A 69,765-nucleotide genomic window follows, 5' to 3' on the forward strand; every position below is an offset into this window, starting at 1 on the left:
CCGCCCTCTTCAGAATGTGGGGAGCTCAACCCCTGACTTGGGGTCCCGGGACATTCAGTTTTGTATGTGATCAGGGAGGCAGCGCCTGACCTACAGAAAGCACCTGCTGCTGGTGGGGTCTCAGATCTGTGCACACCTGTGTCCCGGGCTCCTCACTGTCCGGGTGGTCGCACTGTCCCTGCGCTGCTGGACTTGGGGGCTTGGGTGCAGCCAGCCTTGTGCTCATCAGCCTCCCTGGTACAGGAGGACTGTCCATCTGCATGGCAGGGGCAAGGCCGTCTTCAGCGGAGAGACCTGGAGGCCACGCAGTCTGCTCAGAAGTACCTGCATGCAGTTTGATGCCCTGCTGCAGCAATCTTGAAATTCTTAGTAATTTTATCTTTGAATGCTCGCTTTGTAAGTGCAATCTAAGGATGGCGGCGTGAGCATGATTGAAGGAAGCTGGAGATGGTCAGGGTGCGAGTCCACTGCGGAGCCGTGGGTGCCAGTGGTTCGAGAGGCCACGCTTTCCCTTGACTCAGAGCTGGCCCCAAGTGCAGAAAGGAGGTGGCGTTGCTCTCAGATGCCCACACAACCAAGGACACATCCCCCCGTCTCCCTGGGACTCCCATGTGAGCTGGCCACCTGCACTGCAGATGAGGATGTGGAAGGAGAGAGAAAGACAGGAGACCGCGGCTTTTCCTTTCAGTCCTTCATACCCAACAGCAACCGAGAGGGCGTCCCGGCAGGGTATGAACGGCCAGCAGGACGCTGAGGCTGCGCGGCGTTTCCACCGTGCTGCAGGAACAAGATGCACATCGTGCAGGAGCCGCAGAGCACGCGTGCGGAGGTTTCGGTGGCTCTGCCCCGAAGTTAACGTGTGCGTGTGTGCCTTGACTTATATTTGCATTACTTAGAGTGACATTCAATAGCAAATGAAAGACAGCCGGCAAGTCAATAGAGAGAATGCGGAAGGAAGGAGAAGGCTTTGTTTGTGCCTCTGAGGGCACTTGTCCTCCTGCATTTGCATCTTGCACTGTGCAGATTTGCACCGTGCAGCCACCCGGGCCTCCTCGGGTCTGGGGCTCCATTTCCAGCACCCCCACCCAGCACTGTGGGCCCCTCCCCCACGCGCCTCCCCCACTTTGGTGGTGACAGTTGGGTGTGGAGGAACAATCGTCAGTGATGGGTGAACTAGCTGTGTTTCACGTGGCCTCCTCATCACTCTGCCAAGCCCCTGGGGCAGGCACGTTTCGGCTGCCATCGACTCTAGAATGTTCTCTGGTGTCTCCAGGGGGTGTGCAGAGCTGGTCCCTCCCAGCAAGGAGCTCTGCTCACAGGTTCACACCCCCTGCCCTGTTCTCCAAGATGGGAATGTCAGATGAGAGCCCCAGAGAAGAATCAGCCGCTGGGGGTCGGGGAGGTGTTGGACTCTCTTGAAACAAAGGAGGCCCGAGCCTGGGGTCACAGGGCTGGGGGTGGGGTGGGAGGGGGTGGGCAGTGACCTGAGAACGGGAAGGGAGGTGGAGGTCTCGGGTCACGGGTGATGGATGATGGAGGAACAGGCCCAGGAGGCCCTGCTTGCTGGAGGCTTCTTTCCTCTTGCGTGGTCACCCTGTGGGGCCTCTCAAACTCACAGGGTTTGGCCGTAGGGAAGTGCAGGGGTGGCCTGGGAGGCTACAGGCTCTGGGACAGCCTGGCTCACACAGGAGATGGGATGGCGCTGAGAGGAGACCCCGGGGCGCCCAGCGTCTCAGGCTATAAGGAGCAGCCACTCATTCAGACACCCGATGGGGAAATGCTGCATTCTTATTTATGGTGTTTAATAATCACAGCACAATCATTGCGGGCCACAGGGCAGAAAGTGCTAATGTAGTTTAAAAACAGTACATTTGAATCTGGACACTGGCAAGAAAATAGGCAAAATAAATACTTTTGTCCATCCCTCCCTACCCTCTTTTGGTGACTTGGGGTGGCCTGGGTCGGTGCTCAGCCCAGGGTCCCACGGCCAGAGCCAACCACGGCGCGCCTGGTCTCCTCCAGATAAACGCGCGCCCACGTCTCTGCTGGGCTTTGGAATTAGCTCAATACTCGTTCAGACGCAGAGTGCGTGTGCCCTGCCAGGACAGACGTCATTGCTGTGCGGTGCTTGAGTGCCATCAATAAGCCACAGAAGAGAAATCCGGAAACAAGGGACGCGTGGCGTGATTCCGTGCCACGGCGTCAGGAGCGGCATGTAGCATCTTTTGGTTTGAGAGTAAAATTCCACAATCAGAAATGAAATCCGAGCAAAGAAGCAAAGCGCACAGAGGCTGGAGACGCTAAAGCATCCAGGCAGGACCCCGCCAGGTGGGCAGGCAGAGGCCTGTGCACAGGCAGACAGTGTGCCCGTGAGCAGGACGCGCATGCAGGGTCACGGGTCAGCCACCCGCAGGACACGCATGCAAGGTCACGGGTCAGCCACCAGCAGGACACGCGTGCAGGGTCACGGGTCAGCCACCAGCAGGACACGCATGCAGGGTCACGGGTCACCCACCCGCAGGACACGCATGCAGGGTCACGGGTCAGCCACCCGCAGGACACGCATGCAGGGTCACGGGTCAGCCACCCGCAGGACACGCATGCAGGATCACGGGTCACCCACCCGCAGGACACGCATGCAGGGTCACGGGTCAGCCACCCGCAGGACATGCATGCAGGGTCACGGGTCACCCACGCGCAGGACACGCATGCAGGGTCACGGGTCAGCCACCCGCAGGACACGCATGCAGGGTCACGGGTCACCCACCCACAGGACACGCATGCAGGGTCACGGGTCAGCCACCAGCAGGACATGCACACCCATGTGTGCACATGGGTAGGTGTGCTGGACCCACACATGTTGTGCCATCAGCCCATCCTTGTCCCTGGAGAAAGGGCTATTGGCCGTCGTGACGGGGAGCCTCTCAGCTGCGACCGGGCCCTGGGAGCCATGGAGTCTTCTGGCCGCCTCTCCTGGCCACCAACCAGGAACCCCAGGCCGCAGGCCCACGGTTGCATCTGCTGTGCCATCCTGTGGACAAATGGACGATCCAATCCAGACGGCTTTCTCAGAGGCATCTCAGCACATGGGCCCAGCCAGAACCTCGAGGGCTTCTGTCCCTGGAGGGCAGGGCAGAGCGGGAGGACACAGGGACACAGAGAAGGTGTCAGCTGGCTGAGGGCAGGGCAGAGCAGGAGGACACGGGGACACAGAGAAGATGGCAGCTGGCTGAGGGCAGGGCAGAGCAGGAGGACACGGGGACACAGAGAAGGTGGCAGCTGGCTGAGGGCAGGGCAGAGCGGGAGGACACGGGGACACAGAGAAGGTGGCAGCTGACTCGGCGGGAGCGGAAGGTGCTGCTTTCTTCGAGGTCCCCCTCTTTGCGGCTCACCCTTCTCCCTCTATGGCCCCCTTAACCCCAACCCCCCTCGGCCGCCTCTCTGAGTAAAGGACAGGCCAGCGCCGAGCAGGTATGTGCCCTGCCAGGGTCCCCCGCACACCTGGATCTTCTAGGCTGGGGAGTAGTGGAAGGATCTGCGGGGCTCTCGAAGCCATCTGGGAGGAGCGTCAATGACCAGAGGAAGGAACAAGGGTGTCGGGTGGGATTGGGCAATTCCCTGGGTCATCTCAGAACCACGAGCTTGTCTTCCTGGGTTACGGGGTCCTGAGCTTGGCCGAAAAGGGACAAACGAAGGGCCGGGTGTGATGACCCTGCATAGGTTTGACAGCCCTGTGTCCTTCCAAATCAAGTGAGTGGGTCTGGGTCCCCGGCCCCCTCCAGCCTGGGGTCCAAGCCTCCCTGGTCTCCTCGGGCAGAGTCAGCCTCTCTGCTCCAGTGCCGTCAGTTGTCACCTACGCGGGTAAAACGCCAGGAGAGGCTGGACCCCCAGCTCACCGGCCTGTGGCCCGGGCATCCTGGGCTTGCAGAGGGAGGGCCGAGGGTGGTAACTAGGAGGAGTGGCTCTGAGCCGGGGAGGGAACACGGCCAGAGGGGGACGAAGGCCACGGAGCACCGCGGGAGCCCCGCCGTCTGCGCAGGGTTCAGCCTTCCAGCCTCGACGTGGGAAGTCTCTCCATCTGTTCAGGTTTTCTTTGGGTCTTTTTTCCAGCCATGTTTTGCAGTTTGCAGCATACAAGTCTCACACTTCCCTTGCGAAATTATTCCTAAGTAGCTTATTCTTTCTGATGCTATTTGACCAGGACGCTTTCTGCATTTCATCTTGGGGTGTTCACTGTCCGTGCAGAAATACCCTACGCCCCGTGATCTTGTTAAACTCCTTCGATCATCTTATCAGGTTTTACTTCATTTTATTTTATCTTTGTAGATTCCTTAGGCCATTCCACCTACGGCGTGAGGCGTAGTTCTACGTCTTTTTTGCTAATCCCGGTGATTTGAGTTCCATGTTCTTGCCTCACTGCCCTGGCTGGAACCCGCTGTGCAGTGTGGGAGGAGCAGGAGGGGAGGGTCCCCTTGACTTACTCCCTGCCGTGGGGAGACGGTCAGGCTTTCCCCAGGAAGCGTGCTGTAGGTTTCCATAGATTCCATTACTAGGTTGAGGAGGTTCACTCTCATTTCTGGTTTGTTGAAAGTTTTTTTTTAATTATAAATGGGTGTTAGATTTTGTCAAATGGATTTTCTGTATCAATTGGGATGATCATGTGGCTTTTGTCCTTTATTTTATTAATATGATTTATTACATTAATTGAGTTCTGGCTGTTAAACCAATCTTTCAGTCCTGGGAAATATCCCACTTGATCATGGTGTACAGTATTATCTTTTTAAAATAAATTGTTGGATTTGGCCAGGCACGGTGGCTCATGCCTGTAATCCCAGCCCTTTGGGAGGCCAAGGTGGGAGGATGGCTTGAGCCCGGGAGGTCGAGGCTGCAGTGAGCCGAGATCGTGCCATTGCCTGGGTGACAGAGTGAGACCCTGTTTCGAAATAAATAAATAAATAGTCGAATTCGGTTTGCTAAGTTAAAAAAATTAAGTAAGTGTCCAGCTCAGCAGCATTAATTACATTCACGATGTTGTGTCACCATCACCACTAGCTACATCCCCAACTCATCAAACAGAAACCCTGTCTCCATGAATAACAACTACCCATTCCTCTCCACCCCCAGCCTCTCTTAACCTCGAATCTACTTTCTGTCTGTGAATTAGGCTCTTCTAGATATCTGATGCAAGTAGAATCATACAACATTTGTCCTTTTGTTTCTGGCTTATGTCACTCAGCACAGTGCTTCCGAGGTCGCTCAGCACGGGGCTTCCGAGGTCGCTCAGCACGGGGCTTCCGGGGTCGCTCAGCGCGGGGCTTCCGGGGTCGCTCAGCACGGGGCTTCCGGGGTCGCTCAGCACGGGGCTTCCGGGGTCGCTCAGCACGGGGCTTCCGAGGTCGCTCAGCACGGTGCTTCCGAGGTCGCTCAGCACGGGGCTTCCGAGGTCACTCAGCACGGGGCTTCCGAGGTCACGCAGCACAGCGCTTCCAAAGTTATTTACCCGGTAGCGAGTGTCAGACTTGCTTCATTTTTCTGGCTGAATCATATTCCCATGGGTGGATGGACCACATTTTGTCCTCCATTCATCTGCTGGGGGCAACTGTGCTGTTTCCACCTTTCAGCCATTGTGAATAACGCTGGTATGGGAGCCTAAGTGTCTGTTTGGGTGCTTGTATGGGAGCCTAAGTGTCTGTTTGGGTGCTTGTCTTCATTCTTCCGGACATACCCTTGGGAGTGGAATTGCTGGATCGTAAGGTAGTTCGGTGTTCCACTATTTGAGGAGCTGCCAAATTGTCTCCCACGGTGGCTGCTCCATTTTACATTCTCACCATCAATTCCAACTTCTCCACATCCTCTCCAAGGCTTGTTATTTTATTTTTATTTATTTATTTATTTGAGACAGGGTCTCACTCTGTTGCCCAGGCTGGAGTGCAGTGGTCCAATCTCAGCTCACTGCAACCTCCACCTCCCGGGTTCAAGCGATTCTTCTGCCTTAGCCTCTCGAGTAGCTGGGATTACAAGTGCATGCCACCACACCCAACTAATTTTTTGTTTTTTGGAGAGCAGCCGTCCTATCGCATGTGAGGTGGTGTCTCTGTGGTTTTGATTCACATTTCCCTAGTGACCAGTGAGTGCTGTTGAGCATCTTTTCATGTGCTTATTGGCCATTTTATATCTTATTTGGAGAAACATCTATTCGAGTCCTTTGCCTATTTTTAAATGGAATTTTTTTTGTTGTTGAATTGTAGCAGTTCTTTATAAATCCTGGGTATTAAAACCCTTATCAGATATATGATTTGCAAATATTTTCTCCCACTCTGTGGTTGACGTTTCACTTTCTTTCTTTCTTTTTTTTTTTTCTTTTTTGGGAAGGAGTCTCGCTCTGTCACCCAGGCTGGAGTGCAGTGGCGGGATCTCGGCTCACCGCAAGCTCCGCCTCCCGGGTTCGCGCCATTCTTCTGTCTCAGCCTCCCGAGTAGCTGGGACCACAGGCGCCCGCCACCGCGCCCGGCTAATTTTTTGTATTTTTAGTAGAGACGGGGTTCCACTGTGTTAGCCAGGATGGTCTCGATCTCCTGACCTCGTGATCCGCCCGCCTCGGCCTCCCAAAGTGCTGGGATGACAGGCGTGAGCCACTACGCCCGGCTGACGTTTCACTTTCTTGATAGTGTCTTTTAATGCATAACAACTTTAATTTTGATGAATCCAATTTATCTGTTTTCTGTTAAAACATTTTTTTTTTTTTTGAGACAGAGTCTCAATCTGTCCCCCAGGCTGGAGTGCAGTGGTGCGATCCTGGCTCACTACAACCTTCGCCTCCTAGGTTCAAGCGATTCTCCTGCCTCAGCCTCTAGAGTAGCTGGGATTACAGGTACCCACTATCATGCCTGGCTAATTTTTTTATTTTTAGTGGAGACAGGGTTTTGCCATGTTGGCCAGGCTGGTCTTGAACTCGTGACCTCAGGTGATCCTCCTGCCTCAGCCTCCCAAAGTGCTGGGATTACAGGCGTGAGCCACCACGCCTGGCCCTGTCTTTTTTCTTTTGTTGCCTATGCTTTCTGTGCCATTTACCATTGCCATGTCGAAGGTCGTGATAATTTGCCCCTATGTTTTCTTCTAAGCGTTTTATAGTTTTAGCTCTTACATTTAGGTCTTTCATCCATTTCATGTTAATTTTTGTATATGTTGTAAGATAAATGTCCAACTTCATTGTTTTGCATGTGTAAATACCTTTTTCCCAGCATCGTTTGTTGAGGAGGCTGCCCTTTCCTCACTGGTGTTGGTCCCTTATTGAAAGTCAATGGACCATGTATATGGGGGTTCATATGGGGGTTCTCAGTTCTACTCCACTGGCCTCTACGTCCATCCTTTTGCCAGCAGCACATTATCTTGATGACTGTAGCTTTATGAGTAAGTTTTGAAATCAGAAAATGTGAGTTCTCCAAGTTTGTTCTTCGTTTTCAAGATCCTTTGGGCTATTTAGGGTTCCGGAAGTTCTATATGAATTTTAGGATAAAGGTTTTCAATTTTTGCAAAAATTGCTGTTGGGATTTTGATAAGGATGACGTTGAATCTGTGGATTGTTTTGAGTAGTACTCTCATCTTAACAACAGTAAGTCCTCCGGTCTGTGAACATGGGTGACTTTCCGTCTATTTGTGTCTTCTTAATTTCTTTCATCAACGTCTTGTAGTTTTCAGCATACAAGTCTTTTTCCTCCTGGGTTGAATTTATTCCTAAGCATCTGATTCGTTTCGATGCTATCGTAAGTGGGGTTCTTTTCTTTTCGGATTGCTCATTGCTAGTGTCCAGCTGATTTCTAAGTAATGATTTTGTACCCTGAATCTTTGCTGAGTTCATTTATTAGGTTTAACAGGTTTTTTTTTTAATGGTTCTCTGGGCTTTTCTACATGGTGCATATCATCTGCAAATATGTGCCATTTTAGTTCTTCCTTTCAAACTTGGATACCTTTTGTTCCTTTTTCTTGCCTAATTGCTCTGGTTAAAACTCCCAGTATTGTGTTGAATAGAAGTGGCAAAAGCAGGCCTCCTTGTCTTTTTCCTGATCTTGGCGAGAAGCTTTCAGTCTCGTACCATTGACTGTAATGTCAGTTGTGGGTTTTTCATAGATGACTTGATTTACTAAATTTTACTAAGGATATTTTGGTTTACGTTCATGAGGGATAATATCTTATAGTCTGTTCGTGTCTTTGCCTGGCTTTGATACCAGAGTAATTCTGGTTTCATAGAATGAATTAGAAAGTGTTTCCTCATCCTCTATCTTCTGAGGATTTTGTGTGAGATTGCTGTTATTTCTTCTGTAAATATGTGATGGAGTTTACTAGTGAAGCCAGTGCTACTTGGGCATTAATTTCTTTACTTGTTGTGGATGTCTTCAGGTTTTCTCTTTCTTCCTGAACTCATTTTGGTAATTTGTGTCTTTCTAGGAATTTGTCCATTTCATCTAAGTTGTCAAATGGTTGGCATAAAAAGGTTCATAATGCTCCTTTATAATCCTTTTAATTTCAATAGGATCAGTAGCAGTGTTCTCTCTTTTATTCCTGATTTTAGTAATTTGTGTCTTCTCTCTTTTTTTCATGGGCATTCTTGCTAAACATTTATCCATTTTGTTGATTTTTTTCAAAAAATCAAGTTTGGTGCCGCTGTTTTTCTGTATCGGCTTTCTGTTTTCTGCTGCACTGCTGTTCATTCTGGTCTTTCATATTCTCTTCCTTCTGCTTGGTTGGGGTTGGATTTGTTCTTCTTTTTCTAGTTTCTTTTGGTGGAAGATTATATTATTGATTATATTATTGATATAATATGATTATATTATTGACCTTTTTGCCTTTGAAATACGGGTGTTTGAAGTTATGAATTTCCTGCTTTAGCTAGATCTCGTGCGTTTTGGTATGTTGTGGTTTTGTTTTTGTAAGTTCAAATTATTTTCTAATTTTCTTTTTTGTGATTTCTTTTTTGACTCATGGGTTATTTAGAAATGTGTTGTTTAGCTCTCAAATATCAACTTGTTTCTCCAGTTTATTTTTATTTTTATTTTTATTTTTTGAAATGGAGCCTGGCTCTGTTGCCCAGGCTGAATGAAATGCAGTGGTGTGATCTCAGCTCACTGTAACCTCTGCCTCTCAGGTTCAAGTGATTCTCCTGCCTTAGCCTCCCGTGCAGCTGGGATTACAGGCACATGCCATGATGCGCAGCTAATTTTTGTATTTTTAGTAGAGATGGGGTTTCACCATGTTGGCCAGGCCAGTCTCGAACTCCTGACCTCAGGTGATCCACCCACCTTGGCCTCCCAAAGCACTAGGATTACAGGCACGAGCCACCGTGCCTGGCTATTTCTGTTCTTGATTTCTAATTTAATTCCATTGTGTTAGAGAACATACCTTGTATGATTTAAATACTTTTAAATGCGTGAGACTTGCTCTGGGTCTAGCCTACGGGCTCTCCTGAAAAGTGTGGCGCTGCTGCTGAGTGCTGTCATCATGGGGAGCGATCTATAAATAAGAGTTTGGGTAAGTTGGTTGACAGTGCTGTTAAAGTCTTCTGTGTCCTTACTGGTACTCTGTGTAGATGCTTTATTCGTTATGGAGAATGGGTATTGCAATCTCTCATGATAATTATGGAATAATATATTTCTCTTTTCGGTTCTGTCCCATTTTACTTCATATATTTTGGAGTTCTCTTGTTAGGCATGTATATACATTTATGTCTTTCTGTCAATATTGACCCTTTTATCCTTATAAAATGTCCTCTGTCTCTAGTATTTTTTTCCTTAAAGTCTATTTTGTCAGATGGAATATCTGTGTTCCTCCTCTGTTGCAATTGTTATTCGCATCATGTGTATTTTTCTGTCCTTTTGCTTTCAGTGTATTTGCATCTTGAAATTTAAAGCATGTCTCTTATAGATGGCATGCAGTTGGGCCTGGAGTAGTTTATCCAGTCCAATAATTTCTGCCACCTGACAGTGTCGTCGTAGGTTTAGTGGCATTTTTGTCTCTGACGTTTTGTTCCTTGCTTTCTACATGTCTCGTGTCTTTTTTGTTTCTGTTCCTCCTTTACTGCCTTCTTTTGTGTTAAGCAAATATATCTCAGTTACCCTGTTAGCTAATTCCACTGCCGATTGTGTTCATTGTTAACCACATTTTGAGTTATGTTCTTAGTGATTCTCCAGGAAACCAGTATATATCTTAATGTATTACAATCTACATCAGGTGAGTACTGACTTAATTCCAGTAAAATGTCACCTCTGATCCAGGACAGAGCCGTTCCCGCCTGAATTGTGACTGCACACCCAGTTTGTCCCTGTGTCCCTCTAGCCTGAGGGTGGCGTTGGCTTCCTGTAGTTGAGACTATCCGAGTTGCTCCTCATCCCCGTGGGGACCTTCTCACACCTCTTCAACCGGCATCCCATATCGAACCCCTGGGTATGGGCTGTTTTCTCCCACGGACTCCAATGGGTGCAGGCATCTCCACCTGCTGTGGCCCTGACCCTCCCCTTCCTCTCGATGTTCATGGGGCATTTAGGGGCTTCGTCTGGGGATGGATTAAAGGGCCTGGGCTCCTGGGGAGGAGCTCCCCTGTTCTCCCGGTCTTTCCTCGGTCTCCCCCTCCCCTCACCCTTTGTGGATTTTCCTGGAGGATTTTACTTTATTAAATGTTCATGAGCAGATATTCTGCTGCCAGGAAAGAAAAGCAATGACCAGAGATTTGGCTGTGAAAAAAAGAAAATGGAGGGGTTGGGACACCATATCATTCATAGGACCCCTTCATTCCAAAGCTCAGCGTTGGGCTGAGGCCTGGGCGGAGGGCAATGGAGAGGTGCAGCGTGGGGGCTGAGTGCGGCTTGGCTGGGTCCCCACCGGTGGCCACGGCACCTGCAAGGCCACAGGGACCCCATGTGGGGAATCCATGGGCCTCTGTCGTGAACTGCAGTCAGGGACCCTGAAGGGCTTGGGCAGCTGGGGTGCTCTCTGCTTCTGCTGCACGCCTGGCTGGTGCCTGAGCAGCTCTGCGATGCGCATCATGGTCGGGGCTGTTTTGGGGGCCGTTGCCAACACCAGCAGCGTCGTGGCTCCACAGCAGCAAGGCTTCCTGAAGGAAGAAGCGGGCTTCGCAGTATAGTTCGAGTCGGGCTCTGTTTCTTTCCATCCCAAACACATAGAGACGACCAAGGCCCTGATCCCAAAAGAAGAACTCAGGCTGCCGGCGATCCTGGGGACAACGATGTGAACTCAGGGACAGGCGCAGTCTCTGGACCAGGCCGGGTCGTGGTGCACACACTCGATCTCTGCAGCGTTTTCCACGTGGGCACTGCGGACCGGGAATGCCAGGGGAACGCGGGCACTGCGGACCGGGAATGTCAGGGGAACGCGGGCACTGCCGACCGGGAATGCCAGGGGAACGCGGGCACTGTGGACCGGGAATGTCAGGGGAACGCGGGCACGGCTGACCGGGAATGTCGGGATCGTGGGCACGGCCGACCGGGAATGTCAGGGGATCGTGGGCACGGCCAACTGGGAATGTCAGGGCAAGAGGGAAGTTGTTTGCTAGCTTGTCATATGTTTAGCTAATTATTTAATTTCCCTAATTTAAAGTTTCACCGGATTAACATCAAAACAACAATCTTGTGATTGCAGCATCATAAAGCAATAATGTAATTAACCTGTTTAGGGTAACTTACTAACTTGGCTGATTGCAAGGCATGGGGTCTGGGGGCACCACACTTGAGGTGGTGGGGGCGCTTGTCAGGCCCAGGCTCCTGGCCTCAGCAGCGGCGCCCAGCTCCCGGTGCACAGGGCTCCCAGGCCCCGGTGAGGATCAGGCCACTGTGCCACCTCAGGGAGTGGGTGCCGGCCTCACCCCCAGGGCTGGGGCTCTCACTCAGGCTGCGGGCAGGCATCTCCTTGGCCCAGAAGCTCTGACCTTGGCCACAGTTGGGTTTTGAGCACGCAGCCCAGCAGAAATGCCGTTCCGAAGCCGTGCAGGCTGTGCAGGCCGGGACACCCTGCTAACCAGGAGTGGAATTGAGAACAGGATTTCTCTACACCACGAGTTCCTCCCAGAACTCTGGAACAGATTCCAATGTTGTTTGAAAAGTTACCAAACCCTGTTTGATCAGCATCCGTTGCTGAGAGAGCAGCTTTCTCTCTTCCCCTTTTCCTCCTCCCCTCTCCCACCTCAGCTTCCACAGAGGTGGCGTGCATGGCAGGAACCCTCTGTCCTATCGGAGCCTGGAGACCCTGGGTCCTTCCCTTCAGAAATCCCTGCCATCTGGTTTTGAGACTGGCTTTGGGGGACAGTGGCCCTGGTGGGGATTCGGGCATGAAAGGCCCCCTGTTGAGGTCGAGCCTGGCAGCATGGGGGGACTCGCTCGTCTTCGTGGTGGGCCTCACAGACACAGCCATCTGGGCACACAAGAGCATTCTGGTCGTGCATGTGTGCAAATGAGAACCGTGTGCTTCAGAAACAGACTGGAGCGTGTGGGGACGGACGGGAACTCACACACACGTGAGCTGCCCCAGGCCCAGCAGACACTGAACGTGAGGTGGCTTGCTACAGCCAGTGGGCAGAAGGGGCAGGTTTTGGTGTTGGGAACCCAGTCCCCGAGCCCGAGAAACTGCCCACAAACCTCCTGCTGTTCTTTGAAGTGAGGGGTTCATTTTGCGTGGAGCCCGGAGCACAAAGCAGGCCCCATACCACCAGGCAAAGCCCACCTGGCTCACCTGCTCCCTAGCCCCGAGATGGTTTCAGGATGAGCCAGTGTGGTCAATTTGGAGAAAAATCATAAAACCAATTCAAGCCTGGCTGCCCAGGTTTTGGGATCCACCAACTGGGCCGCTTTTTCTCAATTTTAGCCACATTACCCTCGTTCGAGGAAGTACTTCCCATGAGCTTGTGCTATGGTGTGAATGTTTGTGTCCCTCCAAAATTCACATTGAAACATCATCCCCAGTGCCATAGTATGGAGCCTTCGGGAGGTCAGTAGGCCGGGAAGGCTCTGCCCTCACCAATAGATTAGTGCCAGTAGATACAAGGGCGGGAGGGATGAGTCCGTTTCTTCTCTCCCTTCTGCCATGTGAGGACACAGCGCCGCTCCCCTCCAGAGGACACGGCAGCAAGGCACCGTCGCAGAAGCCAGGAGCCGCCATCCCCAGACTCGAGGCTGCAGTGCCTTGGTCTTGCACTTCCTGGCTTCCAGAACTGCGTGAAATACATTTCAATGCTTTATAAATGACCCAATCACAGGTGTTCTGTTACAGCAGCACAAACACACTAAGACAGCTTGGTAGAATTTTCTAGAAGCTATCTGCTGATTAAACAATGGGGAAAAGGTGGAGTCTGAGAGGGAGTAGTGTGTGAAGAGGCCCTGCTGGGAGAGGTTTTGGGAATCTGTGGGCGGCTTTATAGTTCTAGGCACTTTCATTTTCCTCTTGGGGGTCGGTTTGGTCTGGGTTCCCCCAAGGCCAACTCTGACCTAATGGGGGTTGGGTTTATCTGAGAGGTGATTGCAGGAGGAGAGGGATGGAGGAAAACAGTGCCCAGGCTGGGACAAAGGGGGCTCGGCTCTACCGGCATTTATCCACCATCCCATCTCCCGGTGCGTTGATGCCCTGGGGAGCTCACCCCCAGGCAGAAGAGTGCAGGTGCCTGGTGTGTTCGTGAAGCATCCTCAGAACCTGGGGGGGTGTCTAGGGTCCTCAGGACCTGGCATGGAGGGGGGTGTCTAGGGTGAGCTGAAGGGCATGTACAGCATCTCCCTTTAGGAGGAGGAAGCACCTGCCATCCAGCAACCCGCCGTGAGCGCCGTACTGCACAGTCCTCCCTCACCTCTCCGAGGACAGACTCTCCTGCAACTGAGGAGCTGGATGTCTGCCTTTTCTTACATTCTACATCTACCCTCCCTTTCTGAGTGGTGTCAGATCCTCGGCTTGGGAAGAAAATGCAGGCTGTGGTCTCTCAGACAGCTCTTCATGGTGACACATTTGCTCGGCACCTGCTGTGTCCCCAGATCTATGCCAGTTGCCTGGGGTCAGAGGGCAGGTGCACGATTTGGGTCCAATTTTTCCCAGCGGGTCATATGTGGATCTGGGGCAAGAACCACCACCCAAGAGGACGCTACTGGCATGCAGCCCTGAGCATTTTTCTGTTTTTCTTTCTCAGCTTTACATGTTCAGGGTGTAGTCAGATTGCTGTGTGCAACTGCAGTTCACTTTCAAAGCTGTGTATCTGTTTTGCGAATGTGCCGCCGTTTCTTTACCTGCTCATTGGCTGGTTTTGTGGATGTGCTACCATCTCATTGGTCAGTTTTGTGAATGTGCCACCATCTATTTACCTGCTCATTGGTCGGTTTTGTGGATGTGCCACCGTCTCATTGGTTGGTGGCATTTGCGTGGTCCTCAGCTTTGGGTTGTTTTAGACTCAGCTTCCTGAACACTCTTGTCCGGGTCTCTCATCTTCTGAACACTCTTGTCCAGGTCTCACATCTTTCACTTCGGCTGTTCTATGGGTGTGTCATGCGTCTCATTGTTTGATGACTGAATCGCCATTATAATAGCATGAAGGTGCAGCTCACAAGCGTCCACACAGGCGAATTCACGCGGTGGCTCCAGCGGAATGTTGGCCTTGCAGAGTCTTGGCATCTCCGTGGCTTCCCATGAGCCTGTGAGAATGCTGGGCCTGTGATGGTGACAGCGAGTCTTCCCTGTCCTCAGGGGTGCGGCCTTCACCTTGGAAACATCATTTGTCCCCCTCTGTTTGGGTTCAAGTCAGGTTCAGTGACTCACTAGAAAGACAGACCTCAGAAACGCAGTTCCAGTCCCGATTATGGTTTATTAAAACAAAAAGACACGTTAAACTCAGTGAAGAGGAGACACTTGTGGAGCAGTCATGAGCGGCAGGCGTGAGCTGCTGGGACTGCTCTCCCGTGGAGCTGTATACACAGTGCTGTTTCTCCCAGCAGCCAGCCCGGGAGGCTCGCCTGAGCTTTGGTGGCCATGGTTTTTACTGGGGCTCAGTCATGTAGACTTGGAGTCCCTGTGTGGCTGACCCTAGTTACTCAGTCTCAAGCTGACCCTGTGTGGCCCCAACCTGAAATCCCATCATTTCCTTAGACTACCCAACGTGGCCCAAAGCCCCCAAAATACAATGTTCTAATGGCTCAGAATGGCTTCCCAGGTGCTCGTTAATTGCTGGACTTTTATTTGGAATGTGTGGGGTGTGGGCAGCCCAGGCCTGCTGAGCTCACCGTCACTGCACGCCCTCTGATGTGGCCTGGCTCCAGGCTGTTGGCAATCTGACCCTCACTCCTGGGGTTTCCACAACTGTGAGTTCCCTGGCGGGCCCCTGAGGGAAGTTCTGGAGAAGAAAGAGGAACACAGGATCAGCCTCAGGCTCTGGGATGAGAACTGGACCCCATTGTTTGGGCTTGGACAGCTGTCCAATTGCTCAGGACCTGGGTGCTGGGTGGGGGCCTCGTCAGCAAGTGTCCTGACTCCACGGGTGGAGGGATCTCACACTGCCCACCACAGTGGCAGCCTCAGAGTAAGCACGAGCCTCTTGCCCTCCATGCGTGTATAAACGACATGGCTGGTGGGTGCCTAGGCCCCCAGGGAGGCCCCTGGTATGAGGCCAGCAGAGGAGGCGGGTAGGGAGGAGCCCTCTCTCTTGCACTTAGGTCTCTGGAGTGACAGGGATGGCCCTGCCCCACTGACCCAGGCGTTCACCCCAGAGAAGCGTGCAGGCAGGTGAGAAGCTTGTTTGGACCTGAAGACCAGTCTGAGCGAGGAGAGTCTTGTGCAGACGGTTTATCCAGGAGGAGCCCGGGGAGAGGGGGGTGGGAAAAGCCACAGTTTTGGAGGTCAGCAAGGTCATGTGGGGGCAGACTCCTCCTCCTCCTCCTCTTCCTCCTCCTCCTCTTCCTCCTCCTCCTCTTCCTCCTCCTCCTCTTCCTCCTCCTCCTCTTCCTCCTCCTCCTCTTCCTCCTCCTCCTCTTCCTCCTCCTCCTCCTCCTCTTCCTCCTCCTCCTCTTCCTCCTCCTCCTCTTCCTCCTCTTCCTCTTCCTCCTCTTCCTCCTCCTCCTCCTCTTCATCCTTCTCCTCTTCCTCCTCCTCCTCTTCCTCCTCCTCCTCCTCTTCCTCCTCCTGCTCCTCTTCCTCCTCTTCCTCCTCCTCCTTCTCCTCCTCCTCTTCCTCCTCCTTCTCCTCCCCCTCTTCCTCCTCTTCCTCTTCCTCCTCCTCTTCCTCCTCTTCCTCTTCCTCCTCCTCTTCCTCCTCCTCTTCCTCCTCCTCCTCCTCCTTCTCCTCCTCCTCCTCCTTCTCCTCCTCCTCCTCCTCCTCTTCCTCCTCCTCCTCCTTCTCCTCTTCCTCCTCCTCTTCCTCCTCCTCCTTCTCCTCCTCTTCCTCCTCCTCCTCCTTCTCCTCTTCCTCCTCCTCTTCCTCCTCCTCCTTCTCCTCCTCTTCCTCCTCCTCTTCCTCCTCCTCCTCCTTCTCCTCCTCCTCCTCCTCTTCCTCTTCCTCCTCCTCTTCCTCCTCCTCCTCTTCCTCCTCCTCCTCTTCCTCCTCCTCCTCCTCCTCGTCTTCCTCCTCCTCATCATCTTCCTCCTTCTCCTCCTCTTCCTCTTCCTCCTCCTCCTCTTCCTCCTCCTCCTCCTCTTCCTCCTTCTCCTCTTCCTCCTCCTCCTCCTCTTCCTCCTCCTCCTCTTCCTCCTCCTCTTCCTCTTCCTCCTTGTCCTCTTCCTCCTTCTGCCAGGACCCTTCTTCCAGGACCCCTGAGAAGCGCATAGAATAGCGTCCAGGACTGTCTGCCCCAGGCACACTGACCACTGGCTCCACTCCCCTGGGCAAGGGTCGCCCCTGGGCTGCTGCCTCCCAGCAACACAGGCAGGACCCAGAAGCCTGGTAGAAAGTGACCATGTGTGGCAGGTACAAGAGGCAGAGTGCGGTCAACTTGAAGGGACAGGAAGCCTGCAGGCAGCGACCACTCTCTAGGCTGTGCTCAGAGGAGAGGCCAAGGGGACACAGGCACCAGGGCCGTGGGACACACCTGGGCTACCCCAGCTCCTATCAGGCAAGCACCTGGACCCTCACTGTGGAGGGGAGACTGTGGCCGCCGGGGCGGGGGTGACACAGGGACACCTGCTGGAGAGGGGAACCCAGGGCTGGCTCATCCACCGCAGCCATAAAACTTCAGCTTTTCCTGGATGGTCACTGTGCTTGGCCAGAGGTCACTGGTGGGACCAGACTCTGGCCAGGCTTTGAGACATACGTGCCTTTCCGTGTGGTAAGCCTGACCTTGGAAGGGGAGGCCAAGACCTCCACCCCCTCCCCTCCGCCCTGGCCTGCGCTGCTGGGAAGTGGATTTGGAGGCTCTGTTGCTCTCTGCACAGCCCCTCCTGGCCTGGCGGCCCTTACGGAGCCTGGGAGCAGAGGTGAGGCTGGCATGGGCACGAAATGTGGAAATGCTCCACGTCCCCAAGGCTTGCAGGGGAAGCGACCGATGTAGGTGTGTGGCCCTCAGGGACACCCCCGGGAAGGGAAGTGGCCGATGTAGGTGTGTGGCCCTCAGGGACACTCCCAGGAAGGGACTGGGCTGCAGAGGACCCGCTCAGGGAAGCCCGGCCCAGGGTAGGGCAGGTGCTGACCCTCTGCACCTCTGCCCATGGTGTTTCCCCCACCTGGAGTGCCCTGGCCAGTGGCTCAAATCCTCCATGGCCTCGAGCCTCCCCTTTAGGCTCCAATGCCGTGCTCCACACAGGGTGCTGTGTCCAGTGTCACTGAGTGAATGGGAGAGTACCTGAGGGATACCATCGAGGGGAGTCTCTGCTGGGCCCCACCTGCTCCCTCACCACACACTCCCCCAGACATTCCTCTATCGAGGGCAGTCTCCCCCAGGCCCTACACGCCCCCGCAGCCATTCCTCTATCGAGGGCAGTCTCCCCCGGGCCCCACACGCCCCCGCAGCCATTCCTCTATCGAGGGCAGTCTCCCCCGGGCCCCACACGCTCCCCTAGACATTCTTCTGGGCCCCGGGGCATCTGTGTGGCTGCTGGGACCCCCACAGGGGTGGCGGGTGTGGCTGCCCCTGAGAATCATGCTCTGTAGTGTCCCGCCCCTGGTGCAGAGAATCATGCTCTGTAGTGTCCTCCCCCCGGTGCAGAGAATCATGCTCTGTAGTGTCCCTCCCCAAGTGCAGAGGATCATGCTCTGTAGTGTCCTGCCCCCAGTGCAGAGAATCATGCTCTGTAGTGTCCTCCCCGGTGCAGAGAATCATGCTCTGTAGTGTCCCTCCCCCGGTGCAGAGAATCATGCTCTGTAGTGTCCTCCCCGGTGCAGAGAATCATGCTCTGTAGTGTCCTCCCCCCGGTGCAGAGAATCATGCTCTGTAGTGTCCTCCCCGGTGCAGAGAATCATGCTCTGTAGTGTCCTCCCCCTGGCGCAGAGAAACATGCTCTGTAGTGTCCCTCCCCCGGTGCAGAGAATCATGCTCTGTAGTGTCCTCCCTGGTGCAGAGAATCATGCTCTGTAGTGTCCTCCCCCCGGTGCAGAGAAACATGCTCTGTAGTGTCCCTCCCCCGGTGCAGAGAATCATGCTCTGTAGTGTCCTCCCTGGTGCAGAGAATCATGCTCTGTAGTGTCCTCCCCCCGGTGCAGGATCCGGAGGGGCTGCCAGGCCAGGCTCTCAGGGTAGGTCTGCGGATGCCCAGGTGCCTGCACACCTCTGAGGGCCCGTGGCAAGTGTAGAAAGCAAGCTCTGGGCAGGGCTGGCTGCTGCCAGCCTCCCACCTCCTTGGTTCCTCCCTTGTCCTGCAGGCTTGTCTCTTCCAGTCTTAACAATGCTGCTCTCAAAAGTCTGAAGCCATAGAATCCCTTCAAACAGCTGATTCCTCTGGAGAATCCAAAAACATAACTCAATTCCCGAAATTTAACTTTTTATACAACTTGCAGGACTTGATGTGGCATATGGAGCACTGACCGTCCGTGTGGCAGGACTCAGAGGACGCGGGCGACACAGTGCCCAGGACAGAGAGGCCACAGAGGAGCAAACGGGCAGGCTGAGGACAGTCAAAACCAAGGGGTGCCAGGCAGGGTGTGGGCTTCTCGGGCCCACAATGACGGGCCCTCCATCGGGATCCTGTGGGGCAGGCCAGGGGCAGGGGCAGGTGGCCTCATAAGCCCTTGAGGAAGGTGCAGGGGGAGTTGCTCCCACTCCATGGCTGGGGGACAAGGGGAATTGCATTTCCAAGGGGGCTGAGCCAAGCATCCTCAAAGGCGGCAGTTTTGGAGCGAGTTGGCACCATAAGCACAGAAGACAGCAAACGTTAGACCCTCTCCCAGCTGTGGCGGCCTGGAGGGAGCTCATGCCACCTCTTCTCGAAGGGAGCGCCCTATGACCTCCTCAAGTGAAAAGACAGAGGGCAGTGCTGGCAAGGGCACCCCAGACCGCCCCCACCACAGGCCGGGGAGATGCTGCAGGTGCCTACAGGACACTCAGCTTGGAGTCATGGGAGGTCACCGCCACCCGCCTGCGGGGCCTCCTGAGAACTGAGGCCAACAGAGCGCCCTGCATGCCCAGAAATGCAACATGCTCTCCCTTCCTTCCCCTGCAGGACCCCTCTTCAGTCACTCACTCCCTTCCTTCCCCTGCAGGACCCCTCTTCAGTCACTCATTTTGGGGCAATTGAAGCCTTTATTTGGAAAAGACATACCAAATTTCCTCAGCTGAGCAGATTTTTAAGTAGCAAATTATTATCAACCCGAGCTGGGAGGCCACGTCGTCTGTAGACCCTGTGAGGAGCTGGGAGGTCACTTCCCTTTCCTCTGGGTGGAAGGGGATGCCTGAGAGCCAGGGGCAGAGGAAGAGGCAGAAAGGAGGGAGGGGACAGGGAGAGAAACTGCAGGTGGACAGACAGGCAGGGCCTGGAGTCCTGGAGCTCAGAGGGGACAGGAGCCCACCCACAGGGACAGACCAACTCTGTCTTGTCTTTTTGCAAAATGCTCAAGCTCAAAGCCCGGCTGAGGCTGCTTTAAATTAGATGCTGCCTCAGCGGGTCCCTCTGGAGTTGATGGAAATCTAATTAGCCAGGCAGCCTGGCACAAATGTCCTAATTTCCTGACGCTGGGGGACGCGAGTGTCTCTTTGCTGCTGGGGTTCCCGGCCTCAGCCTGGCCTTTGCACTCTGCTTGTTTTCCAGGATGATGCCTATCAGAAACCCTAATTGTTTTTTCAGAAACAGCTAATTAATTAGGCTCAGCCTCTTGAAAGGCACTTAAAATACTAACGACTTGCTAAAAAAGGGCAGGACTTGAGAGCAAAGCCAAGGTCCAAAGTGCCCACCAGCGTGAGGGGTCTGCTGCCTCCCTGCGGGGAAGCCCTGGCAGAGCCCCTTGCTTTGCTGCTCACAGAGTCCAGGACATGAGAGCCGAGCCCATGCACCAGTGACTCACGCCCCGGCACAGATGAGCCCAGAGCCCGGAACAGAGGCCGTAGCAAGACCCCGGGAGCCCAGCCTCCCCCACCCCTCCAGCCCCGCTCTGGGCCCCAGGAGGCTGACCTCCATGGATGTCCCAGCAATCTGTCTCTGGCCTCTGGGTGGGTGTGGCCAATGGAGTCATCCGGGACACGGAGGTGGGAAGGGACTGGGCCCTCCTTATCAGTTCTGAGGGTCAGGGGCCCTACATCTGCTTGTCCCTGTTCTCGGCGCCAGGCTCACCTCATCCCCTGCCCCTTGTCAGAGCTCCTTCTTTGACCCTCCCCAGGGGTCCAGCTCACTTGTTTGTTAGTGACCTCATCACAGACAAGTTCTCAGCCCTCCCATGGGGCGGTCGGTCCTTCAGGCACTGGAAATACAGCAGTGGACACAGTGGTGGACCTCCTGGTATGTCCTCTGTTCGACTGAACAGTCGGGTTGCGGGGCCTCCAGGAGCTCTGTGAGCCCGTGCTCAGGTGCACACAACAGAAGTACTCCGCTGACGCCCACCCCTTTCACTCAGCTCTCGGTTCAGTCATCGCCAAGCAACTGAGAGCCTTTGTGAAGAGGCTTCCTGCCCTCATCATCTTCCACAGACACGCTCTTCTTCCTTAAGCCCAGGCATACACAGACACAGTGAATGCACACACAAAGACACACACCAGTGTGCACACCGCTCTGGAATCCACAGGTTCTATAAATATCTAGAAATGATATCTGAAAGTGCATTGTTATATGCGCTGGTCTGTGATGGTTACGGTGATGGTGATTCCTCCTTCCGGAGGATGGCGCGGCTGCGGCCAGAGGGAAATTAGGTGGCAGAGGCTTCGATGACCATTTACATTTTACGAGTACTTATTTTGAGTGTGTATTTGGAAAAATTAAATTTGTATATCAAGCCCATGACTTCACAGATATTTTTGCTTAGGTCAAAGGCTAAAACAGGTATTTAAATCAATCAATTCGTTTATTTAACTTAAAGAAAAATATGACGGGTTAAGGTTGGGCTTCCCCAGAAGTAGATCCCGAAGCAGGAATGGGAGGTGTCCCAGCGTGGCGGCGAGTTACTTCAAACTGGGTGGCTTTAAGTAACGAGGATTCATTCCATCTCCGTTCTGGAGCTGGACGTCTGAAAGCAAGCTCTGGGCAGGGCTGGCTCCCGTGGAGGCTCTGGGAGGGAGTGTGGTTTCTTCCTGGTCCCTTCCAGCTTCTGGTGGCTCCAGGCCTTCCTTGGTGTCCCCGGCTTGCGGCCGCATCACTCCAATCTCTGCCTCTGTTTTCCGTGGCGTTTTTCTCCAAATCTACCTGTCTCAGCTTCTCCATCTCTTATGAGGGCACCCTTCATGGGATTTGAGGCCCACTCTAATCCATGATCCTTACCCTAATTACATCTGCAAAGACCTTATTCCAAATAAGGCCACATGCTGTGGTTATGGGTGGACATGTTTGGGGGCCCTGTTCATCCTACTTAAGGAGGGAAAGTTGTTTATTTTGGAGGTGACTCTGAGAGCACACCAGCAGGTGAGTGGGAGGTGAGATGCCCAGTGACCAGGGCGGCCATCAGGCAGGCCACGGCCAGTCTTCTGGGCTCAGCCTCGCCAGGTCCTCAGCTGCCCAGGGCTTTCTCACCCAGGACCTGCCTGGAGACTGCTCCGGGGCCATCAAGTCCCCGGCATGTCAGCCCACCCTGGCCAGAAACAGCCTGGTCAAGGGGCACAGGGCTGTGGAGTCGGGGTGCCCAGGAAGGGGAGAACCAGCGGGGTCCATGGGCGAGGAGAGTCCAGCCTTGAAGATGGGGGTGTGAACCACACAGTCACGGTCTCAAAGGCACAGAGCTTTGAAAGCAAGGTAGTAGCTCCTCAAGCCCTCTGGGCACGCCCTGCCAGGGTTTGTGTGTGGAGTTAATAGGGGGCAGTTCCAGGAGCACACCAGAGGGGCCGGGGCAGCCGGAGGGGCCAGGGCAGTGGAGGGCTGGGCAGCTGGGGCCCAACCCCAGTGGGGACTGAGAGGCCTCGTGACTGCTGCCTCAGATCCACCTCTGAAGGGCGGGAAGCCTGGGCTCTCCCTGTCCCCCACAAACCAGGGCTGGGGTGTAGCTGGGGGGTGTGGAGTGAGGCTGGTGAGAGGTGCCCGACAGGAGAAGGGCCCCGGTCCAGCAGCTTTCCCTGATCAACCAAGGGGGATCTATTTTGTTTGTAAAAAGCTGATTATCATAGATAAATGTGTCTAATTAGTCTCATTTGCTGACACACAAGCCTTTAATTGCAAGTTGAATAATTAGACATATCTGCATATGTAAATGATACAGTTATACCCTATGTCAGTCTTTAACGTGATTCCTCCAGAGACAAATAATTCTATTTCAGGAGAGAATATGAGATATTAATTTACATAGACAAATAACTTTATTTAGAACCAGCAACTCTCGTGTTTGTTTACATAAAGTAATAACTCGAGAAATGGGAAAGATCGATGTTGCAGCAACATCTGGAGGCTCCTAACCTGCAGGGGAGTCCCTGGCAGCCTCCCACAGGGGCTGGGTCTTCCTCCGCCCTCCTGGGGCCCCAGTCCTGCTCCCACGTGGACAGCAGCTCTGGGCCTGGGGGTGGGCTAGGGCCCAGGCCATGGGGTCTCCCTCCCCTCTTCCCCCTCCACCCTCCCTCATGCCATGCTTCCTCCTCTGCCCCTTGTCCTCGCTGGGTGGCAGGATGGGTGAGATGCCCGGTGGCCCTGCAGGCCTGCAGCTGGCCCAGTGCATGTGGGTGTCCCCTCTCCATGGCTGTGCCCTGCATGCTGGCAGAGCTGCCAGGGGCAGCTTGGAGCAGGAGCAGCTGGAGCTTGGGTCCTGATTCAGGCAGTGCTACAGCCGGCTCCCTGCCAGGCCCTGGGTCAGCTGCCCACCTCCCCAGTGGGTGTCATGCTCAGCAGCCTCAGGACAGGGCTGGGGGGCTGGCTGGGGCCGCCTGCCTCTGTCAGGCCCCCGGCCTCCACTCTGGCTGAGTACATCGTCTCCTCTCTGAGCTGGGCAGGGCAGCCACTGGCGACCCCTGGCATCCTCCGGGTCTGACTGGCGGGGACAGGTCTGCGAAAGCATTTGGAGGCCTGACCTGGGAGGAGGAACGAGGGGCCAGCTGAGGGCGTCCCAGGCAGAGCCAGGCTTGCGGTGCCCAGGGTGCCCAGGGCACAGAGTGGCCCGGCCGCTCCCACACCCCTTCCCCCTTCCCTGGGTCCGTGGTCACATGGGTTTCGCTGGGAGGCAGAGCGTGAGGAATCTGGCTCTGGTGGAATGAGGACGGCTGCACTCCCTGCTTTGCAGAGGGCCCGCACAGCAGCCCGTCACCGTGGCAACCGGCTCCGTGATGCTGGCAGGAGCTGACATCGTCCCAATTCGCCCCTGTGGTCCCTTTTGGTCCCCCTCCCCTCGCCCGCCAGGAGCCGCTGTGGATCGAGTTGGCCAGCAGAGGGCAGCAGAGGGCTGGTCGCTGGCGGGGCCGGCGGGGCCGGTGGGGCCGGCAGTGGACGCCACACTTTGGGGTCTCCAGGCCCCCAAGTCTTCTGGGGAAAGCAGCAGACAGGCGACAGCCACAGGGATGGGGAGGCGCCATCACTACTGCAACCACTGGGGGTAGCCCTTGGCCCGTCTGGGGGCATTTCATCTTTGGCAGAGCTGAGGGGTCCAGCACGTGGGCCTCTAAGGACAAGGTCTCCCGCCCACCGCCCCCAGTGCTACTGTGACCGCGGCGGCGGCTCGGCCCCGCCTGCACTCCCAGGTTCTCACTCATGCAGTCACTCACTCATTCGCTCGCTCATTCACTCGCTCATTCACTCATTCATTCACTCGCTCATTCACTCATTCATTCACTCATTCACACACACTCATTTGTTCACTCATTCCTTCACTCAATCATTTACACACTCATTTGTTCACTCATTCATTCACATACTTATTTGTTCACTTATTCATTCCTTCATTCACTCATTCATTCACACATACTCATTTGTTCACTCATTTCCTTATTCACTCATTCATTCACACATGCACTCATTTGTTCACTCCTTTTTTCATTCATTCATTCACACATTTGTTCACTCATTCATTCACTTATTCACATACACTCACGCATTTGTTCAGTCGCTCATTCCTTCATTCACTCACTCATTCACACACACTCATTTGTTCACTCACCCATTCACACACACTCATTTGTACACTCACAATCATTTGTTTACTCACTCATTCACATTCACTCATTCATGCACACACTTACTGATTCATGCACACACTTATTTGTTCACTCACTCTTGTTCACTCATTCATTTCTTTCACTCACTCATTCACTCACACACATTCACTCATTCATGGACACACTCACTGATTCATACACACAATTGTTCACTCACTCATTTCATTCACTCGTTCACTCACACATTCATTCACACATTCATTTGATCAGTCATTCATTCATGCAATCATTTGTTCACTCATTCCTTCACTCATTCATTCACACACTCATTTGTTCACTCCTTTCTTCACTCATTCATTCACACACTCATTTGTTCACTCATTCCTTCACTCAATCATTCACACACTCATTTGTTCACTCACTCATTCCTTCATTCACTCATTCACACACTCATTTGTTCACTCGCTCATTCAATCATTCATTCACACACACTCATTTGTTTACTCACTCATTTGTTCACCCAGTCATTCCTTTAGTCACTCATTCATTCACACACACTTGTTTGCTCACTCATTCCTTCACACACTTGCACTCACTTGTTCACTCACTCATCCACACACATTCATTAATTTATTTACACACACTCACTCACTCATTTGTTCACTCAGTCACTCCTTTGTACACAGGGAAAGAGTAAGGTACCTTTCCCTCCTGTTCAGCTACTGCCAGAAGCAGTGTCCAGTTCTCCTGGTCTAAGCAGGACTCAAGGTCCTGCAGCAGCTCAGCAGCCCCTGGAGCTGCAGCGTCTCCTTTGTTCTCTCTGAAGGGGGCATGCCTTGGCCCCAACATTCTTGTCCTTCATTTTTTGAAGTTTCTTCCCCCTCTCTCCTGGCTAATCTCATATCTTAACTAACTACCAATATAAGACAAAATACTTCTGTGACTTTCTTTCCAATTCAAGAAATCCATCTGGTGAGAAGAGAAAAAAATGCAAGAAGAGAAGAGGCAATGCCGCACCCCAAACCCTGTCAGTCACTCACACTGAGAACATTTTCACGAGGCGTTAATGGGTGATGTTTGAATTCTGGTTGCCAGCACAGATCAGGGCAAAGCTCTTGTAAAACTCTATTAAAGTCTGTGGATCCAGCTGAGACACAGGGCTGGGAAACAAAGTTAACTGTCCTCCTTCCTGAGTGGCTTGTGGTTCAGGAAACACCCCCAAGCCCCTGCCTTGGGGGATCTGTGGGTGAGAGGGAAGCATATTTGGATACAGCTTCAAGAGAGAGGTCCGACTGCTCTGTGTGTACACATGTGTGTGGATTGCCCTGTGTGCACCAGCTCTGTGAGTGCCTGCATGGGAGTGTGTACACACCTGTGCTCTGTGTGCATCCTCAAACACACCACACCAACAGGGGCCTGGCATTGCCTCCCTACGGTGCTCATGGTGAAGTCCTCGGACTCCAAGCCCCTCTTCTGTGCCAGCAGTGACCAGGCTGTGGTCAGCATGGCCTGTTGGCGAAGTCCTCAGACTCGAAGCCCCTTTTCTGCGCCAGCAGTGACCAGGCTGTGGTCAGCATGGCCTGTTGGTGGCCTTTGACTTCCTCTGTTGGCAGATGGCTTGAGGCCCCCCAGTTCAGGGCCACAGGTGACTTCCCCCTTTCCCAGCTGGTGGGGCCCTGCAGGCTTGACCAGCCCCAGGCTCCAGAGCGCACAGAGGTGGCTGTCCACAGAGCACGGGAGGCATGGGAGGGTGTGCTGGTGCCTGCTGGTCATCCAGCTCCTCGCCCATTAAGGAGCCCGCTTTCCCCTTTGGGAGGCCACAGGGGCTGGCGAAGGCCCTTCAGCTGTGGCTCAGGTGGGCTGGGCACCATTGCAGGAGAAGCCTCCTCCAGATGGGAGGAGGTAGGAGGTGCCTCCTCCAGGATCAACCCCAGCTCCTTAGCGCCAGCGAACAGACACAGTAGACACACGCAGGAACAAGCACATGTTCCAGGCTGCACCGTCTGTGTCTTTCCCTTTTTGGGGTCCTTGCATTTCACCCTGACCTGGTTCTGGATTCAGCTTTTAAGGGCACACTGATTGGCAGCCAGGCCACTGTGAGCGCTGGCTCCAAATGTCCTTTTGTTTTGTTTTGTTTTGTTTTGTTTTGTTTTGTTTTGTTTTGTTTTTTGAGATGGAATCTCTGTCAGTCATCCAGCCTGGAGTGCAGTGGCATGATCTTCGCTCACCGCAACCTCCGTCTCCCGGTTTGAGTAATTCTCGTGCCTTAGCCTCCCCAGTAGCTGGGATTACAGGTGTGCACCACCATGCCCAGCTAGTTTTTTTGTATTTCTAGTAGAGACGGGTTTTCACCATGTTGGCCAGGCTGCTCTGGAACTCTTGGCCTCAAGTGATCTGCCCACCTCAGCCTCCCACAGTGCTGGGATTATAGGTGTGAGCCACTGCGCCCCGCTTCCAAATGTCCTTGACAACGGCCACAGCATAGCCTGCAGCCAAGGGGCCAGGGCTGATCGCGAGGGCCTGCGGTCATTCCTCCACCTTCAGTGCCCTGCCTGGGCACCCCCGTGCAGCTACCACGTGGGGAAGGCACTTGGCCTCTTCCCTCATCTTCAGACTCAGCCAACTTCTGGGGCTCCCTCGGCAGTTGGGGCTAACTCAGTGGGTCAGGTGGACCCCGGCTGTGCGTGCAGCCCCCGAGAGGGTCGGCAGGTACGCGGAGGCCCCCTTGGCTCTGCTTTGCTCTGCCTGCGGCTCCGGTTGGTTTGCGATGTCTTTGGTTCCATCTCTTGCCCCCATGTGACCCCATCGTCTGCCTGGCCGGGGGCTCCCTTGTTGGAGTGTGGGGCGGGCCCCCACCCGTGTAGGAAGAGGAGAAGGCCAGGCTCTAAGCCCCACTCAGCTCCTCGTCCTCGGAGGGGTCCTGGCCCTAAGAGGGCTTGTTGGGGTCACGCAAGCTCACAATGGCTGTGGTCCTCAGAGGTGGGACAATCGGGCTGTTTTCCGATGGTGTTTGGCAGAAAGTGGGAGTCAAAGCTTAGAAAAGCCCGAACAGAAATGGTTCCCTGAGGCTGGCGGGAGAGTGGCACTCGGGATATTAAAACAGCGAAGTCGGTCCTGGCCAATTATCAGCCAGCTGGCCTTGCTCCGGCGCCCAGAGCTCACAGGGTGAGTCACCATCTGCGGCTGAGCATCCCTGTTCAGTGAGGGAGACAGATCCTGTCCTGTTCCCTCCTCCCAGCTGTTTGTGGCCTCCCTCCTCAGGCTGCCTGGGAAGCTGTTTCAGAACCTTCCAGTCCCCTCCTGGCTGGCCCTGGGGCTCTGTGGAAGTCCTGCTTCCCCCAGCAGTGCCTGGCCCTTTGTCCCCGACCCAGGAAAAGGTGAAGTGGGGGTACTTCCTGTGCATGACACGCCCCCTTCCCTTCTCCCAGCCTCCTGCCTCGGGGCTCTGGCAAGAAAGAGGGCCTGAGCTGCAGGAGAAGGGCTGGCCCAGGGCAGGGTGCCCGGAAGGCGGAAGGATCCCAGCCCAAGCCACAGCCCCACCAGATGGGTGGGGGCCTTCATCACAAGAAAGATCAGAGAGTTGCCCTCTGAAGCCTTCGCAGTGGCCCTGACACAGGCTGCCAGGGATCCGTCACTCAAGGGAAGGCCCTGGGGGTCGGGGGCTCTGGCAGGGGTGACCACAGTGGTTAGGGGCCTGTGTGAGAAAAGGGACCCCTGATGTCCCATCAGGGCCGGGAGGGGAACTGGAGGCCCTCCTGGCACTCCCTGGCCCCTCCTCTGGTGCCTAGCACCTTCCAGTGCTTTTCCCAAGAGGAAGGGAGAGCCTGGTTTCATTACTAAGCCCTCTGTGTCCTGTCCGTGTCCGTGTCCTGTTTGTGTCTGCGTCCTGTCTGTGTCCATGTCCTGTCTGTGTCCGTGTCCTGTCCGTGTCCTGTCTGTGTCCTGTCCGTGTCCTGTCCATGTCCATGTCCTGTCTGTGTCCTGTCCGTGTCTGCGTCCTGTCCGTGTCCTGTCCATGTCCACGTCCTGTCTGTGTCCTGTCCGTGTCCGTGTCCTGTCCGTGTCTGTGTCCATGTCCTATTCATGTCCGTGTCCTGTCCATGTCCACGTCCTGTCTGTGTCCTGTCCGTGTCCACCTCCTGTCTGTGTCCTGTCCGTGTCTGTGTCCATGTCCTATTCATGTCCGTGTCCTGTCCATGTCTGTTTCCGTGTCTTGTCCATGTCCATGTCCGTGTCCTGTCCATGTCCGTGTCCTGTCCATGTCCTGTCTGTGTCCATGTCCTGTCCATGTCTGTGTCCTGTCCGTGTCTGTGTCCATGTCCGTGTCCTGTCCATGTCCGTGTCCTGTTTGTGTCCTGTCTGTGTTCGTGTCCTGTCCATGTCCGTGTCCTGTCTGTGTCTGTGTCCATGTCCATGTCCTATCCATGTCTGTGTCCTGTCCATGTCTGTGTCCTGTCTGTGTTCGTGTCCTGTCCATGTCCGTGTCCTGTCTGTGTCCATGTCCTGTTCATGTCTGTGTCCTGTTTGTGTTCGTGTCCTGTCCATGTCCGTGTCCTGTCTGTGTCCATGTCCTGTCTATGTCCGTGTCCTGTCCGTGTTCTTCTTCACCCTGATGTGCGGGGAGCTCTTTCGGCCTTTCCTTTACTGCAGCCTGAAAAGGAAAAAAGAGGGAAAAGCAGGCACATTTCTTGACCAGAAAAAATAAACAAAAACAAAAGCCCCTTGTGCTCCATGAGGGAGAGCGTGAAGCCCCCGAGCACCACTGCCCCCGGTCCCAGGAGGCTCAAAGTCCTCTCTGCTCAGAGAGCCGGGGGTGCTTGGCCCCACCCTGTCCCACCTCCCCAGCCACTTAGTATTTACATGTATAGCTGGACCCCGAGAGAATCCCCATTCTAAGCCCAACAGTACATTCTGGGGCGTTTTAAAGAAGATAAGAAAGTAGCTCAGAGGTTTGCCAGGCTGCCTCATTCCTGGGATTTTTAGTGTGAGCCTTGGAGCTGGTGGGCTTGAATGTGGGGTTCCTGCAGTTGGGTCCCCTTGACGCCCCTGGCCCTTCCCTGTCACTCTGGGGTGTAATTGGGAGTGTCCTCCAGGGTTGAGGGAGTGTGGTCTCGAGCTGGTTGGACTCAAGGCTGTTCTACTTTTTTCTCCAAGTTTTGTTTATTGTGGTAAAACACACATAAAATTTTATCATCTCAGCCATTTTTAATGAACAGTTCAGTGACACAAAGGACATTCCCATGGTTGTGCCATCACCACTGTCCATCTCCAGAACGCCTTTCACCGTCCCAAACCCAGGCTCTGTCCCCATTAAACAGCTCCCCACGCCTCCTCCCCCAGCCCCCGGCCTCCCCTTTCTACTTCTGTCTCTACAAATGTGGCAGCTCTGGGACCGCGTGTGAGTGGACACCTACAGTATTGTCCTCTGCGACTGGCTGATTTCATTAGCATGTCCTCAAGCTTCATCCACGTCGTAGCCTCCGTCACAATTTCCCTCCTTTTTAAAGGCTGAATAATATTCCATTGTGTGGATAGACACATTCTGTCTATTCATTCATCTCTCAATGGATACGGTTGCTTCCATGTTTTAGCTATTATGAACAACGCTGCTGCAAACATGGGTATAAAGTGTCTCTTTGAGGCCCTGCTTTCAGTTCTTTTGGGGGTGCACTCAGCTGTGGAATGGCTGGATCACATGGTCATTCTGAGTTTTGTTTTGTTTTGTTTTTTTGTTTTTGTTTTTTTTGAGACAGAGTCTTGCTCTGTCACCCAGGCTGGAGTGCAGTGGCGTGATCTCGGCTCACTGCAACCTCCATCTCTTGGGTTCAAGTGATTCTTCTCCGTCAGCCTCCCCAATAGCTGGGATTACAGGTGCCGGCCACCACACCTGGCTAATTTTTGTATTTTTAGTAGAGACGGGGTTTCACCATGTTGGCCAGGCTGGTCTCGTACTCTTGACCTTGGGATCTGCCTGCCTTGGCCTCCCAAAGTGCTGGGCTTACAGGCATGAGCCACTGTATCCGGCCCATTCTGAGTTTTTTGAGGGAGTGCCATCCTGTTTTCCACAGTGGAGGCACCATTTTACATCCCTGCCAGCCGTGCACAAGGGTTCCAGTTTCTCCACATCCTCACCAACATTTCTTATTTTCAGCTTCTTCTTACGGTAGCCATCCCAGCGGGTGTGAGGCGCATTGCACTGTGGTTCTGATTTGCGTTTTCCTCGTGGTTAGCAATGTTGTTTCACGTGCCTATTGGCCGTGTGTGTGTCTTTTTGGAGAAACACTTAGCCATGCCCTCCGTGCATTTTTGAGTCGGGATTTTTGCTCTTATTGAGTTTTAGGAGTTCTCTATACATTTTGGATGTTCATTCCTTATCAGATATATGATTTGCAAATATTTTCTCCTGTTCTCTGGGTTGCCTTTGATTCTGCTGAGATTGTCTGTTAAGGTGAATAATTTAAAGTTTTCCTGAAGTCCAGTGTGTCTGTTTTTTCTTTTATTGCCTGTGCCTCTGGTGTCATATCCAGGAAACCGTTGTCCAATCCAGGGTCATGAAGCTTTGCGAGGCTGTTCTACTTTATTTCCAGGGAGCTGCACAACCTGGGGTCTTCTCTGGGGCCGTGGGCTCTGAGGGCCGAAAGCCACGTTCCCCGGGTGTTGGTGTGGACCTCGGCACAGCCCCCACTGACCTGCGTGGGCCGAGGTCCTGCAAGAGAACGGGCTCCATTTGCGTCTGAGGGCCAGGATGCCTGCACTGGGGATCACGCTGTGCCTCGGATGGAGCCTCCGATCTCGGGGATGCCATTTTACCCTGGAGGCCATTGGGCTTCATGCCCCACGGGCATGGTATCGGCTTCCGTGTGGCCCCGAGAGCAGGGCAATCCGAGGGCAAGGCCAAGGGAGTGGTGAGCGTGGCCTGCAGGGCGGAGCCAGGAGAAGTGAGGTGGGGCTGGAGGTCGCCTGGGCTCTGTTTGGTGGGCAGAGGCAGGAAGCCACTGGTAGCTCAGCACAGCACAGGGCTGATGTCAGGGGCGGCACCTGGCCAAGACCCAGGGAGCTGGGTGCTTTCAGCTTCTCTTTGCCAGTCAGCTGCTATGAGGGCCTAAGCACCTCCCATGGCTTCCTGCTGAGACACCTATTTCCCCCATGACTTCCTGCTGGGACAGAGACCCCCTCTGAGAGGCAGATGCCAACCCTGAGCAGGCCCCCGAGGTCCCCTCCCATTCTCCTGGTACCAGGGCTGGGCGGGCAGGGTTCCGGCCTGTGGCACTCAGGCTGGTGATGTCAGAATACGCTGCGGGTGCCCTGGACTCCTGCTCCGGTTCCCTGAGGGGTCATGACCCTGAGTACTCATGAGAGACGGCTTCTCACACTCACTTCCGTGTGCCTTCCCCAAACGTGGAGCTGCCTCCTGGTGCAGCCTGAGGCATTTTCTCATGGTCTGTCCAGAACAGTTTCTGGGTCAGATTCAGTTTTCAGAAGCAGAAGCCACAGCATTCGTCCTCTGCTCCATCCACACGCGGCACCCACCCCAAGGAGGCGGCACAGCCTGGCGCCAGCCGCAGGGCTCAGCAGAGAGAGGGGAATTAAACAGCCACTGGCTGGGAAAGGACGTTTCAAGGGCGTACCACGTGGCCAATTCAATGGAAAACCAAATTGCAAGCGGGAATGTGCATCAGAACCAGCCCGGAGCCAGCAGGCGTTGCCGGAGCAGGGTGGTGGGAGGTGGCGTTCCAGGCCTGGTTGCACTCCGGTTTGTCCTTCAGGTGCGTGAGGCCGCCTCTGCCATGGCTCTAGGCACGTCCCTGCCAGTGGGGGCTCCAGCATAATCCCTTGTCCTGCAGACACAGCACCCCCCACCCCCCGCAGGAAGTGCTGCATCCGGCTGCCTGGGCCGTGGTGCCCCTGGGGTCAGGGACGTGGCAGGTGCGGAGGCCGTGCTCGGTGCCAGGCTCTGAGAGGTGACATTGCCTCACCTGGGTCGAGCTCCAGCCACCGAGGATGATGGAATGACTGGGGTGTCTTCCGGGAGCCGTTTGATTGTCTCTGGAGAATCAGCCGAGGCTGGTGCCGCCTTGGAGCAAAAACAGGGGAAATGAGACTCCACACCTTCTGCCAAGACTTTAATTCTCTTCCAAGCTTCAGAACTGAAATAATTTTAGAAGTCATTGTTCATCAGCTGGCTCTGTTTTCCACAGCTTAAAAATGTCCTGAATGGTTGTGGAGTCAGGGTGCTAAAATAACAACGCAAACCGGGAGGAGGCCGGGATGCAGACAGAAAGAGAGGACCCGGCCTGAACCAAGCACTGGCCGCGGAGGCTCGTGGCAGCGCTGAGGGGAGGACGGTAGCCTCCTGCCTGTGGCTGCTGGGGCTCACATCTGAGCGCCACTGGCTTACCAGGACTCCGACTGGGCTTGCCAGGCAGTGGCCCTTGGGAACCGGGGACATCCAGGCAGCCAAGGCCTTGCTCTCAGCCATGCATGTCACTGGCCCTCAACAGGCTTTCCTTAGATCGGCATTTTAAACAAACCCCAGGGTGGGTTCTGGTGAGGATGCTCTGTTCTCTGTGCTGTCCTCTAACTGCAGGGACGCTGGGTCCGCAGCTTCCATGGGCTGGGCGGCTCTGGTTTGGGCCGGGGTGGATCCTGGCTGTGCATTCGTGGACATCAGCTTCTCTAGGGTTTGGGATGGGGGATGGTTTGTCTCAAACCCCCAACCCCTCACTGGACCTCAGGCCTGCTGCAAAGCAGAGGCTAGGGTTCGCTTTCCCTCGCTGCCCCATGCAGGCTGCGGACACTCCAGGAGATGCTCCGTTTTCCTGCCCAGCAGTCACCATCACGGAGATGGAGGCCTGAGGTGCAGTCTTCTCCCCCTGCTTCTCTTCCTCTTGTGGGAATCACTGCAAATGAGGCCACAGCAGCCTGGGCCTTGCCAGCAGCAGATGCTCAGTGGTAGAGCCAGGCGGCCCTTTTCTCCTGAAAGCCTTGTCCTGGGTCAGGCCCGGGAAGGAAAGGATGGGGACAGGAAAGGACGAGGCTGAGGCTGCCGTCCCCCAGGGCAGCCACATCTGGGCAGCCCCCGGACAGAGCCTGTTTCAGCCCTCAGACTTCACGGGGCAAGATCACAGCCCTCTCACCTGGCTTCATATGGCAGTGCCACAGAGGCCCCTCCCTGACTGCTCCAGGCTTTCCCTGACCCCTCCCTGACCTCTCTAGGGATCTCGTGGGGACCCACAGGCCATACGACATTCCGAGGGCCTGGAACGGTGACTTCCCTGACACTTTTCTGTTATTTTAAGTAAAATAATACATGCTCACCACCAAGGCCATTTCTGGTTGAATTTTTTTGGCTCAGATTAGATAATGCTAAATTTTATGCTAATTTAAAGTGTCAAACAAGAGGCCAAGCCGCGGTTCTCCGTGGTCCCCTGCTGCACCAGGTTATGTAACCGTGTTTCTCCTGCTCGTTTGCCTGGCGCCTCCCAGGCCCATGTCTTTTCTATTTTGGGTGTAGACACAGGCCTTCTGTCTCAGCTTTGGAGCACAAGGGTCTGGGCGTCCTTCAGTTAGGGGAAGGGCTTTGATCCCAGAGTGCCTGCGACCTTGTGGGGACAGCGTGATCATGAAATATGGGATTCAAAGGTTCCCAGGTTTGAGATGTTGACACGTGAGTACTTTGCCTTCACCAGTCCTGGAAAGACCTGGTGGGGGAAGAGGACAATGACAGAGTTGCCGTGTGGATGGGCGGCGCGTGCAGAAGGCAGGGCCTCGGGCTGCAGGGGGATGTGCCCCTGTCTGCCTCCTGCCTCGAGTGGTCAGGCCGGTGCTGGGACATACCCACTTGCCCCACCCCAACCCGGACGGACAGTCCTTGTGCCGAGCCCTTCCCACGGGAGCATCTGTGGGATGCAGAGCTGCCAGCACCGGCATGTCCACCTGGGGCCACTCAGCGTTTTGTTTTTGATGTCAAGGTGAATGCCCCTGTGTAGGTTCAGCAAAATGAAGGACTGTATATTAAGTGTGTTACACACACATGAATGAATGCCTGGCCTTGTAGAATGAGGAAACTCACCAAGCACCTACAAGGACCTGGAGAGAGAAAGAGGTGGGAGGGAGGAGGGGTGGGCCGAGACCCCAGCCCGTGGAGCTCATGGTGGGTGAGGGGAGAGGAGAGATGCTCAGGAGAACAAAAGCCAGCCTGGCTGGTGGTGAGGTCACGGCCAGGGGAGCACCCAGTAGAAGGGGACAGCAGCTGTAAACAGTGAGGACCAGGAAGGGCTCCCTGCAAAGGGGCAGTGTGGCCAGGACTGGAGGGAGGCAGGGGCGTCGAGACCCGCGGGGGCGTCGAGACCCCCGTGTGCCTGAGCACGGCCTATGCCTGCCCAGTGGCTCCAATGAGAAACGTCCCACGTGGGCTGCCAGTGGACGAATTGCCAGCACCTGCCATCTCCTGACATCACTCTCCTTCGAGGCTCACTCTTCTTCACTCAGAGTTGCTCACGGAGTTGCCTGTTCCCTCATTCACTCATTCGTTCAGCCACCAAATTACTCATTCATTCATTCACTCACTCACTTATTCATGCGTTGAACACCTGGCTGACGTTTTGGGGAGCAGGGTTGGGACGTGCAGCACCCCACAGCGCTTTGTGGAGCACTGATGGCCTCACACCCCTTGACCACCGAGCACCAGCCCCTGGGCCGCGAGCCAGCCAGGCTGTTGCCGTGTGTGAGACCCAGAGGCAGAGGTGGGAGCTGGGCCCCACGCTGAATTCATGGCCTTTTGTCTGCCTCTGCCCACCTGTGTCTGTTTATTCACCCGTCCCCTCCCTGCACCCCAGTCCCCACACCCACAGCAGCAAAGGCAGCCCCAGCATTGACACCCAGCAGTGGGGGCTGAACAGACCCCAGACAAGGAGGGGCCACCAGGAAGCCTCTGCCAACAACAGCCCCACTAGGCCTCCTGCTTCCTGTCTGCCCTGCCAGCCCTGGTCAGGATGGCATTGAGGGTGAGGGCATCGGGGGCCATGGCCAGGATGGGAGGAGGCAGCGCTGCCACCCACCACCCCCGGCTCTGGGGATCTGGACTCGGTGCCCATCCCACTGAAACCATCTGCTGTCCTGGAGCCCAGAGATGCCCGGGCCTGCCGAGGTGGGCAGCAAGAAGGTGCGATGAGGTGTTTCTACAGAAATAGCAGGCTGGCCATCCCACAGACAGCACAAGGACCTTCACCCTTTCCTCCCAGAGAGGAATCTGCATGTCTCCTCCCTCCCAGAGAAAACAGGAGCTCCTTGTCCAAGTCATTCAGGGATTTTCCAAGGGAGAGGGAGTTTTTTTATTGTTTGTTTGTTTGTTTTCAGAGTCTTGCTGTGTCACTGAGGCTGGAGTGGAGTGCAGTGGCATGATCTTGGCTCACTGCAACCTCTGCCTCCCTGGTTCAAGTGATTTTTCTGCTCAGCCTCCTGAGTAGCTGGGATTACAGGTGCACACCACCACGCCCAGCTAATTTTTGTATTTTTAGTAGAGATAGGGTTTCGCCATATTGGCCAGTCTGGTCTCGAACTCCTGACCTCAGGTGATCAGCTTGCCTTGGCCTCCCAAAGTGCTGGGATTACAAGCGTGAGCCACCACGCCTGGCCAGGAGGGAGTTTTTAAAGAGGTCAGACCTCTTCCTGCTTTTGGGGTGCAGAGCCAGCACCATCCAAGGAGATGCTGCGGGGTTGGGAGGGAGGACCGGGTCCATGCTCCCCAGTGGAGGTGCCGGCTCTGGGAGACACAGGGCCCCTCGCCCTGCATGCATGCACATGCGGCTTCTCAGGGCAGCTGGACTTGCTCTGTTCATGAGCTCTTGGCCTTCTGAAACTGCTGGTTAGAGGCCAGTTAGAATGCTTGGCCTAGAGAGGCCCCTGTTCCCCCATCGGAGCTGAGCTGCCATCTCTCATCAGAGGCTCGTGTCAGAAAGCCCTGGTGGAGGAAAGCCAACACTTGGGAAGCACAGGGAGGCAGGCTGGACCTGGCGTCCTTGCGGGCTGTTGGCAACACCGTCTGGAGAGGGACCGGGCCCTGTGCCCGCCAGTCCCCAGGGCGGGGCGGCCTGAGCTGGCCTGGTCTGCTGTCCTTGGGATCAGGCCAGGACTCAGCTCTGTGCCTGGGGGCCCTCTCCAAGGTGCTGACGACACCATGTTCCAGCCTTCACTCCTGCCAGCCTGGGAGACCTCCGAGCGGCTTTAACAAACCCCATCGCAACTGGGCTTGCCTTGAACACAGCCCTGGACAATGGCTCTGTCTGGGTGTCTTTGGGAACACACGTCTTTTTACTAACCTCAGTCAGACCTTCAGCCTTCCTTGATCCAGCCTCTCTGTTCTTCCCCTGCTCCTCCTCCCCACCCCACCCTCCCTCCCACAGCAATTCCCCAAAGGAGCAGAGGCAGAGGGAGAGCCTTCCTCTGCTTGTCCCTTGAGAAGAGGATGTGGAAACGTCAGAGATTCTCCTGAGAGTTGCAGTTCAGGCAGGCGGGGAGGACAGACGTACTTGGGACACTTCCTGCCGTGATTCCAAACTCTGCTGACCCAAGGAGGAGGTCTGCATGCCCCGGGCTGTTGACTGTGTGACACTGTGTTTATGCTGAAATATGGAGTCCCAGGAGGCTGGGCCATTTCCCTCTGTTTCTTTTCTTTTCTTTTTCTTTCTTTCTTTCTTTCTTTCTTTTTTTTTTTTTAACACAGGGTCTCACTATATTGCCCAGGCTGGTCTTGAACTCCCGGGCTCAAGTGATCCTCCTGCCTCGGCCTCCCACAGTGTTGGATTACAGGTGTCAGCCAATACGCCTGGCCCCTATTTCCTTTCCCACTTAATGAAACAAAATATTTAGCTGGATAACAATTATTTCACTTTCTGAAGTCAACACGAGTCTATTTGCAAATACCTAGAATTCATTCTAGTAGCAGGAGGCAAAACTATGAGCCTGTGTTGGTCAGCGTGGCTCTGCTGCTCGGCTTTTCATGCCACATTAGATGGGCATCTGCCCAGTACTGTGTCCCCCTTTGCCCAGCATTCAGCCCTTGTCATTGAGAGGGGACAGATGCAGGTGGAGGATGAGAGCAGGCTGCCAGAGCTGAGTGTGGGCAGGGGTGGAGGCAACCTGAAGTAGACACTCTGCTGGGTGCTCAAGCTGCCAAACCCTGCTGGTAAAACAGAGATGCCTAAAGGATTTGGAGCCAGACAGGGAGGCTGGGTGGGGGGAAACAGCCCAGCATGGTGGGCTAGGGCATGGGCTCTGGACAACTTGTGTCTGGTGGAGTGCTGACTCTGCAGTGAGGGTGTGACCTTGGGGAGCTGAGAAGATTGAAGAGCTCATTTTTGAACCCTCATTCCTTTCTTGGTTTCCTCATCTGTAAAGGGGTCATGTTACTAGGGTCTCATGTAAACTCTGGCCCCTTGGTCAGCACTCAGCTTCACAGGTGTTGCCTCGGTCCCCAGCTCTCAGGTGCCCGGGCTGGTGAGAGGGCACTGCGCCAGGCGCAGCAGCTCTGCGAGGGTGGTGACCCAGGACACCTACCCTTCTCTGCAGCTCAGCCTGTGAATTTGCACCATAAATTTCAATGAAGTCATCTTAAAAAGATCTCACTTGGTTCCTTCTCCTTCCAGAGGCGGGTGGGTGGGAGGCCCAGCTCCCCTTTCAGAGAGGACCTTCCTCACATGCTACCCTGTCCAGCCCCACGCCGTTTTTGGTGACAGGGGCCTGGACAGATCCCTGGTTCAGAGCCCACCCCACTGGAAGTACAGGAGACTGAGTCAGAGGCCAGTCAGGCCGGATGAGATCAACAGTGATTTGCCTCCAAGCCCTGATTCCTCCCTGAGGAATGCTCCTGAGAAAACGCTGGCTCCCACTCACAGCTGGAGCCTCAAAGGTTGGTCTAGCGCTGACCGTGTGGACCCACGTGCTTCTGTCTGGAAAAGCCCCACAAGCCCCGCCCCATAAGACCCCGCCCCTCTTAGCTCCGCCCACAAGGCCACTTCCCAGCTCCGCCCATCTCGCGTCTGTACCCGACAGGCTCTGCCTGGTTCCATCCCACCGCTTCTCCCACCCACTCTAAGGACCCGCTCCTCCCCGCCCCCGCCCCCAAAGCCGCTCCTCTCACGGCCCCCGACCCCGCAGGCACCGACTATTCTCAGCCCCGCCCCTCGAGGCCCCGCCCCGCGGCTTCCCGCCGGGGATTGCGGATGCGCCTCTGACCCTCCGGTCCGGGCTCTGGGCTCAGGTCCCACACCTGCCCGCGCCCCCAGGCCCCGCCGTCCCCCAGAGCCTGCAGCGGGCGCCGCGCAGGCCGCCGGGCTCCTCCGGGTGGGCCGGGCTCGGGCGTTTGGAGCCGCGCGCCCACCGACCCCTCCCACGGGCGGCGGGGGGAGAGCCCACCCAGAGGCGCAGCGGGGCCGGTGGTGTTTCCCGCCCTCCCAGGGGGCCGCGGGTCCGGGGGCAGCAGCGGGGCGCGGGGCGGAGGGAGGCCCGGCGGGAACGGGCGCCCCCTTTGCACCCACAGCCGTGGAACGCCGAGGTCTCAGCTCCCCTACGGCGCGCGCCCCGAGACCTCGCAAGGGCAGTGCTGGGGACGCGGGGCCGAGACTCGAGGACGCCCGAGGCCGGGACAGGGTGTGGGGGCGTCCCCCAGGCTCCCGGGTCCCAGTGCAGGGGCTCGCGGTCAGGAGGTTAGGTAGATGGGTGAAGGGGAAAAGCGCGGTTCTAGCTGCCTGCTCAGGCTTGGGGCGATGGGAACGTCGGGGTTTGCCCCTCGACCCCCCACCAGAACGCAGATACTTCTCAGCAAAGAGGAGCTTGGGGCAGCCCACTCCCCACAGAGGAAGGGAGGGGCCCGCTCCACGGAGGACCTGGGGGGCTGGAGGAACAGGCACCCCCATGCCAGGCAGGACCCGAGGGATCGGTACAGGGCACGGGGAGAGGGGCCTGGGGGAAGCTGTTGACCCCGTGATCCTTTTTACAAACTTGTAAATCAGAGAGAAATTAATTCAGATGCTGCAATTTTTTCTGATAAACCTCGAAACATGTAAATATCAAACCCTCTTCCTTCAGTCACTAAAACAAATGGAAAACACATTTATTAGCATAGAGATGAGTTTAATCAAATCAGCCTGAGTGCAAATTAGCCACAGGAAATGCAATGAGCTGGGAATTAATTAGCAGCATAATGATGATAAGGTGGCCTGCTGACTGCCTGGAGGCCGCCTCTCCCCACGGTTGCCGGGCTCCTGGCAGCTCAGCTTTTCCTTTGCAAGAGGCCCTGAGCGGGGACCACTGGACAGCCCCCTGGACCCCTTGGAGAGCTGCAGAGGAGAGGCTTCAGGGGGATGCCTCCCTTGGGGGGCAGGTCTGTGTGTTCTAGGGGAGCCCAGCCTACCCTCCCCCGGGGTGCTCGTGGCTTCCTCTCTAGGAGGCCAGGGATGGGGAATGAGGCCTTGGGATGGTTTGAGGCCTTCAGGAGCCCAGGAGAGGGCCTGGCCCCAGGGCAGTCCGGCCCAGAGGGGGCTGCCTGCTCTGAAGGAGGGGCTTCCCAATGTAGAGGTCCCAGTGGCCCTGGGTCCCAGCTGGGGGTGGACTTTGGTGACAGGCAGCCCCCACCTGAACTGGAGGGGCCTCATCGAGGGTCCTAAATGATACTACAAATGAGACGTGCATTTCAAATCTGAGGGCAAGGCTGGGACCCTGGGCCCTGGCACGTGGGACTCTGGAATCCACCTGAGTGCCCATTCCTGCAGGAATTCCTGAGATTGCTTGGCACCTTGTGGGTTGTGGCTGGTACTGAGGTGAGCGGTTGAAATGTCCCCCAGGACTGGTCAGCTACCCTGCCAGTTGGGCTGGGTGCCCAAGTGTTCACAGGGCTCTTGGGAGGACCTGGGTGGCCTTGTGCACCCTGGGGGCTGTTGGTGCAGGGGCTCCCTGGAGGTCGGGAGCTCTCCCTGGGGCCAGCTGCAGCCCTGCGATGTGCCCTCCCCTCCCTGCACAGGCTGGACACACAGGGACACTTCTTCCCCGGAGGCTTCTCCAGTCCCCAGGAATCTGTCCCACACCTGTCATCAGGAAACTTCAGAAGATCAGGAATTTTCTTCTGGAGCTGCATTTTGCACAGTTTCCTCTTTTTAAGGGAGGATGCTCGGAGTCTCCGGTCACCACAGCCGATTTCCCTGAAGCCTCCGCAGGGGGCCACCCCCACAGAGTTTTATATGCTAACAGTTCTTAAATTCGGAGTCCTGTGGGAAGGTGGGAAAGTTAGGTATATACACTTTTTAATGTTTTTGTTTTTGTTTTTTTATTCTACTCAAAAAGTCATTGGTACCTAGGTAACACACTTAAAGAAAGGCACACTTTGTGGCTGGGCACAGTGGCTTACACCTGCAATCCCGGCATTAGGGGAGGCCGAGGCGGGCCAGTCTCGCTTGAGCCCAGGAATTTGAGACAGACTGAGTAACATAGTGAGACCGCATCTCTACAAAGAAAATAAAAGTTAGCCAGGCGTGGTGGTGCGCACCTGTGGACCCAGCCGCTTGGGAGGCTCAGGTGGGAGGATCACTTGTACCCAGGTGGTTGAGGCTGCAGTGAGCCGTGATCAGGCCACTGATCTCCAGCCTGGGTGACAGAGTGAGACCCCGTCTCAAAATAATAACAATAAAATAAAGGCACATTTTGAGAACAGAAGATGTTTCTGAGTTTCACATTTTGCCATATCCTGTGGACAGCTTATAGTGGGACACCAGGGCAGATATTGAAGTTTGATGTAACTTGTGAATGGCTTAAAAAGTGGTAATTTCTTGGGATCAGAAAGCTGATTAAGGCAAGGCTGGGAGGAGTCAGCTTGCCTCTCTTCCACAGCGTCCGCTGGGGCAGTTCAACCCTGTCTGCGGGACCAATCTCCAAGACGTGAGTTGGCACAGCCATCAGTTCGTCTCCATGGATGTCTCCACGGGCAACCTGAGCTCCCACGTGGCATGGTGATGGTTCTGAAAGTGGGTGTTCCAGGAGACAGGAAGTGCCAGTTCCTTAAGGCCTGGGCCTGTGGTAAAATATGCATAACACGATTTACCTTATTAGCCATTTTAAGTGGTATTGAGTCTGTTCCTAATGTTGCGCGGTCATCACGACTGTCCACCTCCAGAACTCTCTTCATCTTGTAAAACTGAAACTCTGTCCAAATTAAACAACTCCCATCCCCCCTCCCTCAAGCCTCGGCACCCACCGTTCTACTTTCTGTCTATGAATTTGACTAAGTACCTCACACCAGTGGAATCATATAGTATTCGCCTTTTTGCGACTGTCTTATTTCACTTTGTATCAAGTCCTCAAATTTCATCCACGTTGTAGCATGGGTAAATTTCCTTCCTTTTTAAAGGCGGAATAATATTCCATTGCGTGGATAGACCATATTTGTATAGTCGTTCATCCTTCAATGGATATGGGGTTCATATTAGCTGTTATGAACATGGGTTCACAGCATGCACATCTGCTATAGGTTATCTTTGAGACCCTGCTTTCAATTCTTTTGGGGGTGCACTCAGAAGTGGAATGGCTGGATCACGTGGTCATTCTATTTTGAGTTTTTTGAGGGAGTGCCATCCTGTTTTCCACAGTGGTGGCACCATTTTACACCCCCACCAGCCATGCACGAGAGTTCCAGTTTCTCCACATCCTCACCAACATTTGTTATTTTCGGTTTTTTCTCACAGTAGCCATCCCAGTGGGTGTGAGGCGCATCGCACTGTGGTTCTGATTTGCATTTTCCTCGTGGTTAGCGATGTTTCATGTGCTTATTGGCCATGTGTATGTGTTCTTCGTAGAAATGTTTATCCAAGTCCTTTGCCCATTTCTGAGTTAGGTTTTTTGTTGTTGTTGAGTTTTAGAAGTCCTCTGTATATTATGGATATTAATCCCTAATCAGATATATGATTTGCAAATATTTTCTCCCATTTTCTGGGTTGCCTTTTTTCCCTGTTAATATTGTCTTTTGGCTGGGCATATTAACTCTGCCTGTAATCCCAGCACTTTGGGAGGCCAAGGCAGGAGGATCACTCGAGGGTCAACAACCTGGGCAACATAGTGAGACCCTGTCTCTACAAAAACATAAAATAAAAAACAGCCTGGCACAGTGCTCCATGCCTGTAGTCCTAGCTTCTTGGGGGGCTGAGGCATGGGGATCACTTGAGCCTAGGAGTTCAAGGTTGCAGTGAGCTGTAATTGTGCCACTGCACTCCAGCCTGGGCAACAGAGCGAGACCCTAGCTCTTAAAAAAATAGTCTTTTGGTACAAAAATATTTATTTTTTACGAAGTCCAATTTGTCTGTTTTTTTCTTTTGTTGCCTGTGCCTTTGATGTTGTATCCAAGGAATCATTGCCACATCTAATATCATGAAGCTCTTGCCCTGTGTTTGTCGTAGTTCATTTGTGTGGCTATAAAGGAATACCTGAGGCTGGGTCACTTATAGAGAAGAGAGGTCTGTTTGGCTCATGGTTCCGCAGGCTGCACAGGAAGCATGGCACCAGCATCTGCTTCTGGCAAGGGCCTCAGGAAGCTTCCGCTCATGGTGGAAGGTGAAGGGGAAGCAAGGGAGCTAGTGCACAGAGATCAGACAGCGAGAGCATGGGAGCAAGAGAGGGGAGCAGCTTCTTTTCAACAATCAGTTCTTGTGGGAACTAAGAGTGAGAACTCACTCCCCCGAGAATAGCACCAAACTGTTCATGAATGATCTGCCCCACAACCCAAATACCTTCAACCAGGCCCCACCTCCGACACTGGGGATCAGATCCCCACAGGAGGCTTGGCAGGGCCAAACCAACCAAATCCAACCACAGCAGTTTTCTTCTAAAAGTTTGTTTATGTTGAACATTTAGGCCTTTGATCCATTTTAGTTAGTTTTTGTATATCTTGTTGGGTAAGGGTCCAACATCATTCTTTTGCATGTGGATGTCCAGTTTTCTTAGAAACACTTGTTGAAAGGACTGTCCTTTCCCCATCAAATGGTCTTGGCACCATTGTAAAAAAATCATTTAACCATGTATGTGAGTGTTTATTTCTGGGCTCTCCATTCTATTTTATTTGGTCTATATGTTTGATTTTATGTCAGTACCATATTACTTTGATTACAGTAGCTTTGTAGCAAGTTTTGAAATCAGGAAGTGTGAGTTCTCCAGCTCTGTTTTTTTTTTTCTTTTTCAAAGTTGCTTTGGTTATTCAGTGTTCCTTGAGATTCCATAGAAATTTTAGGATGGGTTTTTCTATTTCTGCAAAATACGTCACTGAGATTTTGATAGGGATTACATTAAATCTGTAGATTGCTTTGGATAGTATTGCCATTCTCACAATATTAAGTCAATACATGAACATGGGATGTCTTTCCATTTATTTATCTCTTCTTTAATTTCTTTCAGCAATATTTTGTAGTTTTTATTGTATGTCTTTCATCTCATAGGTTAGGTTAATTCTTAGTATTTTATTCTTTTTTATGCTATTATATGTGGAATTGTTTTCTTAATTTCCTTTTCAGATTGCTTGTTAGTGTATAGAAATACAACTGATTTTTATCTGTTGACTTTCTATCTTCTTACTTTGCTGAATTCATTTATTAGTTCCTGCAGTTTTTGTGTGTGTCATATTTAGTGTATTTTACATCTGCAAACAGAGACTTTTTTAAAGTTCTTTCTTTCTAATTTGGATGCCATTTATTTTTCTTGTCTAATCACTGGATAAAACTTCCAGTACTATGTCAAATAGAAGTAGTGAAAGCAGGCATCCTTCCCTTCTTCCTGATATTAGACAAAAAGCTTTCAGTATTTCACCACTGAATATGATGTTCTTTGTGGGTTTCTGATACATGTATTTCATTATGTTGACATAGTTTCATAGTTTGTCGAATGGTTTTTATCATGAAAGGATATTGGCTTTTGTCAAATGCTTCTTCTGCATCAATTAAGATGATCATGTGGTTTTTTCCTTCATTCTGTTAATGTGTATTACATTGATTGATTTTCATGTTGAACCATCCTTGCATTCCAGGAATAAATCCCACTTGGTCCTGGGGCATAATCCTTTTAATATACTGCTGAATTTGATTTGCTAGTATTTTATTGAGGATTTTTGCATCAATGTTTATTAAAAATATCGGTCTGTATTTCATACCATTGTGGTCAGAGAAGTTATTTTGTATGATATATATCTTTTTAAGATCTATTGAAATTTAATTTGTAAACTAACATAGTCTATCTTAGAAATTGTTTCATGTGCACTTAAGGATGTGTAAGCTGTTGCTGTTGGGTAGAATGTTCTGTATATGTCTGTTATATCTTGTGGGTTTATTGTGTTGTTTAACTCTTCTGTTTCCTTATTTATCTTTTGTATGATTATTCTATCTATTATAGAGAGAGGATATTGAGGTCTCTAACTGTTACTGTATTAATAGAACTGTCTATTTCTTCCTTCAACTCTGTCAGTTTTTTGCTTCATACATTTTGATTATCTGTTGTTAGGTGTATAAATGTTTATAATCATTATATCTTCTTGCTGTGTTGAACCTTCTATTAATATATGATGCCCTTGTCTTTGCTCTTCTTTGTCTCTTTTTAAATTGTAAACTCTATTTTGTCTGATATTACTATAGCTACCCCTACTCTGTTTGGTTGCTATTTGCATGGAATATCTTTTCCATCTTTTTACTTTCAATCTATTTGTGTCTTTGGATCTAGAGTGAGTCTTTTGAAGATAGCATATAGTTGGATCATATGTTTTTATTCATTCTTTCAATCTGTGTCTTTTGACTGGAGTCAAACCCATTTACACTTAAAGTAATTACTGATGAGGAAGGACTGGCTTCTGTCATTTTGCTATGTTTTCTATATGCCTTAGAGTTTTTGTCCTGCATTTCCTACATTAGTGTCTTTTGTGTTCAGTTCATATTTTAGTGAAATGTTTAAATTTCTCTTTTCTTTTTGTATACAGTCTATAGCTATTTTCCTTGTGGTTACCATGGCATTACATTTAGCATATTAAATTTCTAATTTGGATTCATAGCAGCTTAACTTTGATAACATACACAAACTCTGCTTCTTTATAGCTCTGTCCCTACCCTTTTCAGTTATTAATGTCACAAAATTAAATCTAAACTAATAATTCTTTTAAGTGCATTAGTCTCAAATTATGTAGAAAACAAAATGTGGAATTACAAACCAAATTTACAGTAGTGCTAGTTTTGACTAATAACTTTTTAAAAAAGTATTAGTATCTTAAATCATATGGGGAAAAAATTGCAGTTACAAACCACTGTGGCAATAATGCTAACTTTTATAATTGGCCATGTATTTGTTTTTATTGAGAACTTTATTTCTTCATACAGCTTCTAGTTACTGTCTAGAGTCCTTTATTTCATCTTGCAGGACTCCCTTTAGCATTTCTTACATGGAAGGTCTAGTGATAACAAACTCCCTCAGCTTTTGTTTATCTGGGAATGTCTTAGTTTCTCCCTCACTCTTGAAAGACAGTTTTGACAGATATAGGATTCTTGTTTGTTTGTTTTAATTTTTATTTTAGCACTTGGAATATATTGGCCCACTGTCGTCTGGCCTCCAAAGTTTCTGATGAAAAACTGGCTCGCAATCTAATAGAGGATCCCTTGTATGTGACAAATTTCTTCTCTCTTGGTGCTTTCAAGATTCCAGAGTCCTCCTGGAGGTGGAGTGTGGAGGGCACATGTGGGTGCACACAGTGGGCCACCCAGACCCCTCTCAGCACAGGGGTTTGCTAGCAGCTCACAGCTCAGTCTCTTTCCCAGGGCCATCCCTCCTTAGGGTCAGCCTCCATCCCAGGACGTGGAGCCCTGCCCCTTACCTCAACTGGGACAACCCTCTCCCCTGCCCCGCCCTCCAACAAAGGGTACTGCCAGAAAGAACCTCCCTATACTGGATTGAATGGTGTCCACCAAAATCGATGAGCTTCCCGGAACTTCGGAATGTGACCTTATTAGGAAATAAGGCCTTTGAAGAAATACTTAGTTAAGATGTTGTACTGAAGTGTATGGGCCCTGATCCAATCCCTGGTGTCCTTATAGGGAGACAAGAGACACACAGCCACAGAGGACAAGGCCATATGAGATGGAGGCAGAGACTGGAGAGATGCGGCCACAAGCCAAGGATGCGTGGGGCCACCAGGAGCTGGGGGAGGTGAGGAACAGATTCTCCAGAGAGCCTGCAGAGGGAACCAGCCTACCAACACCTTGGTGCTGGGCTTCTGGCCTCAGAACTCAGACAGTGAATCTGTGTTGTTTGAAGCCTCCTAGTTTGGTCCTTGGTTACAGCAGCCCCAGGACACTCAGTCCCCAGCAGCCCCTGCAGCAAATCTCAGTGTCTCTCCCCCCATCTGTTTGCAGAGGCCCCATCAACGAACAAACGCAGACAACTCTTCCTGGAGTTTTGCATTAAAGACAAGAAGCTGGGGGCACAGCGAGGGGGACATGAGGTCAAGGCGCTGCTGCTTTGTTAGGTAGGGGAGATTGAGCATGTTTGTATCCTGATGGGAATGGACAAGGAGCAGGAGCATCTGATGGCACAGCAACCAGGGGGCCACCCCTTAAGGACAGGTGGGCCGGCTTGCCTTGGAGCATGGGTGCTTGCTCACAGGCTCAGGGCAAGGCACAGATGCGGGAGGCACAGACGCGGCAGTGGGAGCAGCTGGGTCCATCTTCTCCCAGCTCTGGGCACAGGTGGGAGGCACAGTGCGTGCTTTCCCTGCAGGCTTCCTGTGCTTCGCCCCGAACCATCTCCCCAGGTCTGAGTTCCTCTGCTGGTCCAGGAGGGTCTCAGTGCGGTGGGACAAACTTGTTCCATTGGTGGATGGAGACACACCCAGTGTGGACAGAGGCTGCAAGCATCGGAGGGCGTGTCCATGCGGCAGTATTGGTGTCATGGCCATAAGCTTGGCACTTCCTACAGACTCCGGCCTTGCATTTTCAGCAGCTGGAGCTGTTCACAGCATCCTTCTCACAGGAGTTTTGGGAGCACAACCAGGTGGGGTATGCTTGAAAGCCTTAGAGTGAGGACCAGCACACCCACCCTCCTGGTGTCCCATGCAAAGCTGCTGAAGGGGCTGCTGTGGCTGAAATCTGAGCTCTGGGTGGTGCCTGCAGGAGCCCAAGCAGCTCCAGAGGGAGCCCCATTCCACTTGACCCCTTTTCCTTATGGCAGATTCAGCTTCCCTGGGGTGAAATCGAGGGGCATTTCCCAGTTCTCTCCAGGAGTATGAAATTTCCCTCTTGTTTCTGCCCACCTGAGGGGCTGCACTTGGACCCTGCCATGGGAAGAGGTCTGTTCCTCTCTGCCTCCTGGGGGACCCCCTCCTTGTGTGAGTCCCCTCTGAAGCCCTGCAGAACCTGGTCTGGTTCCTGAACAGTCCTGCCGAGGCCTGGCCTGTTGGACACAGATGCTCAAAATCTACTCAGAGCATGCTGGCCCCTGTGGAGTGGTTCCTGTTCCTGGGGTGCTGAAGTGAATGAGGGTGAGTGATTCCTTTAAACATTCTTTATGTGCTGGGCACAGGGCTAGGGGCTCAGGAACCAGGCGTGCGAAACACATGCATGGTCATGGCCTCAAAGGCCGAGCTCACCATATGTGGACACACATGGACAAGGGGGTCACTGACCTGGGAAGGCTGTGAGGGGCACTGGTCAGGGCGGGAAGGCCTTCCTAGAGGAAGTGAGTCAGGTGAGAAGAAGTTAAGGAGCACCGTTCCTCTTCTTGGGACCTTGGGCATGTCTGTGTCCCCAGCTGTAGCAGAATAAGGTGCCATCTATGGATGTAGTGCTGTGTGGTCTCATGTAGCCCCATCCACGGCCTGACCTTCCTGAAATCCATAAACGCTGAGCTACAGATGTCACATGTGTCTAAGATCACTGGACAGAATTAGCATGCCTCAATGAAAATGAACTACGTCCCCAAGTAATGGCACGATTGCAGTTAAACTTATGCAACTTCAGAAATAACGGCAGATAAAGGGCTAGAGATGTAGAAACCGTGGCTGGCACGAAGGAGGAGCTTAGTGAGCCATGGGATGAAGGAATGTGGTGCCTGCAGGAGCCCGAGTGGCCAGGAGCCCTGCTCTTCCCACCGTGGGACTCCTATGGCCTCCCCACCACTCCAGCCTCCTCCTGGGGCTCCTGTAGCCCCTCTAGTTGGGAGAGGTCATCCCCCAATAGAGACACAAAGTATCAAAAAGCCAAGCATGCTTTTGTTTCCTGTTTCCATCAGGTGTTTCTCTGATCCATAAGAGCCTCCTGCCTGTTCATCCATCAACAGCCTCTGGGGACACCTTCGGCAGCAGGAATCACTCGTGTTGGGTACTGAGTTTGAATTTCTGTGCCCACCTCTGCGCTGGCACAAAGGGGCTGGCTATGTGGAAGCAGAATGTGGGGCCCTTGCTTTAAAGACCTCAGAGGCTGGTTGAAGGGATAAACCTCACACCCCCAAAATTGAGAGAAAACATCAAGGGAGCTGCACCGCAGCACCACCTTGCTCTCTGGGCTTCAGCACCAGGGAGGCGGACAGCTCCATGCACCGTGGCCGCCACCGCCCATCCAGGACTCCAGCTCCCCGCATCATCGCTCTGCTTGGCTGTCGTAGGAGGAGAGCGGCTGCTGCTGTGCATGGGTGCTCGGGGGCGGTGGGGGGTGGGGTGCAGAGGAGGCACCACCCTACCCGGGGCCATCACCAACCAATGGGGATGGGAGCGGGTAGATAAATGCCCCAGCCTCCCCAGCGTCGGTGGACAGTTTGGAAATGCATTCTCCATGGCTTCCCAGAGGGCCCCCAGCAGGCCTGAGCAGCAGCTCTTGTGAAACTGCCCTCCATGGGCTGCTCTCTCTTCCTGTCTCACTGTGTGCTCCGTCCCTCACTTCAGCTTCCTGGTCTCACATCCCAAACACACTACCTTCGTCCAAGTCCTTGTCTCCACCAGGGCTTACATTTGGGGTGCCTAGAAAAGGAGAGAGCATATAATCAATGCCAGGGTGAGTGGGGGGACACCCAGAGCCATGAGGTCCCAAGGAGGGGGCGATGGCAGGGTGGCCCGTGAGGCAGGTGGTCTGGGCCCAATCCCCAGCTCAGGATGGACAGAAGGCAGGAGCAGCCTCGGTGGGGGCTGGTGACAGTGTGAGCTGGCCCAGCAGTGGGTGGGCTTGGCTCCAAGGGTGCCACAGGGACTGTGAAGCAGGCTGGAGAGGGTGGCGAGCGGGCCTCCAGTGGGAAAACCAGGCATGGCACTGAGGCGGGCGGGTAAGTTCAGCCCTACACTCCTCCTCCCGGCCGGACTCTCACGTGGATCTCTCCTTCTGGCTGTGCAGGTTGGATCTATGAACACGAGACACAGAAACACCAGCTGGAGGAGCCCAGGAGGCCCAGCAGGTGAGGTTATCCACAGAACAGGCACGCCGCCCTAGTCCATGGATCACTGAGTGCCCGGACCAGGGCTTCAGGGGGTTCCAGCCGAGGCTTTGTGAACCGGATCCTGGGTCACTGAGTAACCAGAGTGGTCTCAGGAGGTTCCAGCCGAGGCTTTGTGAACCGGATCCTGGGTCACTGAGTACCCGGACCAGGGGTTCAGGAGGTTCCGGCTGAGGCTTTGTGAACCAGATCCTGGGTCACTGAGTACCCGGACCAGGGGTTCAGGAGGTTCCGGCCGAGGCTTTGTGAACCGGATCCTGGGTCACTGAGTACCCAGACCAGGGGTTCAGGAGGTTCCGGCCGAGGCTTTGTGAACCGGATCCTCCTCTTTGCATTTCAAACAGCGGGAACCATCGTAGTCCATGGGCCACTGAGTGCCCGGACCAGGGCCCCGGGGCTTCCTGACAGCAGGAACAACAGGAATCATTCAAACCCTGGAGCCCAGAGGGCAGGACAGGAGCGGCCTTTTGTCCCCCGCGGGCAGGCCAGGGAGGTGGACAGGCCGGGAGCCTGAAGCCTGAGCAGCTGGATGCTCGCTCATTCTCCCGTGGTCACTGTGTTCCCGGAGCCCCAACAGGAGGCCAATTGTCCCACGGGGCGGTGCCTGGTGGGTGTGGTGTCTTGGCGGCAGCCACTGCCTGGCTGTTCTCAGGATCCCAATCCCAGGTGAAGGCTGCAGTCCTCTTGCTGTGTGTGGACTATTTAGCTCTGTGGGCGGCCACCTTGCCATGGGGCCACAGCAGCCATTCCAGAGGCTCCCCCAGGGCCCTCCTCGCCCAGGGTGGGGGTGCTCCCGGGTGTGGCCTGGCTGAGGAGTCTCACTCGCAGGAAAGGTGGCGTGTGACGGGCTGGAGCCGGCCTGCGAAGTCTGCCTGGTGGCCATGGCTCAGGGGCCTGTGTCTCCCGGACGCCCCCAGCGGGGCCTCTCTTGAAGGGACTTTGTGCTCCTGCCAGGAGAAAACAGCCCTAACAGCTGCCTCCTGGGCCATTTCCAAACATTCGTGTGTCAGGCCAGAGAGCGCCAGTTCGTTGCCCTTTTGAGTGGTTCCAAACGTGTGGAGTTGGGGCCCTGGCAGCTTCGGAACACCAGCCCCCCTTCACCGAGGCGTTCGTCATCACCAAGCCTCAGCCAGAGATGTTCAACTGGAAAAACAATCACGGACCCCCGTGGGGGAAGCAGCTTCTGGTCTGGGGACAGTCGTGAGCTCTGCATGCAGCTGCCGGTGTCCCTTCTCGGTGCCTGGCGGGTATCAGGGCTCACCCTTGGCCTGGCCACACCTACCGCCTCTCAGGCCCACACCTCTTCCTGGAAGACACCTGGAGGCTTCAACACCGGCTCACGCCCTTTCCTGGAAGAAACCTGGAGGCTCTGACGCCGGCCCACACTCCTTCCCGGAAGACACCTGCAGGCTCCGACACCAGCCCACACTCCTTCCCGAAGAAACCTGGAGGCTTGGACGCCGGCCCATACCCATTTTGGGACACCAGGGGCTTCAATATCTGTGGCATCAGCTCCTCAGCTCTCTCTTCCCTCAGCATCCCACTGACCCGAAATTCCAGGAGATCCCGAGATGGGCCAAACACAAAACAAGAAAACAACAAAAACGCCCTCTCCAGAAAGTAGAGAGGAGGCTCGGAGTGAAGGTGTGAAGTGCTGTGCCCGGCACAAAGTTCATCCGGACAGAGCGGCTCCTGCCCATCTGAAGTTCCCATTTTCCTACAGAAATGAGTTCCGACATGCACCGCACAGCTGCTCGCTCTCCGCTTTGCAAAGCAGGAACTCATGATGTCTGATGAGAATCCACTCTGCTCTGGTCTGAGCTGGGGCAAATCTTCGTTTGTCCTCCGCCTGTCCAACCCAGCCCTCGCCTGCAGGGCATCTCAGAGCCCAGCACCTTCCCTGACGCTCCGCTGAGCCCGGAGCCACTTGGAGCTCGGGAACAGCAGAGGGAGGGAGGCCACGGGGTCTCAGCACAGAACCAGCAAGTCCGAGGCTGGACATCTGAGCAGCGGGCGGTTGACAGGGCCCATGGGCAGACCCTGCGGGCAGAGGACCGGGGTCTCTGCCTCACCCGCTTCCACCGCCCTTGGGTGCACCTGGCCAAGGCCGTCAGCAAACCGAGCCAGGCCTGTGTCCTGGTTCCCTCATGGGCTCACGGTCCTCCTGCCACCCTGCGAGAGCACCCCCGTGCATGCTGCCTGCAGCTCCCAGCCGCGAACGGCAGAGGCCCAGTCCCGCCGTCACACCCTCGTCCCGCCTGGCTTTCAGCAACGTCACCTTTGCCTGGCAACATTCAGGCGGGGCTGCTCAGGCCTGCTGATTCCATCATTTAAAGACGCCCATTTCTTCCAAGCCAGGGATTTTATGACGCTAAGGATTAGAAGCTGTTATCCCAACCAACCCTGGAGCACTCTATTCTGATTTGATGGTAAGCTTCACTAATAAACTGTTTAAAACATATGCTAATTGTGTTTATTGTATTCTTTAATTATCATATGTATCATTAAGGATGTGCTTCTCCTGGAATCCGAGGGCCTTGCTGCCTCTCCCCGCCGTGTGTGCATACGCGCACATGTCTGTGTCTCCATGCGTGCCTGTGTGTGTGTGTGTGTTCCTAGTGCACAGAACATTTACCTTCTACAAATTAGAAGAAACATCTGTGGGAGCCTGTGGTCAGTTCGGCCTTCATTTAAAGTGAGGATTTAGACAGTCTCTGAGCTTTGCCGCCCCTGGAAGCAGAGGCAGGAAACGACCGGATAAAACAGAACGATGGGGAGTTTCATCCTGTCATTTATTTTGAGTCTGACTACAGATCATTATTTCTCATTTTGGATTTCAGACGGTTTGAAATGCAAGTCTAGCTGCTCAACCAGGGGGCTCTAGAAAGAGGTGCCTGGCTATCACTCAAGGGGTTGTGGGAGCCCAGGACGGTCGGAGGCGCTAGGAGCTCTGGGATTGCCTGTGAGGCTGCGCAGAGACAGGAGTTTAAGATGAATGAAGCACCCCAACCTTGCCCTCTGGGAATGCGCCGTGTTTAAGGCTCCCCTGGTCCTCTCCCGGGTTCCCCGGACCCTTCCCAAGGGCTGCTCTCCCTCTCACCGAGAGCCCCCTTGCCTCCGACCGCACCCCTGTGGCACCTGGTCACCTGCGTTCATGTCTGCAGGTCGGCCTCTCTGGGGGGACCCACACAGCGTCCTGCCTCACTTCAGTAGAGTTTCCATTCAGACCAGATGTCCAGCCAAGGACGTTCTGCTCCCAGGTAAGACATGTGCACCTGCCTCATCACCGTGGGCCAGTGCAGGGCCTGGCAGGAGCTGAGGGTCCTGGCACTGCTCAGGGAGGGTCCCGGGGCCCTGCAGCTCACGTGGTCCTTACCAGAATCAGGCCCTGGCCCTGCGGACTGGCCAAAAACAGGGCCCAAGCCAAGCTGCGTTCCCGTGGGTGGACGTCCACTTATTAAGAAGGCCTGTGTCCACAGGAGGCGTGATTCTGGGCGTGTGTGCACACGTGTGTGCGTGTGCGTGAATCTGACACAGAACACCTCAGCTGTTCTAACAGCCTGCAGTGCGCACCGGGGTCTTTCTGGAGGAGACCTGAGCTGGCAGAGGGCTGTGCGGCTGTCCTCCCTCCCCTGTCCCAGCCGCATGTGGAGAAAGAGGGGCTGAGGGACGTGAGGGGGTGGTGCTGTCGGCCGGGGTGAGCCCAGCTGTGGCTGCACCAGGTTCATGACCCTGTCTGTGGCATCCAGAGCTCACTCTGATTGCCAAGTGCAAACACCAGGCTGAGTGAGGCACTGATTCTTAAGGGCAGAAAAATTCATGCTGAGTGCTCAGCAAGGATGTGCACAGATGCGTCTGGGCCCACTGGGTGAAGGCACGCGGGACCCCTGTGACTCCGGGGTTGACCCTGCTGGGCCCAGGAAGCAGCGAGCAGGAAAACAAGCCTCACCTCTGTTGGAAGTGGGCTTCCTGGTGCGGGGGTCCCCACTCCCCACCCTGCAGCCCCTCCTCACATCTCTGCTCTTCCCGCTGCCACCAGGCTTCCGGCACGGGGCCCTTCTTCCTTCTGAGTTGTTTTTCAGGGGCTGCGCCGGGGTCCCACGGACACCTCGCCAGAATCAGCTGGGTTCCCATGGGAAGGGGAAGTGCCGCTCCTGCGTCCCTGCACCCTTGCCCTCTGTGTGGTGTGGCGTGTCTATCCCGACTGGTGAGGCCGCGAGCCCATAGTTTGCTGCTGCTCCTTCACCGTCCATGCTCATTCCTCAGCCTGGTACAGCCCCAACCCCCTCCCACCTTTGTGTGGTTCCAGGCCCATGCATGACACGCGTGTTCCATTTCCACGTGCTACCGGCCCCAGAGCCCATTCTGTACACGCTCGTTTTTACAACCGCTTTTTAAATCAGCGAAGAGAGGAAAGGAGGTGACTCTGCGCTCACAGCCTCTTGTAGCCGCCTTTCCCGGGCTCTGTGAGCCTGGGCTCCAGTCACCGTCGGGGCCCCGTGCCTGACCCCTGGGCAGCGTCCTCTTCCGTTTCTTACGAGGTGGCTCCATGCTAGGGCAGCCGAATGCCCCGGAGAAATGGGCAAAGGTGTGCAGAAGTTATCCCTGCCCAACAGGAGGGAGCACGGCCCCAGGTTTACCTGCTGTGCCTTCCAGGGAACCCCTTGCAACCTCAGCCTGCAGGGACCCAGGGCGTGGGTTCTGGATTTAGACAGGCATGGGCCTCCTCGCGTCAGCCGTGTAGACTTGGGAGACGCATTCGTGTCTGGACGCAGTTTCCTCACCTCCAGACGGGAATGGCTGCAGTTCTGTGATCACAGTTCAGCCATGATGAAGCAACCCCTCCAGGGGAAGCCTTTCCTTATAGGACCAGGCAGGTGGAGGCTCTGAGCAGAGGCTGCCATTGTTCCTCTTGCTGCAATGATGAGCGTCTCCAGCACCTGGGCTGCAGCTGTGGTGTAATAGGTGCGATCAGAACACCTGCCCAGCACCGGGCTCAGGCTCAGAGCGTCCTGAGAGTGGAAGGAGTGGGGAGGCTGGCGGCGGTGGTGGTGAGGCGGGAGCACCTGCAGGCTGGGGTCTCAGGCAGCCCCCGGAGCTTGCTGGGAGAGGGTCCCGAGCTGGGGACCCAGAGCTGACTTGAGCTTTGCTGATGACAGACATAGCTCATCAGACAGTTGTCACCCAGGCACCTGAGAACATGGTACTACTCAGGGAAGGGCACATGGGCATTAGCCAGTCTGTAAACACACCGCAAACTCTATAGAAGTAATTGAATAGTAACTATCATGTAATTGCAGGGTAATCACATGGTTATTTTTGCTTTGCAAATTAAAGTGTTACTATGAGATTGAACAATTATGCGGGGTAATTATACCCTGATTCACATGCTAACTCCAAGCAAAATCATCAGGTAACCCTAGGGTGGGTAGTTACTGTACAAATATGGAGTCGTTGTGACCACATCATTATACATTAATGGGAGAGTAGCTGGCCTCCTGTGGGATAAGCCTCCCACTGCACCTGACCCTGACTTCCCTACTGAGCACAGCCAGACCCCGAGAGCAACACCAGAAGCCCAGAGGCAGGGCGCCCGGAGACCTCGCACCAGGGGACCTGCTTGATGGGGCCCGTTTTTGAGCATGAAGCACATTCTGAGAAAGTTGTTCTTTTCCTAACACGCTGGGGTTTCGGCAGGGCTGGCTGCCAGCACGTTAGGGTGAGAACTGGCTGCAGAGACTGCCTCTGTCACAACCTGGCCTGCAGGCTGGGCCACCTGCACCACACCTGTGCCCCAGGCTGTTCAACTCACTTGTGACTTCGGCCTCACGGCAACCCCACAGGTAACCCCAAGAGCGGGAGGCACCTGTGTGTCAGTCACGCCACCCCCAGGCACGGAAAAGTACCAGCACCTGTGAGGCAGGCCTGCGTCCTCCCGGAACTTAGTCACTCACACATATGCTGCGATGAGCCACACCCACCCAAGATGCCGTCTCTGTCCCTGGGTGCCGGCGACCAGACGGAGGCTGGGGAGATCGTCCCTGGGTGCGGGCGACCAGACGGAGGCTGGGGAGATTTACCCAAAGCCCCCGTTGTTATGCAGTGCAACACTCAGCTCCCAGTGTGCCCTCAGGACCGCGGGCCAGGCTCTCAGCCGTGCGCTGCTGGCATCTGGGACCGAGGGTCTTGGTGGGGGCTGCTCTGACTGTGGCAGTGTGGCAGCTTCCCCTGCCTCACCCATGGGATGGCAGTAGCATCCTCTCCCTATTATACGTTTAATTATAACAATTAAAAATATCTCCAGACACTGTCAAATGTCCCCCAGGGACAAACATTGACTGGTGATCTGGCTTTTACAGGAAAAGGTTGCCCACGCTGGGTCACAACTGGAGTATTGGCTCAAACCAAGTAGCTTCAGGAAATTGAAAAAGGGGATTGTGAGTGACTCAGGGATCTGATAAGTTAAACTATTTCCAATATACACTGGGTGCTATAAATTCATTACATGTATTAAACGCCAGGACCAGGAGTGCTCTGTAAGCCATCAGTGAGCTGCCAAGGTGGCAGGGGCCACATCTGGGAGCCCTCAGTCACATGTTCTGCTTAAGTGCCTGGGGTTGAGGGGGCTGCACACAGTAGGTGCTCAGGCATACAGTAGGCTCTCAGGCACACAGTAGGCGCTCAGGCACACAGTAGGTGCTCAGACATGTAGTAGATGCTCATGCCAGGCCACTGAGACTCATAGGCCCTGTCATCAGCTGAGCATGTTTCTTAGACGAAAGACCTGGCCGCCCCGCCCCTGCCTCGCTTTTTTTTTTTTTTTTTTGAGATGAAGTCTCACTCTGTCACTCAGGCTGGAGTGCAGTGGCACGACCTCAGCTCACTGCAACCTCCGCTTCCTGGGTTCAAGCAACTCTCCTGCCTCAGCCTCCTGAGTAGCTGGGACTGCAGGAGCATGCCACCAGCACGCCTGGCTAATTTTTTATATTATTAGTAGAGACGAGGCTTCACAGTGTTAGCCAGGATGGTCTCGATCTCCTGACCTTGTGATCCGCCCACCTCGGCCTCCCAGGGTGCTGGGATTACAGGCGTGAGCCACCGTGCCAGGACCCCAAGATACTTTTACGTTTCCACTGGACCCTTGTGGGAGGCGTTGGCTGGGCCGCCCTCCAGGACACTTCGTTCCCTCTGCTCAGGGCATTCTCAAGGCCTCAGCGACACTCGGGCCAGCCTTCCCTTCACCAGGACACCTGCCCGTTACCATCCCTGGATGTCCCAGGCCCCAGGAACCCCTGTGCCAGCCATCCTGGCAGCCCACCTGCCCACCTGACACCCTCCCCACACCAGCCTGGGATCCATGGAAAGGCACGGATGTGTCACCCTTGGGAGCCAAGGCTGCACTGACACCGGGGCCTGTTGTGACCTCAGTTTAAGGGCAGCAAAGCTGTGAGCCAGGTGAGGCTTCTTGGCCAGCTGGAGGCTCTCCTGGGACACGGTGGGGAGTTATTGGGGAGGGCCCAGCATCCCCTTGAAATAGAGTGTTGGGACCTGAAGCAAGAGTCAAGGATACCGGCCGTCCTGGCTGATGGCCCTGAGGCTGGTCTGAGTGCTGCCCTGAGGGGCTGGATGATCCCTGCAGCCTCCTCCCCTCTCGGGGCCTCGGTTAGGAGAGGGCCAGGAAGGTCCTTCCAGCCGCGGCATCCGTGTCTGCCTGTGGACAGAGGCAGGCCTCGCCCCTGGCCCGCCTTCCTTGTAACCTTGACCCCACAAGAGACGCTGGGTCGGGGCGTTGGTGGATGGTGCCCTGCCCTGCATCGCCCCAGGGCGTTGGTGCCCTGCCCTGCATCACCAGCAGCAGCGCTCTCCTTGATTAAGCAGCAAGGCAAGGTGGGTGCTGACTCCGGGTCACTCACAGACCAGAAGGTGAATTGCAGAGCTGCACCCTGTAATTTAGTCAAAATGAAAAGGGCAGGAAGGAAAGGTCAATACTGTTTTAAGTTAGTCTAACTGCTCCTTTATGTAGAGGACACTCTTGCTCCAAAGGTCTGGCAATTTAGCAGTTGGGGAGAAAAGGTCAAGCTTCTTGGTCCTAGGGCAGGTGGTAAAAGCCAGTTAAATTTTTGGAAATCATACCTGCAGGTTGTCAATTCTGGCAAATTCTGTACAAATTAGTCTACTCAAAGGCTTGAAGAGAAGGCGTTGCAAACCTCACTGGCAAGCCAGGTGGACTGGGGTGGGATCACCCATACAGGCATGGGGAGGGGAAGGCCTGGGGCTGGGGTGGGGGAGACCGTCAGGCCCTGGCCCGCTCCATCCAGTTTCCTGCAGACCGGATCCCAGGCCCTCCTCACAGAGCACCCCACAGAAGGGCTGCCCCGCAGGGAGGCGCTGCAGAGGGCACCCCAGGTGTCCCCTTGCACTTGGGGTGTGCAAATCTGATCCTTGTCTGCATGAGCGGACAGAGACGGTGCCGGAACGACCCTGTTCAATGTGCAGCACCAACTCCCGGCCACCCACACCAGACACCCTCACCCCCAGTCTGGGGTTTCTGGAGAAGGGGACCCAGGGGCGGCTCCCTTCTCCCCGCAGGCTTGCAGGGCCGCTCCTGACCTGTGCTGCAGCTCCTGGCTCCTGTGGGGCCCAGGTTCCCGGGGCTGCGTGGGAGACACAGAAGTGGGGGCACCTCCGCAGCACCCACATCCTGCCGACGCCCAGGTTCCCGGGGCTGCGTGGGAGACACAGAAGTGGGGGCACCTCTGCAGCACCCACATCCTGCCGACGCCCAGGTTCCCGGGGCTGCGTGGGAGACACAGAAGTGGGGGCACCTCTGCAGCACCCACATCCTGCCGACGCCATGCACGTGAGTGTGCATGTGGGGCGGGGGTGCGCCAGGAAGGCAAAAATCCCAAATGTCAGCGCCCGGTGATTTGAGGAGTTCAGACAAAGCCTTCCCTGGGGCTGTCCTCGGCCCACTTCCCCATCATCCCAATGTCCCTGCAGCCCTTGAAATGGCTCGGATGTGGGGCAGGAGGGCTAGGCGGATGCTGATCTGAGGCCGAGGTTGATGGATTCCGGCTCCCCCAGTGCCGATCCGGCTGCTGCCCCACGTGGGGCTTTGAGGCTGCGGCAACAGAGCCGGTGGGACACACTCCTGATGCCAGACCCAGGGGTAAGAGCTGCCCCTGCTCCACGGTCTGCGCCACGATGGCTGCCAGAGCGAAAATGGGAGGGAGAGAAGCGCTGTCAGGGCCTCCCAGGGAGGGTCTGTGGCGTGTGGCTTGCTGAGCACCCTCCTTTCTGATCCCGCCCTGAGCAGCTCCCTGGGACTTCTGTTGGTCCAAGCTTCAGCTGTGGTCACAGGATCCAGCGCTGCCGTCAATAGGCAGCTGCTGCCGTATGGCTGCAGATGTGGTTTCTGGAACAGACGGGCCCAGCCCTGCAAGGTGGGCTGGCTCTTTGGCTCTCGAGAGCACCATGGCCCAGTGCTGATCTGGGTCCACACGGCCCAGCCACCCGGTCAGCTCGCCTGGTTCTTACATTTCCACTCCACAAACAGAACCCAGACCCAGATCTGCTTCCTCCGCCTCCCGCCCTCCTCGCCCCGCACCGTTTTTTGTCCCACAGAAGCTGTCATGGGTGCTGTGTACCCCATAGGGCGGGAGAGAAAGGTGTGTCCAGGAGCAATCTCGGGAAACAGGGGGCAGAGGATGCGGTGCAGAGCCGAGCTCCGGAGCCACCTTCCTGACCGCCAGAGCCTGACTGCATCCGTATGGCATGAGGTCGGTATCTAGGAGGCCACACTCTTTACCTAACATCCAGGACACAGGAAAAGGACGGAAACAGAAAAAAATACATAAATAAATTCAAGATGCATTTTAAAGAACATAAAAAACTTTAAAAGGACGGGTAATTGTCTAACATTTTGTTAATTCAATCAGGCTTGCAATTAAAAAATAGCTTTGCCTTTTACTGAAAAAGAAATTAATTATAATTTCTTACTGAATCCAGGGAGAGAATTCGGGACTAGGTGGTTCCCTGAGAAGGTCTTCTTACACGTTACCCTTCAATGTCCTGTGGCCAAGGGAGCTTCAACCCCCTCTTTACGAGGGTTCTGGTGGCTGGAGAACTCAGAGACGGCTCTAAAAAAATTGCAAGCTGGCCGGGCACGGTGGCTCACCCCCGTATTCTCAGCACTTTAGGAGGCTGAGGCAGGCAGATCACCTGAGGTCAGGAGTTTGAGACCATCCTGGCCAACACGGTGAATCCCCGTCTCTACTAAAAATACAAAAATTAGCTGGACGTGGTGGCGCACGCCTGTAATCCCAGCTACTCAGGAGGCTGAGGCAGGAGAATCACTTGAACTTGGGAGGTGGAGGTCGCAGTGAGCCAAGATGGTGCCATTGCACCCCAGCCTGGGCGACAGAGCAAGACTTCATCTCAAAAAAATAAAAAAATGTAAACATCGCAAGCTGCACCCAGGTGTGAATCTGGGGGGCGCCTCCTTGGAAAACTTGGCTGGTGACCGCACCCTCAGTTCAAGCTCACCGGCCGCCCTTCCGTGTGCACACACGTGAGCTCTCCAGTATGTTTGGAATATCCCAGAGCCGCTGTCTCCTGGCTGCCCGGCCTGTGAGCCGCACTCCAGCCTGAAGGCCAAGACGGCTGCTCTGGAGAAAGAACTTCCCCTGGTGCTGAAGTCCCGAAGGACAGCCCCATGGGCATGGGGAGGGGAGGGTGCCTCGCCCCCAAGGCTGCGCTGCTCCGCGGCCTGGCCGGGACCACCACGCAGAGGCTTCTCTAGGAAACAAGCCACACTCAGTGTGGCAGCAGCGAAGTGCTTTTCTCAGCTTCCTGCTTTCCTCCAGAGAGTAAACCAGTGCCTGACCGTCCAGTTCTCCCTGAATCAACACTCACCGAAAGGAGCTGGTGGAGGGGCCCGTGGGCGACAAACAGCCACAAACCAGACCCCGGGGTCTCCGGAGCTGGGGGCTCTGGGTGGCCCAGGGGTCGTTAATGGGCACGGTTTCCAGTCCAGTCCAGGCCAGCTGTGGTGGGGCTCAGACCCGCCCAGACACTGGGAGCCAGTCACCCCCAGAATAACGAGCTGGGCCTCGAGTTCCAAGTCATCTCTGAGCAGCCGTGCGTCAGCACCACTGTCCCTGACCACCCCGTGCCGGCCTGCCTCCGTCTCCTCCTTCTCGCTGTACCCCAGGTCGGGAGCTAAGGGGCAATTCAGAGCCTGCTGCCTGCAGGCAAAACGTCTCCCCAGCACTGCAAGTCTGCGCAATTTGAGGCCCAGAAACCCCCTGGACGTAGCTTCTGCTTTTCAAAATCTGTTCATTCGTTTAGCCCCAGGGGGCCTCACCCCTGTATGTCCACACCGGGCATCCCGAGGAAGCTGGGGGGGAACCGCACCTGCATCCCTCCAACTCAGAAACCCCCTTCTGCACCGGCAGCTCCGGGCCCGCACTAAGTGTGCAGCGTGGCCATCCTGCAGCTGAGACACAGGGTGTCCGGCAGTGTTTGGATGGATTCTACAATATTTGGGACAGACTTACACTAAAAAATCAGTCACTGCTTCTCCAAACTTCCTGTTGAGCTGGGCACCCTGTGTTTTTGTTTGCTGCGTTTTTGTTTGTTGTATCTGGGTACCCTAAGAATGATCCCAAATTACAAAGTCAGGCCCTGCAGACTCATGGGAGGCAGAATGGGGGCCCCTAAACATGCCCACCTCCCGGTGCACGGAAACTGTGGACACATGAGGCTGCCAGTCAGCCACCTGACACGGAGGGGTGACCCTGGATTATCCGGGGGGACCCAGTAGAATCTCGGGCCCTTCAACATAGAGGCGGAGGGCAGAGCAGGTCTCAGTGACAAGACACCACTGGCTCTGAAGACGGAGGATGGGACTGAGGGCCGAGGGGTTCTCCCCTGGAGCCTCTAGAAGGAACCAGCCCTCCCGAGACCTGATGTTAGCCCAGGGAGACCATTTCAGACGTCTAACCTGCAGAAATGGAAAGTGTAAGTGTTCTTTTTTAAAAAATTGTCATGAGTACATACAGGGTGTTGCTATTTATGGGGTCCATGAGATATTTTGATACAGGCATCCAATCTGTAATAATCACAACAGGGGAAACGGGGTGAAGCCGCTATGTTTGTGATAATTTTTTAAAGCAGCCATAAAAATATATGTAAATAGGACCTAGTTAGATAACATATATTTTTGGCTTCTGCTCTGTAGAAACTCACACATGATTTGGGGAGTTGTGAAGGCCTGATTTGATTTTGTTTGTTTGTTTGCTTGCTTGCTTGCTTTTGAGCCTGGTGTGCCGGGCGGGCAGGTGTTTCATTGAATCTGGCCCCTTGCTTGTTCAAGTGTTGAGTGAGGGCAGCCTCCAGGTTCTGGGAGCTTCCGAGCGAGCCTCACCCCTCACGGCTGCAGGTCAGAAAGTGATTTGTGGCCCAGAGACCCCCGGACGTAGCTTCTGCTTTTCAGAATCTGTTCATTCATTTAGCCTCAGGGGACCCCATCCCTGAATGTCCACACCGGGCATCAGACCTGGTTGCAGAGTGGGTGGTTCCAGGAGGCAGCAGTGTAGACCCGTGAAGGAGCAGCCAGGGCCTGAGTGAAGCTGGGGCAGCAGAAGCAGCTTTTGATATTTTTTTTCTGCTGAGTCTTGCCAGCTTTCAGTTTAGAAGTTCCTTCCTGGGGAAGAAAGTGGCCGCTTAAATGGCATAAAAAATAATGCACCAGGCAGGGGACCCCTGAGACCCTGGGGCTGGGCTCTGGCTGGGGGCCTCACACGGAGGAGGAGGGATGAGACTCTCAAGGAGGCCAAGGTCCCAGGTCCTGGGCTACCGGAGGCTCCTTGGGGCCTCTGCCTTCCCCAGGAGCAAGCAAGGAAGGAATGTACAGCAGCAGGGCGTGGGCACAGGGCAGCCCCAGGAACAATGGGGATACTCACGTGGCCCCAGCCTCCACCTCGCTGGTGCTCCTCTTGTCCCAGGACAAGCCCAGCCTGCTGCCCGCTGCCTGCTTCTCCTGCACTGGAGGGCTCCAGGCCCAGAATAGCTGCTCGGAGCCAGCATTTGCATCCACGTCTCCTCCACACGTTAGAAAACCTGGACTTTGTTTTGTAACTGCTGGTTCCGCTCAGCAAATAGAATTGTACCTAACTGTGGAGGGGCCCTACACAGTGGCCCGGCCCGGGAGACCCACGAGGGCCTCAGGAGCATGGCTTCTCCCGTCTGCCTCCTGGTTTCTGTCTCTGACCATGTATCTCCAAGCCAGTCAGTCCTGAGTGGCCACAGTGGGGATGGGGCTGCACCAGGGGCCTGCCCTGCTGTGCTGGCCTCTGCCAGGGCTGGGCTCTGCCTGTGAAGGAGCCCTGGGTTGGGCTCTTTTGTGCCCACTCTCAGGTGGGGTTGCGGGAGGCCTGCTTGGCCCCATGGGGATCAGTGTGATGAGCATGACTGGAGGATGCTCGGGCTTAGGATGAGCAGAGGGACCCTACAGAGCCACGACCCCAGGCCCAGGGCCCCTGTTGGCCCCAAAGCGAGTGTGGTGGCTGTCGTTGGGACCCCGACAGGGGGTGGCACTGGCGTGAGGTCTAACACCTGCCAAATTCCTGCGAGCTGACCCCTCGATGGGGCTTGCACTCTAATTCTGCCCCAGGGAACCCCAAGGTCAGGATTAGCATCCCCCCTGCTTAAGGGACAGCTGAGGCCAGGGTGGGGCCGGGGTGGAATGGCGGGCTGCATGCAGGAAGCCCATGGAGCCCAGATCTGCTCCAGGTCACAACCCTGTACCTGGCTGGGGGTCCACACTCCCCAGACACAGATGGTGGCATGTTCCCCTCGGACTGTCCACCTGTTGTTCGGCCAAGCCCTGGCCCTCACAGCAGGCTGCTGAGTTCAAGGATGCCCCTGGGCAGCCAGGCTGGGACCCTCGCCCACTCCCTGGACGCACATCCGCCCGCCGCTGGATTCACAGGGGAGGGATTAGAAACCTCTCAACGGAACGTCGACAAGGCGAGCGGGGTGGGGATGGGGGTGGGAAGGGGACAGGCCCTCCCCCACACGTGGGGAGATGCATGGCTGTGAGGTGCTGCCTCCGCCTCTGAGGCTGGCGACAGGCTGGATTCAGATACAGCTCGAGCCGCTCACCCTCCACGTCCTGCTTAGGAGGAGGGCGGGGCCTGCTAAGTCCCCAATGCCCAGGGCCCAGGGGCGTCCCATCCAGAGCCTCAAGGTCCCTGGCTTCCCCTGGGGATGGGGCTGTCGCACCTGTGTCCTCCCAGTTCCCAGGTACCGTTGATACACACACAGGGGTCCCTGGGGGAGTTTCCTAACTCCTCTTCCTCTGAAGGCCAGGCCTGGGAGAATGAATTCTCCAAGCACCCACACTCACTGTACCACGGCAGGTTAGAGAATGCGGACAGAGCTGCTTGGCTGCACACCTTGGGGGGGGCGTCACCCTCTTTTTAGCCTCAGTTTCCCCATCTGTGCAGTGGGTACCAGAGAGGACTTTACACAGAGGCTGTGCATTCCCTTTTTTTAAATTTTTTTTTTTGAGTCAGAGTCTCGCTCTGTCGCCCAAGTTGGAGTGCAGTGGCGCGATCTCGGCTCACTACAACCTCCGCCTTCTGGGTTCAAGCGATTCTCCTGCCTCAGCCTCCTGAGTAGCTGGGATTACAGGCGCACATCACCATACCCGGCTAATTTTTTGTATTTTTAGTAGAGACAGGGTTTCCCCATGTTGGCCAGGCTGGTCTCGAACTCCTGACTTCATGATCCACCTGCCTTGGCCTCCCAGAGTGCTGGGATTACAGGCATGAGCGACCGTGCCCGGACTGAGGCTGTGCATTCCCTAACAGAGGGGGACGTCTGGCTGCCCCCACAAAACACAGCAGCTCTGAGCATGTCTAAGGTCAGCCCCTCCCTGCTTTCCTTTTCTCCCTGATCAAATTCATGTGGCTTCCACTCAGCCCCTTCTTCCGGCTCTTACTTAGGAATGCAGATCTACCCCAAACCCCAACACACACTGGAACCTTCAAGGTCCCATCCTACTGAAAGCCAGGTAGCCGGTGCGGTGAGCACTGGACAGATGGATGGATGATGGATGGTGGATGGATGATGGGTAGATGGAAAAATGCATGATGGATGAATGAATGAATAGATTAATGGATGAATTGAGTAGATAGATGAATTGATGGATGGATGATGGATGGATAAATGAATGGATGATGGATGAATAGATTAATAGATGAATGAATGAGTGGATGGATGGATAGACGGGTAAATGCATGGATGGATCATGGATGATGGATGGATGACAGATGCATGGAAGGATAGATGAATGAATGAATGGATGAATGAATTAATGGATGGATGAATGGATGACAGGCTCTCCATGAGCCGCTCTGCTTTCCTCCATGGCCTCCTGCTCACTGGCCCCTATATCTCACATCCTACTTCCAGTTTAATGGAGACAAGAGTGTCCTCCCCAACCCAAGTTCTCACCCCCATCCCTTCCTCCCTCAGACCCACCTGGAAGAGCTGCTTCTCTTCTCCTGTAGAAGTCTCCCATCCCAAGGAGGTGCCTGGTCTTTCCCCTCAGGAAGGCACCTGGTCCTTCTCCCTCCCTTCCCTCCTGGGAGACATCTGGCCCTTCACCTCCCCCTGCCCCTTCACCTCCTATCAAGGCAGCTCCCTCAGTATTTTCTGCAGACCTTGTTTGTCTCCTGTGACGTTCATCCCCTCCCGTTCCCACAGACATTCTTCCATGTCCAGCTCAGACAGAAGGAGGTCCCCCCCTGCCGGATGGATGATTGAGGCTGCCTGTGTGTACACGTATGACTGAGCAATGGACGGAGGTGTCCGTGTGCAGCAGGCATGTGGCATGACCTTGGAAGAGGGAACAAGACAAGATGTCCCCCAAGGTGCCCATGAGGACCCTCCCTGGGCAGCTGGACTTCAGCCCACCTTGGGCTGCGGTGTGCATTGGGGGTGGGGCCAAAGACCCCTCCACATAGAGAAGGCAGCCAAAGGGAGGAGGGAATGGTCAGAAAAAGTTGTCTCAGCCAGGGAGCGGCTCCACCCTCTCCTGAGGACGCCTGACCTCAGACGTCAGCTCCTGTTAGAGACCCCCGCATACCCCTGCCTAGAGCCAAACTCTGAGAGTCTCTGGATGGACTGAGGGGTGGGACAAGGAAAAAAAGGAAGGAGGGAGGGAGAGAAGCAGCAAGGAGGGGTCGCCTGGCCCGGCTCCCCCAGTGAGGAAAGGGGCTGTGGCACAGAGATTCCATCTGCAGGGCTGGGGGCAGCCGAGAATGGCACCTCCAACGCCCACCGCAGTGGCCCACCCGCCTGCCTCCTCCAGGACCACCGGGCCTGGCTCCTCTCACAGACTCTTTGAGAGCGTATTTGTGAAACGTAGCATATTGTGGGTGATTAGATTTAAATTTCAATACACTTTGTTAAAAATAGATTTGGCTCTCGCCAAGAGGAGGCCGCAGGAAGGGGCTCTCAACGGCTCGTCTTTGGAATATTAATAGCATGGAAATGTTATTAGAATAATTTTTCATCATGAATAATAAATTAATGGAATAATTCGGCAGCGCCACGTGACATACCCTGCTAAGAGGGGCTTTGTTTTAACAGAATGGGGAGGGTGGGTTTGGGGTGTGGGGGAGGGCAGAGCTGGGGGAGGGTCTGCCCAGGGCAGGCGGGGTTGGGTGGAAGTGAGTGAGGTGCCTGAAGAGATGAAGGCTCCGGAGGCATTTGGGGAGGAAGACAGGGACCTGGGACCAAATCCTCAGGCACTTTTAGCTTCATGTCTCAGCCAGGGTTCTGGCCCTGGCCAGCTCCTTCCCACAGAAAAGCTGGGAAGAGATCTTGGTAGGTGTCCGGCCCCACACACCATCCTGCTGGGGGTGGCTGGGTTGGACTTCACCATCCCCACAGCCCTGCAGCCTCCCCTCCTGCATCTTTCTCCTTGGTAAACGCCAGGAACCTCAAAAGCACCCAGAGGCCCAGAGAAATTGAGCACACAGGGATGGGGAATTCAAGAGCAGGAGCTGTTTCTGGGGCCCCAGGGGCAGGGCCAGGGTCTCCTGGTCATTTCTGTGCTCGGGACCCCTGCTGCACCTGAGCTCACTGTGGAAACTGCCTGAGGGGGCCACATGGAGCTGATGGGGACAAGCATGCAGGGTGGGCACCCTTGTGGGCTCAGCTTGGTCCAGGGTGTCCACTTGGGGACGGGGAGGGAGATGGGGCACCAGGGAAGAAGGGTCTGTTCACGTGGTCAGCGCCCCCTCCTTCTCCCCACTCCCTCCTTTTGCCTCCCTTCCTGCTGCTGCCTGCACGGTGAGAACAGAGATGAGATGGCCCCTGCCCAGGAGCAGTCAGTGGCAGGACAACTCTCCCAGGCCAACCCAGCTCCTGACAGAGAGGGAGGGAGGCAGCTTGGGGCTGGGGGCCCTGGCAGCAGTGGCACACGGAGTGTGCACATGGATCCTAGTCAGCCTCTTGCAGGGTGCTGAAGCCAGTGGGGGCCCCCAGGGAGGTTTTGGGGGAGTGTTGAGGGGGCCTGAAGGGTTCCGCTCCTCCCACCCAGGGAGCCACCATGCCACTAGTGGGCTGTCCTGGAGACTCGGGGAGAAAGCACACAGGCTGTCGGGAAAGGTGGGTCGCAGGCGGGCAGGGCAGCCCTGCTGTACTGATGGGCAGGCGCTGGGTGGGTGGAAGGCAAAGCCGTCAGGTCATCCCCCTCTCTGTCCCTGCATTGGGCCAACCAGATGTGTCAGGAGGATATTTGACCATTCCTGAGAGGCACATTCTCTCTCTCTCTCTCTCTCTCCCTCTCTTCCCTCTCTCTCTCTCTCCCCTCTCTCTCTCCCTCTCTCTCTCCCCTCTCTCTCTCTCCCTCTCTCTCTCTCCCTCTCTCTCCCTCTCTCCCCTCTCTCTCTCCCTCTCTCTCTCTCCCTCTCTCTCTCTCCCTCTCTCTCTCCCTCTCTCTCTCCCTCTCTCTCTCCCTCTCTCTCTCTCCCTCTCCCTCTCTCCCCCCTCCCTCTCTCTCTCTCCCTCTCGCTCTCTCCCTCTCCCCCTCCCTCTCTCTCTCCCTCTCTCTCTCCCTCTCTCTCTCTCTCCCTCTCTTTCTCCCTCTGTCTCCCTCTCTCTCTCCCTCTCTCTCTCCCTCTCTCTCTCCCTCTCTCTCTCTCCCCTCTCTCTCTCCCTCTCTCTCTCCCTCTCTCTCTCCCTCTCTCTCCCTCTCTCTCTCCCTCTCTCTCTCTCCCTCTCTCTCTTTCTCCCTCTCTTTCTCTCCCTCTCTCTCTCCCTCTCCGTCTCCCTCTCTCTCTCCCTCTCCGTCTCCCTCTCTCTCCCTCTCCCTCTCTCTCTCTCCCTCTCTCTCTCCCTCTCCCTCTCCCTCTCTCTCTCCCTCTCTCTCCCTCTCTCTGTCCCTCTCTCTCTCTCCCCCTCTCTCTCTCCCTCCTCTCTCTCTGTCACACACATTTGCACATACTGCAGTGTGAATGGAGTATGAATGTGTGTGGCAGGCGACAGCTGTGTGTGTATGTCCGGGTGTGTGTGTGCGTGTGTACATGTGAGCGTGTGTGCTCGTGAGTTAGAGCATGAGTGTACCCGTGCGTGACTTAGTGTGTGCGCCCGCCCAGTGATCTCCGTCTTGTGAGTCTGGGCTGCTGCTCCGCAGGCCTCAGGAGCCGACGGCGCACCCCACGAGCCTGGACTCTCCGCTGCGTCTGGGAGCTGCGTAATCGGCTGCTTAGACGCTGGCGCCACCCGGCTGGGCCCTGTTCTCCCCTCTTTTCTACAGTCTTACCCTGCAACTGACAATTAATGTTCGAAAGAACATGAAATGGAGGAGAAATTACAGCAATTTATCAACTGAAATTATAGGTGTAGACACATGTCAGCAGTGGAAATAGTTTCTATCAAAATTAAAGTATTTAGAGATTTTCCTCAAATTTCAAATTATGCGAATCCCGTTTTCCGCGATGCTGCAGCGCGGGGGTTTTAATTGCAGGGTCACGCGGAACGCCACGCCGTGCGACTGCGACTCAGGGTCTCTCCGCCCAGCTGCTCCCTCCGGTCCACAAGACAAGGAAGACCCGCGGTTGGCCGAGATCAGCGGCGCTGAGCCACCAGGCAAGACGGTCACTGACGCCTGAACCGAGGTCACCGATGTCACGGAGGCCGGGAGGCCCTCAGCAGAGCCCGGGGGCTCCGCACCTCAAGGACGGCCAAGAAGAAACAGGAACAGGAGCCCGGGGCGCCCTGGGGAGCCCCCGACACGCGGGCCGAGGGTGGCTGCCCTCAGAGCCCAGAGGGGCCCAGGCCCTCGCTAGGAGACCGGCCTCCCCAGGGCGGGGCTTCCGACTCAGGCGCCCCGTGAGCCCCGGAGACAGCGCGAAGGTGCAGATTCTGCGTTTCCAACGAGCCCCCGGGTGGCGCGGCTGCTGCCTGCGCGGCACGGTGGGCGCAAGCGCCGTGGGCTGGGGCCGGCCTGGGCTTTCAGGGCGAGGGCTTTCCGCGCCGGCCCGACACCCACCCGGCCTTGCTGCGCGCCCCTCACGCTGCAGCCTGGGAACCTGAGCCGGGAG

General features: G+C 54.9%; 3 long non-coding RNA genes across 3 annotated transcripts; 2 read left to right on the forward strand and 1 right to left on the reverse strand.

Moving 5' to 3' along the window:
* Positions 1–5,446: 5,446 nt before the first annotated feature.
* On the forward strand, positions 5,447–21,290 carry LOC134809155 (uncharacterized). The gene is made up of 6 exons (XR_010154164.1): positions 5,447–5,639; positions 15,687–15,756; positions 16,933–17,077; positions 18,955–19,084; positions 20,238–20,599; positions 20,845–21,290. It is a non-coding gene; the product is annotated as an uncharacterized LOC134809155 (long non-coding RNA).
* A 20,167-nt stretch (positions 21,291–41,457) lies between these two features.
* Positions 41,458–52,532, forward strand: LOC104003648 (uncharacterized). The gene is made up of 5 exons (XR_002940917.3): positions 41,458–41,728; positions 46,762–46,873; positions 47,080–48,203; positions 48,953–50,104; positions 50,488–52,532. It is a non-coding gene; the product is annotated as an uncharacterized LOC104003648 (long non-coding RNA).
* A 9,626-nt stretch (positions 52,533–62,158) lies between these two features.
* Positions 62,159–69,634, reverse strand: LOC112206519 (uncharacterized). Its single transcript, XR_002940918.2, has 3 exons — positions 68,985–69,634; positions 62,703–62,849; positions 62,159–62,579 (listed from the first exon to the last, which is right to left on the reverse strand). It is a non-coding gene; the product is annotated as an uncharacterized LOC112206519 (long non-coding RNA).
* Between the last annotated feature and the right edge of the window lie 131 nt (positions 69,635–69,765).

This window comes from Pan troglodytes, chromosome 21 (genome assembly GCF_028858775.2).
Source record: "Pan troglodytes isolate AG18354 chromosome 21, NHGRI_mPanTro3-v2.0_pri, whole genome shotgun sequence".
Taxonomy (NCBI): Eukaryota; Metazoa; Chordata; class Mammalia; order Primates; family Hominidae; genus Pan; species Pan troglodytes.